This window comes from Amphibalanus amphitrite, unplaced genomic scaffold (assembly GCF_019059575.1).
Source record: "Amphibalanus amphitrite isolate SeventyFive unplaced genomic scaffold, NRLGWU_Aamphi_draft 002142F_arrow, whole genome shotgun sequence".
Classification (NCBI taxonomy): Eukaryota; Metazoa; Arthropoda; class Thecostraca; order Balanomorpha; family Balanidae; genus Amphibalanus; species Amphibalanus amphitrite.
Genome location: NW_024883635.1, coordinates 1 through 58,800, shown reverse-complemented (window position 1 = coordinate 58,800; position 58,800 = coordinate 1). Strand labels below are relative to the sequence as shown.

Below are 58,800 nucleotides of genomic sequence, written 5' to 3'. Positions count from 1 at the left end.
CCGCCAGTCTCTGTGCCATTACGCTTATGCCCAATGGACGAACGATCGTCAACGCACACCGCCCCAAAGCGGCGCAGACCGGCGCCCAAAGCGGCGCCTGATGGCGGCGTGACTCGGCGCGGCGCAGCTAATCGCTACCAATCATCCCCCTCCTCCCTCCCCCAGTCAGTAGGTACCGCTCCAACATCGGGCGGGAGCCGCCGGCCATACGGACAAACGATCGACTTCGAACGGACGAACGGACGGGTGACCGATCGACTTAGAACGAACAGAAGAACGAACTAGCGAACGAACGAACGAACGAACGAACGAACACCGAACAAAGGAGCAAGCAAACAAACGGATGGGCAAATAAACGAACGGACGAACGGACGAGCAAAGAGCAAGCGAAAAAAAAAAAGCACGAGCAAAAAAAGAAACGTATATCTACACGATACGTCAAATATCGCTGCGTAATTCATGCCACAGCTGGGTGGCGGATGGAAGAATTACCATCATTTTCGCGTAACACGGTTAGCAATTCCAGACACTAAGCAGGAAAGTAGAACCTTGTTACGCGGTGCGTTAAATACTTTTGTAGCAAAACACGCATAATGCGGGTATTTAGAGCAGCTGGCACAAGCAAGCTGGCACAGATGTGGGGCTTTCCTCGGCTTAGTGGAGCATAATTGGTACGTGTTTGGCGCATAATGGTTACGAGGAATTCCGAGAACAAAGCCTCCGCGCCCGACATTCAGACAGAAACGCCTCCGACGGAGCGCGATGATTTAGAAGAACGTTAAACTGTGGAGCGCCACATTCAGGCCGGAATTTAACGCATCGGGTGATTAATTGCGCGACAGTTGGCGGCAAAAATGACGCAGCCAGATGGGGCGGACACGCAGCAAACGCGCCACGAATGTGCCATCAGTGTCGCCTGTGCGCCGTTAGTGTCACAGACGTGTGGCAAAAGGATGCAGTGGCAGTGGCGTTTTCGGCGTATTGTCGGAATCTTTTAGATCACTGTTGTTTTGCTGAACGTGATATTCATATTGGTGCTGTTGCCTTTGTAAGTTGTAAATGCAACTTACAAATCGGCGTGCCGGGTTGAGCGCTACACCGGCGAACCCCGGCCGCTCCGCGGTATTTTAGCATTTTGAGTGGGAAAAACTGTCGTGCGATTGGTGACTTTGTGTATTCTGTGTTCTACTTCTCATCCTGCATCTTATTTTGGAATCACCTGACCTGTGAGTGAACCGTATCTGGTTTTATTTGCTGTTCAAAATTGTCGGAGCTCGTCGCTGGAGCCGCTGTCGTGAAGCCATCGAAAAAATTATCGAAGAGAAGAGCTCATCGTTACATAAAGACTTACGTATTTTTTAATGACGCACTCAACGGCGCAATTTTTAAGCGTCTATCTGCAGTCGTTTTCAAGATAATCATCAAGTTCTGCAGGACTATTTTCTCTCCGCCGCGCATGCCTTCAAGGCTCAAGTCTCCCCCTCCCAACCGCCGTCGGTTGCCATGGTGACCAGCCCCTATGGGTCCCGGCCGGCGCCCGAGACGCCGGTAGCGGCCGGCTAACAACAATGCCGGCCGACCCTCGTCCCCTGCCCCGGCGGCCCGCCCGGCGCGGCCGTCGCGCGGGCTGGCGTGCTCGGCGCGCGAGGGGACATGGGAGCAGCGAACAGCTGACTGCTCCCGGCACTGGGACCCCTCACGGGTCTCGCCGTGTAGAGTGCCAAACACCTGTCATCAACCATCGACGGGACGACCAAATTGCTCCTGCCTGTGCATACGACCTGGCATTTCTGATGGAGGTGCGTGACCGGCTGAACAACAACACGGCTCGGGAAGTCGCCGAGACTATCCGGCGCAGTCTTCCCGCCCATGTCATCCGCCGTCATAATCGGCCACGCCCCCTCAGCCCAGTGGACGGGGCACATGGCCGGCCCGCTCGACAGACTCAGCGCCAGTCTAACCGGCCGACCGACCCGCCCAAATTACTCATCGGCTCCCTGAATATTCAAAGCCTGAAGCCCAAAATTCAGGAGCTGACGTTTGAGCTCAATCGTCACAACTACGACGTCATGCTTCTGGCTGAGACCTGGCTGCGCTCGACCACCCCGAACCGCCTCCTGGTCATTCCAGGATATACGCTTTGTCGTGTGGACCGCCCAGATGGTAGCGGTTACGGCGGTGTCGCAATTATCACCAAGGCTAAAATCACGTCAACCCGACTCAAGATCCCGGGCAGTGGGAGCCCTGCCAGCAGCCTGGAGTCACTGTGGGCGCTGCTAAAGCTTGAACAGGGCCGGCAGCTGATTATCTGCTCCCTGTATCGGCCACCCCGACACAGTGAGGCTGCTCTGGTTGCCGACTTCACGGACCTCGAGGCCCAACTGCAACGAGTTATAATCGATTACCCCAGTGTTCCGCTTGTCATCTGCGGCGACCTCAACTGTGATTTATTGAAAGAGCCTAATTTCCGCGCGCGTCAACACCTAAGCAGCTTCCTATCAAATTACTCATTAGATCAATTAGTGACAACTGCAACATTTTCCTCCGGCTCGCTCCTGGATGTGTGTATTGTTAACAACCGTGAGCTCGTTTGCGACACCCGTGTTAAATATTGTCACTTCAGTCCTCACAAACTTATCGATGTCGTTGTGAATGTGCCGAAACTGCGTCAAAAGCCCACTGTTATCTCGTCTCGCTCTTTTAAGCGTTTAGATCACCCTGCACTGCATCATGACTTACTCGATGTTGACTGGGATTATGTATTCTCCGCCGAAACCGTCAGTGATAAGTGGGATGCTTTCTTGTCTTTCTTCGTACCTGTTTTCGATGCCCATGCCCCAATTAAGCGTGTGTCTATCCGTAACCCGACTGCTCCTCCCGTCTCCGTCGCCACTCGAGATCTCATGTCCCAACGTCGCGCTGCGCTCCGCCATTTAGGCCGCAACTCGAGCGAGTACAAAACCCTTAACCGCTCTGTCCGGGCGGCTTTGCGTCGCGACCGGCGGGTGGAACTACAGAGGGAAATCGGGGAACGGGGCCCCAACAAAGTTTGGCAATGTATCAGGTCGGTGGTTGCCGGTAAGAAGGATGGTCCTGATGTTCAGCCTGACCTATCTGCCAATGACTTAAATTCTTTCTTTGTATCCGTCGGTCCTCGTGTCGCTGCCGAGATCCGAGCCCAAAACGCACCTACCGATTTGAATGTACGTCTTACCCGTGTTGGCGCATGCAGTTTTCAACTTCGAGAAATCACACTTGCCGAGCTTGAGCGGACGATTTTCAGTATGCGTAGCTCGGGTGCTTGCGGTACCGACAGTGTCTGCGTTCGCATGCTGAAAGCCGGATTCCGAGCTATTGGTGGCGTCATCCTGCATATTATCAATACCTGCTTAATTCAATCCGACATCCCCGATTCATGGAAACATTCCATAGTTCACCCTCTGTTCAAATCCGGCAATCCTTCAGACCCCGCAAACTTCCGGCCCATTTCCCTGGTTCCTGTAATCATGAAAGTGGTTGAGCGCATTGTCCATCAGCAGCTCTACATCTACCTCTCTCACAATCACCTGCTGGCATCCTCACAGCACGGCTTCCGCCCCCGGCACTCTACTGAAACCGCGTTGTTGTCCGTCACTGAACGCATCCTGGCCGCCACCGACAGGGGGGAGATCTCAATGCTATGCCTTCTCGACCTTAGTAAATGTTTTGACGTGATAGACCACGAGCTTCTGATGCAAAAACTTATGCTGCACGGTATCGAAATTTCCTGGTTCGCCGCCTATCTTCATGGACACACCCAGAGCGTGTCGTTGAAAAATGGGTCCGGAAGTAGAGTGCTGTCTCGGCCTCTTCCTAATACCATGGGTGTCTTCCAGGGCTCTGCGTTAGGTCCGTTACTTTTCACCATCTTCTCTAACAACCTATCGCTGTACGCGGGTGATGCAGTAGTCTTTCAATATGCCGACGACACCCAAGTATTGGTTAGCGGTCCTGCCAGGGACCTTGGAGTTCTCATCTCGCGCATGGAGGTTTCGCTCGCGTCACTCAACGAATGGTTCTGCGCTAACGCCCTGAAGGTCAACGCCAGTAAAACACAGCTCATTGTCTTCGGCAGTCGTCAAAATTTACGCAAATTGCCAGATTTCAGGGTATCGTTCCGTGACGCAGCGTTGCAGCCGTGCGCGCAGGTGGGGAACCTGGGCGTCACTTTTGACAGTACTCTATCCTGGGACGCTCACGTCTCCGAACTCAGTCGCCGGTGTACGGGACTGTTGATCGGTCTCTCCCATGCGCGCCACAGTCTCCCGGATGGCATCATTAGAACGCTCGTGACAGCACTCGTTATATCACGCATCCAGTACTGCCTCTCAGTTTATGGCAATGGGTCCCAAAAAAATTTCGATCGTCTCCAAAAAATTTTGAACTTCGCTGCTAGAGTCATTTTCGGTCGCCGTAAATTTGCCCATGTCTCTGACCTGCGAAAAAAGCTCGGGTGGCTGTCCCCGCGTCATATGGCTGATTACCAAACCCTTGTTATCGCCCACAAAGCCATTCAGCGCGGCGAACCCGAGGAATTGGCAACCATGTTCGTCACAAACAGCGCTGTCCGGGAGAGACACTCCAGGCAAGACCACCTCTTTCACCTTCCGCGACCACGGCTGGAAACGGGTAGGCGGCGGTTCGGCTATCGAGCCGCTGCTCTACTCAACAGTCTCCCAACTCAGCTGTCGCAGCTGTCTCCCGCCCGCTTTGCCCGATCTGTTAAAGCCGCGATAGTGGACGGGGCATCAACTGATCGTCGCTGACCAACGGGTTGGTGGGTGGGTGAGTTGTACCTGTGGCACTACGAAAGTGTCTCAGTCCGTGCTTTGACGTGAGTGAATGTGTGAATGCTGTGAATGTTTAGATTAGTAACCGCGGATACGGATTCTGAGCAGTAATCGCCACGCACTTTTAGAATGTGGATCGCTCATGATTGTTCAATACAATACAATACAGTGTGCGTGACGTCAGATGACATTCGAGCTGTCAGTGGAGGAAGGTGAATATCCTCCTCCCCACGTATCTTCTCCAAAGATGGTCATGCGAACAGCTATGGTATGTGAGGTAGAAAGACGTTGAAAGGAGACAGGCAAAAAGACGAAGAAACAACGTTCGGAAACCTTTTCATTGGAAAGTCTGAAGTTGAACGCCACTTCACTCAGAAAACACCCCATCTTTCTTCAACAACTGAAACCGTCCAAAGTTCCAATCTTCAGAAACAAAAACCGCTCGAAGTTTGGCACATTTCCCCAACAAGGCGCCACGTAGCGAACCCGTCTCAAAATAGGTGCTCCCTATATAGTTGCTGTAACTCTCACGCCATCACCGCAGTAACAACCATGTAACCTATCGCCGCAGACGCCTCACTGGCTGGCCGGTCGTGAGAGCGTCTCCACCGCGAGGTCACGGGGTCAGCCGGCGACCGGGCACTGACCCGGGTCACTGACCTTCAGTACCGGCCGGTGGGAGGTATTACCGACACGCAGTAGGTAAGAATGGATCGGTGTCTGTTCGTAATGGAGGGTGGCAGTGTGGAGCGAATGACGATGGATATCCAACGCAGCAGCTCAAGAAGTTGACCTCATTGGAATAATCGGTGATGACTGTTTCAAACTTCAAGCCCATTCCCATACGGAAGTAAAATATTACTTTCCCTTTTCAAAACACCGCTCTTTCCCACACGCTACTTTCCGTAGCCGAGGTAAGTCACTTCCTCCTCTTTTCCATTGCACAGCGGGACGCAAAGGAGTCCAACTACCACGCACAATGCGCAGTTCATCACCCAGCCCATCCAGTTTACCCGTGCCAGCTCACTCAGCGGGAGTGGCTCCCTGTTCTCTTCCCCTCCCCATCTTCCCCGTTCCCTGCCGGTGTGTTTGAATTGCAAGGTCACTGTGCAGAGATTACCCTCCCCTCCCCGACACCAAACGCTACACTCACGCAAACAAAACACACCCCACAGCGCCGGGCCCCTCCCCTCCCAAGGCGAGAACTGCATAACACCTCGCACCAACCTGCTCCCTAGCAGCAGCTCCCTGCCAATAAATACAATCCACGCCAATCGTAATCGCTCACGGCGACCGGTGTATGCAACGTGAGCACCTCCCCTCCCTCCCCCACGCTCAAAACCTTCCCCATCCCTTCCCCTCCACACACACACAGCGAAAGCGAACCTTCAACAATCCACCCCTCCTAAGACCCCACCTGCTTGCAACCCTACCCTTCCCCCTCCCCCACCCCTCACCCCCATCACGCACACCCGACCACTGCCAGCCATCACAAGGCCACCAGCCGGCCGGCCGCCCAGCGCCCAACATGCACGGCCCCGCGGCTCAGTGTAACCCAGCCCGGAACAGGCTTGCTGATTGTGGAGCTGTATTGGCGGGATTTCACTGCAGCCTATCAGTGCGTACTGTGTAAGAACTAGAGGTGGCAAAATGTGGACCCGAGGACCCGGTCCAAAGAACCAGTCTGGACCCATATGGGTCCAGACCGGTTCCTGGAACTTTTCTGACGGGTCCAACCGGGTCCTACCATTAACTATACATCCTACACATTACCGCAAAATATGAAGTGAATGTTTCTTTGCACACAGTATCTCATGAGTATTCCCAGTGGGAAATAGGCTGTTTTACATGATGCAGCTAATGATACCTACCAGTAGTTTGCATTAATTGACTTTTGGGGAACGGGTCCAACTGGTTCCGATTCCAACTAAGACCGGGTCCGACTGGTTCCAGAAATGTCCAGCCGGGTCTGGTTCGAGTCTGGTTCCCAAAATTTTCATCTTTTGCCACCTCTAGTAAGAACTCAGATGGTGGGGTGGTGTTGAATGAACCCCTAATGATACATGCGTTAAAAGGTTACATCATATTGTGAAAGTGTGAAGGAAGACAAAGGCGGTCACAAAAACCCAGTGTAGGAACGTGAGTGTGCATATGCAGAGTAGCTGGTTCTACTCGGACAGCAATTTAGCCACCTAATGAACCTACAGACAAGCACGGACAAAGATACCGGAACAGACAGATGAGAGACACAACCATGTACGCAGGGGCACAGGCAAACAGACACAGACATAGACGCAAGTTTTGGACGTTGACCCGTCACCTAAACCATCTTTCCGAACCCCTTGTCAAAGTTACGGCCATTCCTTCGAGTTGTGACGCAGATGTCTGGCGCAGTTCAGTTCATGTTATAGCCCCGTGTATGACTGCCGTTTGACTCAATTTGTTGCCGTAAGATGAACAAGACGCCATCTACAGCAAATTCAGCTCGGAGGACACAGAGCTAGGGCGGACGCTGCGCCCGGGACACACGACATAACCTTAACCAGCCAATGACGCAACTTAAGGGCAGTGACCTAAGGCAAAGATAAAGAACTCAGCGACTGCTGCTTTGACCACGATCTAATGCGAACTGATGCAGAGTTTCTGAAGTCGAGGAAACTTTCTAGAATTTGTCATCATCTTCCGACTGACTTCTACACAGTCATTGAACAAAAACAAACCTGGCTACATCAGCAAGCCGAATTTCAGCCGGTTTGGTTTGCAGTCCCACTCCGGATGCAGGCAAATGCCAGCCAGCACGTGTCGCACCGGTTCCAGTTCTGATAGTGACGTCATAACGGGATATGACGTCACACTATAGGCTATAGCGTCACACTAGCGGTCCAACGGACGCGTATGACGCACCACTGCGCACGAACGCACTACGCAGCATTGGGCCATCAATGTGCAGCGTGCGTGCGATCTCACACGTGGTATATCTCCACGGGCCGCGATAGTGACGAACAGGGTAAAAACGGTAAGGTTAGACTGGGAAACGTACGAAAAGAGGTATTTTTAGACTGGGACACGTAAAAAAGAACAGAACTGAAATGTTTTGGAGCTCTTTGCATGTGTCCGAAGCATTGCACAATGCACACAGTTGGGAGTAACCTACATAAGACATTTTTATAGAAACGTTGTCGAGCGGCCGCTCAGGGACTTTCGTATTAGAGGTGTCAATCGGAACCGAAAATTTTGGAATTCCGAAAATTTCCGAATTCCGATTCGGAAATCGGACGGACAAGTGACAAACACATTGGACATATTCGGAAAACTAGTTGAAATTTACAAATTTCTTAAAAAAGTTGAAGTTCAAACTTATTTCCATCATCAATATGCAAATTGCAAAACATGTTATAAAAATTGGCAGGGGATAGGTGTTTTATACATCATTCATAATTATAGTGCAAGATGAACATTAACGTGATTGCATGTAGCGGGTAGCTCTAAGTCAAATAAGGTACATACCTACCTATACTGTGCCAACTTTTAACTCTAAATTTGAAAATGTGTTTACAAATGGCAATTGCCAATAGATGACATTATTGTCAGCAAGCCCATCATGAGATAACACAGTTATGAATACCTATGATGTACAATCATAGACGTGTGGGAAGCACTAGACACCAAAGCAGTAAAGTAGGGAATCCAAAAATAGATTTGCCTTACTTGAAAGTTAACAGAAAAGAGACTGAAGAAAATTGCAAATATCAAGGTGTGCAAAGTAGCACAAGAGTCTTACCTAGAACCTCCTATCATAAAGTCATCCCCTTCTCTTCTACCTCTTCCCCCCCAAAAAAAACTCCGTGCCGAAATATCGACTAAAATGCTACATAATATGCAAACAGCCTATCAAAAACAGATTACCAAAAGATGATGAAATGCGGCGAAAGCGTCATAAATGTCACTTAAGGAAAGATGGCCCCCCGATGAGAATCAGAGGAGACAAAAAAATGACGTCTTAAACAATAAATACAGTCATTTTGCTTCACAATTGAATAATTTTCGAAAAATTATATTACTTTGCAATAAATATTGAATTTTTATCAAACAACAAATGGTAAATGCACTTCAATAGGACAAATGAAATGATAATGACGTCATATTATTGATTTACTTTCACATCATCGACTCAAGGCCGGATACCATGTTCCATGCTACCGAGAATGGTAGCATGAAATGTGTTTTCATTCTACCAAGAATGATTACAACTTCTTTTTGCTTGTGAATTTTAGTGAATTTGTGTTAAATCATAGCAAGTAATTTTATTTTTTGTGATCGCTTATTCTTTTGGATTTAGAGATGTGTGGCTCCGTGAAGAGCACGTTTCTTCCAGATGTACCTTTCTCACATGTTCTTCTCACATTAACTATTTCAATTTTGCTTTTGCAAGAAGCTCAAACTTTACATCTCAGCCAGTGTGATATAAGATGAAGATATGCATCATTATTGTAAGTGACTAGCTTCTTGCATTATTGCTGTATTATTCATCATCAGGTGGCTTAGTGTCAAAGGGGTGTGGGCTGTGGCAAGAAGTCAATACCTTTTTGAGAACGCAAATTTGAGGGATAATGCAATGTTTTGCATTATTCTTGCTTACTCAGCTTCAGTTATAGGCTGTAGCACATTTTGAAGCAGAATAGGCTTGTCTCAATATGCTGTTTGTGTTGTATATAAGATTAGGCCTATTGCCCAAATGCCCATTCCCTATTGCATATGATATTGCTTCGACATTTTTAGTTTGCAATATTTTGCACTCAAAACCAGGTGGCGGATATCTGTTATTCTAGTTATCATGTGGTACATACAAACATGTACCTAATATAGATCAATTCTACCATCCTCTCTTTCCATATCCAGCTTTCGGACATTTTTCGGACAAATCCATGCTTTGGACATTTTTCGGACAAAAGTGAGCTAGGATTTTGGACATTGGACGGACATCGGACAAGAAATTTCTGAAATTGACACCTCTATTTCGTATGCAGGCACGTCCATAAACATCAGTTGCACTTTAGATCTCTTTTTTCATACGTTTGTTAGACAACATATATGCACCCAGATGCCTCAGCTGACAGTAACCGTGTTTACATAGGGTTCCCTTAATCTTCCCCTATTTGTCTCTTAAATGTCCCTTATAAAGGAATCCTCTGTCTCCTTTACCTCGCTTCACTACAAATATGGCGCAACTAAGTCATTCTAGAAACAGTTTGCAATTTTTACTTACCTTTAGGGCTCTCCCAAATAGCTTCCAGACTAGACACTGAGGTAAAAGTGATAGCACATGAAAGCTCAAAGCAAGAAAAATCAGAAAACTATCTGGCATTTAACATACTTTAAACGGCTGAGCTATTATTCAAGTAGGTGTAATCATATCCACAGCAATATCAGAACACCGCACCTGTCGAATTTCTGCCTTGACTTTCTGCCGTTTATGCGTTAATGCCACTTAAAAATCCTCAGTCGGCGCACGTGCGCTTGTCGAGTCGGGGACCACCAGTCGGACGATTCGGAACTGCCGGCCAATCAGCACGCCGCTTTTGTGATGTGATAGTTTGAGAACCACTGGATATGGTAGCGTAGCAGCTTTTGGAAAGGCGCTACGCTACCAAATCCTCCCCTATTTGTCGCTTAAAGAGGGAATTGAAGGGCAGGATAAAAATACTTCAAAATATGAATTGTTGAATTTCGAGTATTAAATAAGCCCAATTTATATTGTTTACAGCATAAACGATGCTTTGTATGCTTCTAACAACAATAGCGCCCATAGCAACGTTACACGCGATCGCTATGATGCCTAAAATTCGATCTGAAAATAGGGGAGAAATAGGGGAAGATTAAGGGAACCCTATGTAAACACGGCTAATGCCACTCGGTGTGGCGCTCAGCTGACCGACTACAGACTACCACTCTCTCTCTCCCAAAACATACGCACATACCTACGCCAGTTCTCGTCATACACGTGCGAGCCCAGCGGCCGGCGACCCCCGACTAGTGTAACGGGTAAAGCGATCAAGTTGTGCAACAAACATCAGCTCAAAGAGAGTTTCTTATGCGAGACAGCTGTGGAGGAACGTTGAACGAAATAAGAGAGAGTGAGGAGCATCTGTTGTGAAGGAGCGTCGGGCTTAGTGGATAACAGAGTGAGCGTGACAGATTAGTTGTGAGGTTTCGTTTGACAGTCGGACAGCATCCAAATGACAAAAACTTCCCGACTACAAGACTATATAAAGTCTGCATTTGTTTCTGGGGTGTGTGCGTGAACAACTGCATGTGTCTGTGTACTGCGTGTTTAGGTAGCTATATTGGTGCCAGTCTGTCAAGAGTTTGTGTCAGCGTCTGTGCATCTATGGGCAATGAGATACGCCCGCGTGTAAATGTATGTAGATGTGTGACTGTGTAGTATGCACCCATGCATATGCGTCTGTGCCTTGTGTACTGTCTATGCAATAAATGCATGCATGTGTAATGTAATGCATGGTGTTCCTATTTCTGTACCAGTATGTTCAGGTTGCAGTGTCCGTCAGCCTGTCCGTCTACTACTGAACTCTCAGTAGATCGATGCCCGTGCGTCTGTGCCAGTACGCTCGTGTGTCCGTGCCAGTATGTCTGTCCGTCCGTGTCAGTATGTCTGTCCGTTCCGTGACCGGCGGGGTCGTCAAAGTCCATCGGTCGTCTGGCGGTCGGCCGGTCGGTCAGACAGACAGACACCGCTATGGACCGGTTACCAACCACCGTACCTGCAACACTGCCAGCGTCGTCCACGGTACCTACCGCTCAGCGCCGCAGCCAGTCGGGCCCGCTGCGGAGTACGGTTAGCGAACTACGGCTAACCGTACCGTGAACCAAAACAAAGCCGCGCCAATATCGCATACGCACTGATGTTCAAGGTTATTAAATGTTTGGCATTTGATAAAGAAAAAGATGACACTTGGTGAATCATATCTTTTTAATTATGGTACAGTGGTACAGTGCTGCTTGCGGATGCTTGTATCCTTATGAGGGATTGTTTCTTTCACGTCCGATGTAGTATAAAACGAAATTTTTACCTGTGAAACATATGTTCGGATTCAAGTTCGTCATAATTACGAGTGCCTGCTCATAGCGTCAAGCAAACTCCGCCCCACCGAAACAAGGCAATGATCCGCAAACAGCCCTCCCACTATACTATCCCACAACATGACTCCTGCACCAAACGTCACCCATGTCTCTCTCCTCTCTCTCCTCCCCCCACCAGTTCGATGTTAGCGTGATGTCGACCGCCGCTGTATATTTTTACTGAGGTCACTCGCCGCCGTCCAGCTCCACACGTGCGCCAGTTGTCAATAGGAAATGCCGTTCAACGACTGGTTTTCAGCGAGCGTAGGCGACCAGATTCCAGCAAATAGGCGCCGGTTTCCTATGATGTCCTGTTGCACCCATGCAGGGCTGCAGAGTTGGAACATGACGCAGAATTATCAGACGGAGTGGCGTGGTGGGTAACCATGGCAACCGCCGCGATTAGGGACAGTTATGGGTGTCTACTGCGCTGGGCTCAGTTCATAACGCGGATATCGTTGATACGCCGGCATAATTGGGCATTAAGGAGCTCGTTCACATGAGTGGACCTAAACTGCATGCGCTAGTTAGAAACACCGGGTGGGTGTTGACAACGGATCGCGCATAAAAACGGCGATTTCCCCTTATCAACTTCATACAATATGAATGCGTATACACTATACAATGATATACGATCTCACTCATATGCATAATAATTCTCAAACGACCAACATTTAGGTATGTCCTTATTCCTTCCTGTCACCAAAAGTCGTCAACAAAACGGAAATACATCCCAACAAGCACTAATAATAGCAGCAGCTGGCCTGGGGAGCCTGGTCTGTCGCGGACAAAGACAGCCCTGGGAGTGGAGTGCCACCAAACTGGCCGGTCGGCCGGCCGGGGTCGGCGACCGGGGGCGGAAGAACGCCCGTCCACCTCCCCCCACCTGGCCACGAGCCGGCAAACATAGACCAGCTGGCCACGGCACGTGCATCACGTGCCAACACGTGGACAACGTGCTGACACGTGGGCCATGAGCCAGAATGTGGTATATAGTTATATAACAGAATACAGTTTATGAAGTAAAAGTAATCCATTTATCGGCAGGTGGCTAAAGCACTATCGAGCGGCTAAGTAGCGATGCTTGGCTACGTGGCCCATATAACATCTCATGGCCCACGAGTCAAATACGTGTCCAAGAATGTGGTCCCAGTCCGTGGCGGTATCCGCGGAGACGAAATGCTGTCCGGGCGCCAGCAAACATAAATAGACTGACGTGACGTAAGAATGTGGCCTAACTGACATAGTCATATTCAGAGGAACAAGCTGTCAGTTTATATGAGTTTGTCAAGAGTACCTACGTCCACGAAGAACCATTAAATGTTTATGCATTTGTCGGCAAGTATTTCCCGCTTCACCCAGGGTCGCATCCAGCCAATAAGTTTTAGGCAACCGCTCTAAATACGCGAACCGAGTCATCTTTTTGACCCAGTTCGCACCCATGTCCCGTTACTAGCCCCGCCTCACCCCTATTCACCCACTTATTACACTTCATTCCTCTCAGTTCGTTTCACTCTTATAAGCCTTCACATTCTCTTACATCTTTTCACCCCTATTCACCCATCCGCCTCTCTCCATCGTTCTTTCCCTTTCCCCATCCCTCTCAACCCTCTTATCACTCCTGAGGGGACTGACCTTCGTCTTTGCTGGAGTAGAATGCGGAGGGCGGCGGAGGCAGTCGGCTCACAGTCGGTCTCTTCCAGCCGCGCCAGTTCGTGCAGACCGACTCCTGCTCCGAGACCCACGAGCACAGACTGTCCTCCTCAAATCTGCCAGGGAGAGGTGGGGTCAGGTCAGGCCACAGCGGGTCAGTTGGTGCACACCGACTCCTGCTCCGAGACCCACGAGCACAGACTGTCCTCAAAACTGAGAGGGAGAGGTTACTGGTTAGGTCAGGTCAGGTCAGGTCAGGTCAGAGGGGGTCAGTTGGTACAGACAGACTCCTACTCCGAGACTCAAGAGAACAAACTGTCCTCAAACCTGAGGAAAGGTCAGGTCATGTCAGGTTAGGTAACAGGTCAGAGGTTCGGAACGTGGAAACGACAAGCATAAGTCCCCCAGATTTCAGATCATGAGGGCGGGAGATAGTGATGGTAGCCCCCACTTCTAAAAACACGTCCCCTAATTGCGACAAAGATCGATATCCGTTAGGTTTAAACAGACCCCGCTCATGATGTCCCCTTCCTAGCCAGAGGAGGTCACGGGTCAACGGTCGGTGCTTATGTAATGGGCTTGATCAAACGCCATTCACCGCAAAAGGCACAAAGAGGGATAACTTTAGCCAGCGAATGAGCAACCAAAGCAATGCCTCATTCAGCTCTCTCTTAGGGGAAGTTTAAGGCCCAAAAGTACAGTTGGGAAGGCCAGCATCATTTCCCAACTAGCACACAGCCGAAGACCCGCTTCAAAAGCCTCAGTAGAGCGATGGCGCAATACGGGTTCCACACGACACTCAATCAAGATGAATCCATAATTCAGCTGTGCATGAAAGCATTCGCGGACATTATACGGAATTCGTTCACACTGTTTGAACCGTCGCAACACTCTCTGAGGTGAACATTTTACGAGTTCGAGCATTAATTCGCCATCAAGGGCTTCGATTCCTACCATGTGGTGCTAAAACAAACATTAAAGTGCGTGATCACAAATCGCGTTCCAAGTGCCGAGCGTTGTATGCAGCGTCACAACTCTTATTAATCGAACAGTAAAACCTCATTCTACCTTACTGTAAACCAAGCGCAAAATAACAACATTAGCGACCTACTATTTCAACGATGATGAAGCAAGATTTTAAAGGTGCCTGGACTGCAACAACCTCGAGTCCAGGACTCAGCATCCACGACTAAATACCAATCCAAAGTCAACTGGGACATACACCACTAAACCAGAATCAGATGACCCAGCATATAACCAGATCGCACCCTCAGCCCCTCAACCATACAGGGCTCAACAACTAATATCTTATGGCTCCGAAGTGGAGTCTATCTCTGGTCTATCGGATAGACCCCTGACTCTGGAGTCTATCCAGCCCATTTCTCGGCCTCTGAGCACCCTAGGGACACATTGTTGCCGCAACAGATGCCGCTGCCAAAACCCGTCCGATCGGTAAAAACCGGTCGGTTTAGTCAACTCCCTCCCTCCCTATCCCTCCCCAGCTGCTCGGGTCAACAAGTGCTGGGGCTGGGTCAACTCACTCAGGTTGAGGTCAGGGTCAAGGTCAGGCGAGAAACTGTTATATAACAGCTCGGTCTCCAAATACTAAGCAATCATTAGGTCCAGGTACATGCGTGAAACTATCACAATCACTATTTACAGTGGGATTAGCGGCGTGGTTCATTATGATCAAAAGAATGCCAGCCGCTGCGGAATTCGACGTGTCAAACGATGTGTCAAACATTACATCACACAACGTGACAGCGTGACACGCACATTGACAGACAGCATGAAGGATATAGGACATAACCAAACAAGATTAGGTACTAGAGCATACGCCGTTTCAGACATGTCAGACACGATGCAGACAAAGCGACAGACATCATGTAAGACATCATACCAGACAGCATGGCAGACGGCACGGCAGACAATGTTACTGTGTGACCTACAACAGACTCAAAGCAGCCGAGTGTATACCTACTGTATGTGATATCAGGCAGCGTTTCAAGACCTGTCACTGATAATGTCAGTGACGCGTGCCAAATGATAAGGCTAATCCACACGAACTCATCGTATCGAGAAAGGTTCTTGACTACTATGTAGCTACTAGCTATATAGTCAAATAAATCCAATTGTAAATCCTGCGCCATCATAAATATTGGCACGTAATATGGCATTTCTACGGTCTACCGACGATGCAAGCGCATAACCTAGCAATCCATCACATGAAGTACGACTATTGACTAAAAGGTACAAACACGTCTGCAAATACCCCACGGACCCCGCACCACAGCCCGTGCTGAATTTTTCATCTCCGATGTCTGGGTTACCCAACAGCAGAGCCCGGACGGCGCTTTGGAGACAGGTGTCACCGCCGGTCCCGTGTCACACTGTTTGGCAATGGCAGTGTCAAACTCCTCCGGACGGGCCAGCGCCATACAGCTGAATCGGCAAATGTACGGCGCCGAGGGTGACGAGTTACGCAACTACCGTAGGCGTTCTATTGACCAATGGGTGATTTATGTACGAGAACACTTTCTTCATCGACTAGAGCTCTGAGGAGCTCATCTTTATACACAATCCTAGACTAATGTGACCTGCTGACATATCCTAAACAAACAGCGCCACGTGCCCCTATGATTGAAGGTTCAAGATGCAAAACTGCATTATTCAAACCCAGACGATACTTGCATAGTCATATTAGCCCGAATAAGAATAAAGTCATGAATCTAAGCCAAACACAACACCACCGCTTACTCCTATCATATGGGCTAGTAGACACGGATATTTCACTCTTGAGTCACTAACGGCACATATCCTCTCACTTTCATTCACTCTCCGTCCAACTCCAACTCCTAACTCCCTAATCGACCTGCCACAGACACCTACCCTCTCACTCTAACTCACTCTCAACTTTATCAAAACCTCACAACTCTCCATACATCCAAACTCCAAACTCTTCAGCCGACCTATCAGGCGACAGGACCGGACCGGCTGTCAGACCAGGTGGAGGTACCCCAGCGACAACGGAACGGGGCCAAGGCCTCCAAGGCCGACGCCGGCCGGCCGGCGGACTGAGGCGCTAACGGCACAGTAGAGGTACGGGCAGACGCACAGACATCGTGTAGGTAGAGTATAGGTAGAGAAAAGGTAAAGACAATGCAACCAGCCAGGGGGCGAATGGAGTGAAAATTGTGTAGACAAAGGCAGAGATGGAGAGACAGAGACAGCGACAAGGCGGGAGAGAGTCACGCAGGTCAAAAGACCGGCGGGAGGTGGACTCCCGACCTAAGGAAATGAGAATATTAACGGCTGATGCTAATAGAAACCATAAGGATATGATGGAAGCACGATGAGAGTAGTGCAAAGGTAGAATGCAGTGCAAATAATGCTCTTTACAGCCAATATATTCGAACTCAAACACCCAAAAGCATCTCAGAAGTTATGACCAGCTTCAAAACAGGTTCGCACCAACGACCCATGAAACAATGGAATACGGAAAATGGCGCGGATATAAGCCACAAATGGGCGCCAATTACGGGTCAATTTAACTCCTCAGTGCGCCGGCTCACGGTTGTAATATCCATAAAAAGTCCGACAGCAGCTCATGTCATTAATTGCCGCCATGCACCCTGCAATTAATGGAGTGTTCTGGGGATGGCCAGATATCCTGACTTCTCTCGGCACAATGAACCCGAAAGCATTCCCAGAAGGCCAGACACATACTTCTGTTCCCAACCGTTGGGGGGGTTAGATGTGAATCCCCGCCAAAGAACGGAAGGACTAGGGCCGGAAGGGGACAGCAATGACGCAAAAACGAAAATGCAAGGAGACTCTTGGGGTAGGCGTAAGATCACTAGCTTATTTAACGCCACTGGCAGATATGTTCAGTGTTCTATAAAAACGCACAAATGTATGTCGTAACACGACGTTCCTTCAGCGTGATACGACAGTAATTTTAGCAATTCAATGTCATGTTTCATCTTCTGTATCTTCAACATATTCGCCCGTAGTCCGAGCGACAGGTGAAGACAGTTCATAAAAGGTGAGCAAGACGGATGCAAAAATGCATATTACAAATATGGATGTCTCGCAAATATGGGAATACACTGACAGACGCCTACACATTAAAAACATGAAATACTTGTGCGCAGACAAAAATAGCAAAACAAAGTATATGCAAGAAGTAGTTCGGAGTCACCTGTTTGCGCGATGATAAGTCATTCCAGTCATCTCTGTGCCCTGTGCTCTACCTTACATATTCACTCCCCACCCCTCCCTTCCTCATTCCTCTTCCCTCCTCCCATCCTCTCTCACCTGTCCGAGTCCTCGAAGGACAGGTTGTCTCCGTCTCCGTTTCCATTGTTGCCTTCCCATTCGAGCATGGGGCGACGCGCCAGCACTCACCACTGACACACTGACACTGACACTGACACTGCGGGTCACCAGCGGCCCGTCACTAGTCAGAGGGTCACCACTGGATGGAGGGTCACCACTGGTGCTGGCCGGAGCGCGCTCAAAGGGAGGATGATCCACACTGAAACAAAGAAGAGACAAGTGTGAGGCAGAATTAAAAAACAATACAAAGAACAATGCATCACAAATCACAATGCTGATTATTCCAGGTGTGTGACTAAGACTTGCATTTTGATACATGGGTGAGCAAATGAGCCTAGGGACACAACCAAGAAGTGCACCATATAAGATGTAGGGCTCTGAATGAATTCATAATAAGTATGCTATTCAGTAGCTGCTCAATTGTAAGTCAAGCTGCAACTAGTTACATTGCATGGCTGGTAGCCATGACAAGCTAAATGGTTGGTAAGGCTTTCCAAAAATATTGCTGATAGCAAAATTTCACCAACATTACTCAGAGCTTACTTTTGCTTGAGATGGTGCTATGGCTTATATCTGACATTAAATATGGCTAGGCGTAGGCTGATGATTGATGAATCCTTTAAAATATAGAAGCTTGTAAAATGTCAAACATTCTAGCCAGTCAACTGAGTTTTTCACATTTAGCAAATCCATTTAGCCAGCACTTTTAGCCTTTTCACATTTAACCAGCTAAGAATCAGTTAATTTCATATTATCTGCTCTACAGGCTCTACAAGATTGCAGGGTTAATTTTTTATTTGATTTTAAATAGTTTCTAACCCAGTATCTCAGTAATGACAATGTCTGAGTTAAAAAGAGTCCCATTGGGACATATGGACCTCCAGACCTTAGTGCCTTTTCATATAGGTACTGATCACTGAAAGGTAGGTAGATGTTTGCTACTTGGTAAGAAAAAAAACATCTTAACAATAAAAAAGCAGTCATTACTGGACTTGTAAGCATTTTGCAAATTACCTTCCTTAGCAAATAAAATCATTTTACAAAACACAATGCTGTAACTTGACTACCTACTTAAATTATAGCCAATGACTGATAAAATGTGGTCTTTACAAGGGACGCCAGTGAAAACAGAGGAGGGCAAATTAGTCACGTGACATTTGGAACTTCTCCCCCTTTGTGGGCCTTCCACAAGCTAATTGTCATGTGTGAATTTCACGAACGTTGATCAAATCGCCCCAGGTGCCCTGTTTTCACCGTCGTCCTTTACAAGGGCAGGGCCCTCCTGTCAAATGGTAAATTGAAATTATGTTGCATTTAAGCATATCTGCTTCCTAAAAAAATTCATATCTGCTTCCTAAAAAAATTCATCAACCTTCTACTAGCTTCAGAGTTCAGACCAAGTAGGTATCAGTTTCCATTTCAGTTTGTAGGTAATGACGGAACCATGGCGGAATCAGGTCAAATTATATTTCCACCCCAACCCTTCGACACCCGATGAGTTTAAAAAAATCAATTAAGCATGTGATGAGTATGGCATAAAATGCTGAAATTTATCAAATGAATGTTTTAATTTCCTCTACCCTATAAAGATCACAGTCTTTTTGCCCATCCAGATCCAACCACAAGAATTGAGCATAAAATGGCAGCCTAAATTTATGCCCTTATGACCCAAATTTTACACCTAATCTGAGTAACTCGCAAAAATCATAGGCAAAGCATGAAAAACGGTACAAGCCCACGCAGTCCGTGCCCAAAGCATGTTATCGATTTTTGCGACCTCCAAACAAAGGAAACGCACAGGGGGGAATACGACTAAAAATACCCACCAAAGTAATCCTGAAGAAAACCTCCGTAGATGATCCGGTATCAAGATATGTTAGCCAAAATAATCACGAATCAATCACGACAGAAACTATAGGGTATCACGGTAAATTTCTTATTTTTTACACGGGAGCGCGGACACGGGCACCACCAGCGGCAGCAACAGCGGCGACGGTCTGCCGCCTAGCCAATCAGCATTCAGCTCACAGCAGCTGACTGCCTCCAGGCACTAGAGGTGGCAACTCTCCAAATTAAGGAGTCGCTGGAATAGTGTGAGTTGGCATAATTTTCTTGTCAGCTAGGCTTCAAATCTTTAACTCTCTGCCTTTTGAGAAATTAAAATATTCTGAAATACTATTTGCATAAATAGTTACCATCTCTCATGCACTATGTTGCTTTTAATAAATAAAATCACCATCAGAAGCTCAGAGTTAGAGTCTTAGAGTCTTTGCAATGCCGAGTTCCTTTCATCTCTATTTATTGCTTGCAAAATATGCGCAGCTGCGACAAAAAATGGTAGCATATGACTACTAAATAAGAAATGTGGTAGCCCATGGAAGTTACTTAAATTAAATGACTTTTATCCTTGGCTTTTTCTACATAATGAATCATTGACGGCTACAATGAAAAACAAGAACCGAATGAAAACAGAATTCTAGCATGCCAATACAAATTTTGATTACAAATTAAAAGTTAATTCTGCACCAGTAGGCACACTATTTTTATGTTAAATGCGTGTAGGGGAGAGTGGGGCAAAGCGGCCACCCGGGGCAAAGCGGCCACCCATCGTTTTAGCCCTTCATAGCTGGCGTCAGTTCCAATTTATGGTTTCCAATTATACTTCTCTTCACGGTCGTTCGAATGAGCCAGACCGGGATTTCAGGCCCATCACCATTGTTCTGTGAAACACGGAAAAGCATTTCTTGCCAGGCTACCAACTATGTTTACAATTTTTAAATGTTATGTTATTCCATAACCGTTTGGAATTTTTATAAGCGTTCTTGTCCATGCATTGCATGGTTATCGTACATGTATTTTACCAATTTTAATGTTTTTTACCCCACTAATAGCTAAGCTGGAATATTTCTGCCTCGGACGGTATGCGCGGGGCATAGTGGCCGGGGCAAAGTGGCCACACCCCAATTGGCCATGAGTTGCTTCCATCTGGATAAAAAACATTATCTATATTCAAATGTGTCGTCATGCATTCATCTTGGCCACTTTTCAGTTGCATGAGTTACCAAATAATGCAATTAAATGTTTATTTTCATGAAAATCCTTTCTTTGTTTACCTACAGGTGGAAGATGATAAAGTAAACATCCATCCTCGCTTAAACTTGTCACCATCAAATACACTAGTCGTACACGAGGCAACTATTTTGTTTCTCATATCGGGACTTGAGAAGACGCCGGTGGCCGCTTTGCCCCAGGGTATGGGGCAAAGTGGACAATATGCATAGGTTTAAAATTTTGTCAATATCTTTCATATGTGAACACCTTTGGAAATAAAACGCAGTTGAAATAAAAGGCAACTTACTAGGGATCACATTGGTATAGAAAGAATCTTTACAAGTTTAAAAATCAAGCGTTGGCATCGTGAGAAGCGTTAGGGTGGCCGCTTTGCCCCACTCTCCCCTACTGTACGTTTTTAAAGATAAATCTTATGCATATGTAACGTGCGCACAAGAAATAAAGCAGTAGGGATATTATTGAGTATGTCTTTGATCCACTAGTTTCTCATAATTCACAACCCACATTCTAAGTAGTTACGCTGATAAAAGTAGGTATGTAGGACGGTAGGTATTTAAATTTTACAAACCTTGGTAAAATTTCAGTTGCCAGGAACTCTAGGAAGGCTCGAATAAGTCAGATGCAAGCAATGTTTCAAATGCAATACATGCGGCTGGAAAATAAAACGAAGGGAGAAAGGTGTTTTGCCTGTTTTGCACTCGTCAACAAGCAGATGGACGGTGTTGACAGGAACGACCGTTTGTAGTTATCGCTTGTCTTCAAACGAATCATCGTCATAATCTTCCGCATGATTAAAACTTGTATCAACATGCAGTCATGATGTGGCTTCTCAGGCTTGAGGCTTCCCACAACAACATAGCGCTTTAGAATACTGTTCGAAATCGCTATACCATGTTACTGAGCCAATTGCCATAGATTGATTATGACGCAGTAGCGGCGTAACACCCTCAATTAAGGAGGGGGGGGGGGGGCAGGGGCACTGCCGACTTTTGGTCTCATTCTTTCCATGCAACACCCATAGGCTAATGTTACAATGCAAAAATCAAAGGGGGCACGGTGCCCCGGTGCCCTCCCCGTTCCGTCGCCTACGAGTATGTTATGACGTATTCGAGTTTCGTTCGACGAGCACAATTTAGTTATTAACATTTACCGTGACCAAAAAGTGAACCAGCTTCGACGATTTTCGCACTTCGCTTCTAACGTTTAGCTAGCGATTCGCGAAGTAACTTCGGATGATTTGATTTCAGCTCCCGAGTTTTTTTTTCTATTTGACCGTATCGTACCTATACCTAACTATTTCATATTTGACTTACTCCCGAGTCCACTCTCTTTAACCCGCGCCCTGCTGGGGGGGGGTGTTTGAACACCCCCCCTTGTGGTTTTTCGCGAATATCTCAAAAACGGCGGCGCGGAGCGCCGCCGTTTTTGGTACACCTTATCATACATCAATTCTACACATGTTGTGAAAATTTCAGACCAAGGTCATTCAAGGTCAGGTCACCAGGTCACTTGAAGTGACCTCACCTCATAAAAAGTTTCAATGTCTGTCTTAGCTACACCGAGTGACCGATCGCTTTGAAACTTTCAGCGATTGCTAAGAGCAATAGCATGTACAAAATGTATATCTCAGAATTTTGATATCGATGACCTAAGGTCAGGTCAATTTTGCGACCTCCCCATTATAAGTCAATGGGAGAAAATTGAAATGCGCCTCTTTTGGATGAAAGACATTATAAACACTCCCAAACACCGAATTACAAGTGGTTTAGACACACTGAACATGAAAATGGTGTCCGTGACCCTTGTTTATGCCCTGAGGTCATCTTAGGTCACGAATGGTATCTAACAGTTTTTTGCAAATAACTTTTGATAGAGGCATGCTAGAGCGATGAAAACGCCTTAGATGTGTTCAGCTCGACGATACGGATCGACTGATATGCAACATGACCCTTTCCGGTCAGGTCATGACCTTGACCTGAGGTCAAATTTTCAAGTTGACCTTTCAAGGTCAAGTTATAGTTCATTCGATGCGTCTTGACGAGAGGAACACGATGCCGGTGAAAGTAAGCTCGTACATGGCTCGGGTCAAAAGTTATTGCAGTAAAACTGTTTCCGAAAAAATCGGCTATTTTTGCAGTTTTTGCCCCCTGGAGGCAAAACCGTTGACGTTAGGTCAAATCTGAGAGAATTACTCAGAAAGGGCTTTAATAGGGCTATCGAATGCGCTTTTTCGCGGCGCTGTAGCTCTATTGGTTCCCGAGTTATGCGTTGGCTTCTTGGAAATTTTCGACATTCGACCTGGAAATCGGCGAAATTTTACCTTCAATGACCTCTGGTGACCTGACCTTTGACCTGACCAAAAAATTGACCGAAGTGATTTCGTCATTATTTTTGACGCTCTTTCGAACGCCGCCTTCCGCGTATCGCTACGTGGCCCAGGAGCCGAGTTACAAGGGGGGGTGTTCAAACACCCCCCCCCCCCCCCCAGCAGGGCGTGGAAATCCAGGACCCCCAGCCGGGCGCGGGTTAACATGGTCAGCATCTCGTTCAGTTATCAGTTCACCACGGTTCAAATATATTCCCAGTTTCCTCGGTTGGCTGGCGGAACAGCTTCCGCACCGGTGTGGTTCAAAACAAAACCAATTTCAAGAAATCGAATAGACTAATGCCAGGAACGGATGAAACTCCAAAATGACGAGAAATGGCTGGAGTTTGTTGCGGGAACTTGTCTTTTACCGTTTACTCTGATGGAATACAATTTTATTGATACATTGATTACATAGCAGTACATACCTAATGAAGCTATTTTTCAGTCTCGCAGTAGCATGAGCTCCGGTGAACAAACCCGTTAGCGAACTCCCCGTGACGTGGCAGCTCGCTTTACGAATTCAGCAAAAAATTGCTCTGCGACGAGCCATTTATTCTTTGGTGTACAAAACATAAACTGGCATACAACTGGCGGGGCAAAGAAACATTGATTAATGCTCAAATCTCACAGGCAGGCATTAGAAAGCTTACACGAGACAGATACTAAGAAGCCTGATAATAATAATACTGCAGACAGTTATACGGCTAGTCACTCTATCATGTCACATTGAGGCCATGAAAACCAAAGTACTGGCAATAAAGACAGTTACAAGAGCTAATCTAGACTACAATGCACAAAGCAAAGCGAAGCAAACGAATCCCAAACTGGCACACACCACCACTTGGAACGACAGAGTACCCATCCATCTCGATAATACTTAAATCGTCAATCAAACATCGCACTCTAAAAACATACCACTGCATCCACGATCAGTTAGGTTCATGTAGTCATCATTTGTCGCATAGCAATTAGCATCAGCAAAAATCGTCATATTTACAGAAAACACATCCATCCAGCACTTGGCAGCTACCTCAGCAAGCCAACGGAGCAAAGACGGCGTTCATGTTAAATAAATCAGCCACACACAAAGCAGGAAAGTGCTGCTCAAATGCCATCGCCCGGAATGTAACACACTATTTAGCAGCGGCGCATCTTCGTACGTTTGTCCCAGTCATTTTGTCACATCATGCCCTCGCCATCATTGATTCCCAATCAGTCTGATTCACACTTCGACACACAACTGGCTCGTTATAATAGCCCAAATAAATAGCCTAGTAGACGAGAGTGGGTGACGGAACCGCCTAAACCCAGCGTTAATCGATCTTCAGGCAGTCTATCTCCGTTCTCAAGAAGCACGGCTGTTGAGAACATACTATTCCCTAGCGGACACCGCCCCGCCAATCTTGAGGATTCATACCAGAGGTCCTACTGGCACCAAAACTCCACAAGTCCTTCGATGAAAATGTCATATGAAACCCATTCATTCCTTGTTCCAACCCCTCCAAAGAATCTCTCTGGGTCTGAGTCTTGTCTGGGCTATCTGAGCTGGACTGGGCTGGGCTGGACTGGGCTGGGCTGTCTGGGCTAAACCTTGTTCGATTGAGACACTGACCCCAGCGTGGACAGCAGCAGCTGTTCCTCAGCTCCCCCGTGACCATTTATCCTCTCGTTTCCTGTTTCCTATCCGCTGACCACGTTCACCGTTTGCCCTCCGGCGTGGCCAGGCAGTCTCCACTCAGCTGTCGCGCCAGCCGTCCAATCACCAAATCATTCACACTCTCCCTTCCGGGCCCATCTCGACACAGGCGCTTCTCCAGCGAACCGCGGCTCACATCATCCCCATCACCCGCGTCTTCATCGGCCGGCCGCTTGGCGGCGCCACTGTCGGTCCGCGAGGCGGCGCCACTGTCGGTCCGCGAGGCGGCGCCACCGTCGCCGCGGCGGATCACGGTGAGAGTGACGGGGTCCACGGCGCGACGGAGTCGGTCCACGGCGGCAGAGTAGGAGAGCGGCCGCAGCGGACAGCCCGAGATGTGCGTGATGACGTCACCTGACGGCGGAGGGGAGAGGGCTGACGTCACATATGTGGGCGGGCAGACTGTGGCACAAAGGTCTGGTCAGAATGTAGGTCAAAAACGAACGAGATATCGAAGTAGATGACCACGTCCTGAGTTACACATGAGATAATCCAACAAACTCTAGCTGCCTGAAATACAAAGCCGATTGTGATTGAACATTAATAAAATAAGGTAGAGAGGAAATTGAATGGGTATTGCCTCCAAAGAAACAGAGCCAGCACCGTGACAACTTTGATCCATCTCGGGCCGTCCCAAAACGCAAGTTTTCTCCATATCACCTAGTACTCTACAGCCCGACGTCCATCCCTTCCATCCATCACGCCTCTCACCTCCTGCGATGAGGGCTCGCGTGCCGGCCGGCCCGGCCGCGGTGACCGTCTCCACCGTGAGCAGCCCCCCGTCAGCGGCAGCAGCGGCCCGCACCACCCGCACACCCAGGTCGCCGGTACGGGGGCACCGGTGGAGCCTGTGAATGGGGGAGAGATGTTAGAGGGTGCTGATCGCGAGGGGAGTGAAGATTGCAAGTGTAGAGCTAGAGATAAAGGAAGGGAAAAAGGCAAGAAGAGGGACAGGGGTAGCCGAAGAATGGCTGATGCATTTCAGCTCCGAGTCACTCAAGTTTTACGCATTGAAATGCAATTTCATGTTGGAATAAATATGTTCAGCAATCAGAAAGCGAAACAGACCTTAAAAATATTAACAAATGGAATACAGTGGCTAAACCAAGCAAAGTAAAAAAACAACGAACCAATGAAGAGCAACACATCTTACTTTGCCACATGCCTCAAATCGAGTGACGCGCCGATAGCAATTGATCCACACGCTTCATAAAACCACTGCCCTTCCCGACTGAAACTGCCCCCCCCCCCGTCCGCTACTCACGTGATGTTGAACACGCCGGCGGTGTGTCTCAGGTCTCCGGTACTGCCGTCCACGGGCCGAGTCCCGCGGGGCGCCGTCAGGTCAGGGGTGGCCGGCACCTCCGCGGCTGAAAATACGAATAAAGAGGACACGGTGAGCATGGGAGGAGGGGGGGGGATAGATGTCACGTGGGGCCGTCAGGTCAGGGGCGGCCGGCACCTCGGCCGCTGAAATTACGAACACAGAGGACACGGTGAGTATGGACGGAGGGAGGGGGGGGGGGGGGGTGGTATCTGACTCAGTTGAAGCGAAGGAATGGAAGCGCGGTGTGCGTGGGGACTGAGGGGTGTTCTCGTTAAATTGAAGATCGTATAGTTTTTTTTATAAAACGTTGGGATGAGCTAAGACATCTGCATCCAGTAATGAGTTCAAATTCCCCACGAACTGAAAAAATCGATTTGTGGTGGCACGTTGCATCATTTTGAGCCCTACCATGGGTGTAGTTTTCCAAAAATCATTGGGGGTGCTCAATAGCTTTCAGAAAGGTATGCCATAGTTTTTGTAGCTTTTTTAGCTGTTCTTTTTTACTGTAGCCATCAGGCATCATGCAAGAAATGATGTTAAATCGGTTCGAGAGCTTGTTTTAATCAGGGCTGCGGAGTCGATGGATTTTCGGCGACTCCGATTCCGACTCCGACTCCGGCTTTCAAAAACCAGCTCCGACTCCGACTCCGACTCCGGGCAGAATTGTCGACTCCGACCGACTCCAACTCCCGACTCCGACTCCGCAGACCTAGCAGGGCTGCGGAGTCGACAGATTTTCGGTGACTCCGACTCCGACTCCGGCTCGGGTTTCTAAAATCGACTCCGACTCCGACTCCGACTCCGGTCACAACTGTCGACTCCGACCGACTCCGACTCCGACTCCGACTCCGCAGCCCTGGTTTTAATAGCGCCACTGTAAAACAATTTTGGCTCACCCAATGCATTAACCCGCGCGGGGCTGGGGTCTCCAGCCGAACGCGCGGGGCTGGGGGGATAAATTTTACCCCCTGTTATCTCCCGAACTAATGGTCCGATTTGGAAAATTCAAACGCCAATCGAAAGGTCTCATCACGAATAAGTAAAAACATGTACTTAATTTAAAGTTTGAGGTCAAGGTCAGGTCAAGGGTGCAAATTGCAAGTTTCTACAGTATCGGCCTTGCACCGTATAGTTGTCGAAGAATGGAGTCATGGACTGAGACTGATTGCCCAAAACGTGTTTGGGCCTGACCTTGGCCATAAGTTTGGCAGGCCAGATTTTGTACTGGATCATTTTGAGTCAACTTTGAGAAATACATAACGTACAACGGTGGTAAAATCGTTGCTATAGGTATAACACAGTTTACCCGCTCCGGGTGTGAGGGAGGGATGTGGATTGTGGGGCAATGAGTGCACTGACGTGGCGCCCTCGGAGGGCCGGTATGGGATTAAAGCTCAGCTACACTAAGGGCTTGTGTGGTGCCTTCAGTTATCGGTGGCACCCTCAGAATCACTGGCGTAGGGCCCTCAGAGCCGCCGGGAAGGGAGGCACCGGTGTGGGGCCGCCATGCCGGTGCCGGTATGGGCGATCAGAGGTGCTAGTGTGATTCTCTCAGAGGCGCCGATGAGTGTCATAACAGGCGTTGCTCCGGGCCCTCATAGACGCTGGTGTAGAGCCGTTACAGACGGGTGTGGGGCCTTTAGAGCTGCTGACGCGAACTCTCTACAAGTCGGCAGGGGGTCTCAGTGATCGGCAAGGGGTCCTTAGGGCTTAGGCCGGCAGAATAAGTCCTGCGGGGTCCTAAGAGACCGGCATGGTACTGTCAGACGCCGGTAGGGCCCTCAGGGTCACCGTTGTGGGGCCCTCAAGTCATCAGTGGGTGGCCTTTAGATGCACAGGTGTTGGGTGGGTCCTCGGAGCCGCCGATATAGGGCTTTAATAGGCACTGGTGTAGACACTCAGAGTTTGGGGGTGTGAAACCCTCAGAGACACCGGTGTGGGCCCTCATAGGCACCGATGAGGGCCCCACAGTTGCCGTTATGGGGCCCTCAGAAAAATAAGTGTGAGACCATCACAGGTGGGAAATGCCCCTAGAACTGTCCCCTCATAGGCCGGTAAGACCTCTCAGAGGCCAGTAAAGGCTGAAGCAGACTCTTTCTGCGTTCAGGAAATCGCATGCGAGAGCCTATTCAAATACATTGTAATTCCTCCCGCATCAACCGCTCGCGGGAGGTGCGTGCGATTGATGCGAGCGTGCTTCCATGTATTTGAATAGGCTCTCGCATGCGATTTCCTGACTGCGGAAAGAGTCTGTTTCAGGCTTAACGGGCCTTTGGAGACCACCGAGGTGTCCTTAAAAGCCGCGAGAGGCCCTCAGAAGTCGGCGTGGGGCCCTTATGGAGACCTTAGTATGGCTATTTAGGGCCCATGAGGTGCTCTAACGAGCCCCACGGGGCCCTTCTAAGTAGAAATATAGCCATCGTTAACCATCAGCGGTCAAATGGCGCCGCACGGCCTCTCGGACCCGAGGCTCCCTTTGAACTCGATGGGGGGGGGGAGGGGGTACGTGTCCCCTTAGACCCCTAGCTATGCCACTGTTTCATATGCATCATGTCAGGTATTTTAGGCTCGCCCCCCCCCCCTCAACTTGAAAATCGTTCCCGGGCCCCTGATAATATCAGATGTAATGTTAACACAAATGTCATGCATCTTAATTTGTGGTGATTTATTCAATGTATATTCTCTTAGTCACTGAATTGAGTAAGCATAGTATTTGCACACGGAACACGGAACCTTATGTCCCAGCGCCGCGCCTCGCTACGACTGTCCGGTCGTCAGTCGACAGCTTACAAGGAGCTGAATCGCTCTGTTCGGGCCGCGCTGCGTCGCGACCGGCGAGAGGAGCTTCAGAGAAATATCTGCGAGCGGGGTCCCAATAAGGTCTGGCAGTCTATCAGGACAGTTGTAGCAGGGAAAAAGGACGGTCCTAGTGTGCAGCCTAATTTACCCGCCGATGAACTAAATTCATTTTTCGTCTCTGTCGGACCTCGCATCGCTGCGGAGGTCCGGTCTCCTAACACCACTACCGATCTGAACGTTCGCCTCCCCCGGGTCGGTGCTTGTCGTTTCCAGCTCCGCGCGGTCACTCTCGGCGAACTCGGTCACACTATCTTCGGCATGCGCAACTCAGGCGCCAGTGGGACTGATGGCATTTGCATCCGAATGTTAAAGTCCGGCTTCTCAGCTACCGGTTGCGTCATACTTTACATTATCAATACGTGTATTACCAACTCCGATATCCCCGATTCCTGGAAACATTCCACAGTCCACCCAATCTTCAAATCTGGCAGCCCCTCAGATCCCACCAACTTCCGACCAATCTCATTAGTCCCCGTGATTATGAAGGTTGTGGAACGCCTTGTACCTACATCAACAGCTTTACCACTACCTCTCAAATAACTATCTCCTTGCCTCCTCGCAGCATGGTTTTCGCCCCCGACACTCCACAGAGACCGCTCTGCTGTCCGTCACAGACCAAATCCTCGCAGCCTCTGATAGGGGAGAACTTTCACTGCTGTGTCTCCTTGATTTGAGCAAATGCTTTGATGTCATCGACCACGACCTTCTACTTCAAAAACTGGCTATGCACGGGATCGAGACCACTTGGTTTTCTGCTTTTCTCACGGGACACACCCAGAGCGTGTCCCTATCTAACGGCGCCGGAGGTAGAGTACTGTCGCGGCCGCTTCCAAATAATATGGGCGTCTTCCAAGGATCTGCCCTGGGACCGTTACTCTTCACCATATTTTCGAACAACCTCTCGCTATACGCAGGTGACGCCACCGTTTTCCAATATGCGGACGACACCCAGGTTCTAGTGAGCGGCCGTGCCGACGACCTCAGATCGCTTATCTCTCGCATGGAAGCTTCACTCGCATCAATCAGTGACTGGTTCTGTCTTCACGCCCTCAAGCTAAACGCAAACAAAACTCAACTAATGGTTTTTGGCAGCAGACAAAATTTACGGAAAGTACCCGACTTCAGCGTCTCTCTTCGTGACTCTGTGTTGCAGCCACGCGAGCAGGTGGGGAATCTGGGTGTTGTCTTTGACAGCGCCCTGTCCTGGGAAGCACATGTGTCCGAGCTTAGTCGTCGGTGTACTGGCTTGTTGGTCGGACTGTCTCACGCACGAAATTGTCTCCCTGACGGTGTCATTAAAGTCCTCGTTACATCTCTTGTCATATCACGGATCAACTACTGCCTCACTGTGTACGGTAACGGGACTCAGAAAAATTTTGACCGACTCCAGAAAATTTTGAACTTTGCCGCTAGAGTGATCTTCGGACGGCGTAAGTTTGACCACGTCTCGGACCTGCGTGACAGACTTGGCTGGCTATCACCAAAATCCATGTCAGATTACCTGACACTCACGATCGCGCAAAAGGTCATTAAGCATGAAGAGCCCGAGAACCTCGCTGCACTGTTCGTCCCTAACCAAAATTTTCGAGACAGGCACACACGGCAGGATCATCTCCTTCATCTTCCCCGACCGAGGCTTGAAACTGGAAAACGGCGTTTTGAGTACCGTGCCGCGGCGCTATTGAATAGCCTCCCACCCCAGGTAGTGCAGCTGCCACCTGCCAGCTTCGCCCGGTCTGCAGGGCCGCGCTGATTAACAAATCCCCGCTACGCCGCTGACGAGTCTGTTTAGTAGTAGGCAGGGCATGCCGCCAATTGGTGGACGATCTGTTTGTGCTTATGTATATATATATATTGTTTGTCTTGTGTACATATGTATATGATTATTGTCGCGACCCCCATCGATGGATGACTGTCGTCTAGTGCTGAGTGTTCTTCCCCCTGCCCGCATGATTGTTACCCATTATACTCGGATCTAAGCCGTAATCGCCACGCCATATGTGGAAGGCTTTTGGTGTCAATACATACATACAAATACATTGCATGATTCACTGGGCTCATTACGGTACTAGGAGACAGTGGCGGATCCAGGGGGGGCTGCGGGGGCTGGCAGCCCCCACCCAAGGAAAACTGGCGCCACTGCGCCGAAGGCGCAGTGGCGCCAATTTTCAATTCGCAACTCATCGGAGTGCCGCATACTAGGACTAGGATGCAAAAATCAGTCGAATAACGTCGTTTCAGTACGCTCCGCACCGATATTTCCAATCGTGTGGTGTCACTGTACATACTGATCCTGGGCGCCTCTTGTCAGGGCCACTGGGCGCCAATATTTCAGCGCCAATACGATGCGACTATGGCGCCCATCCGGGGCGTGGCGCCCAATTATGACCTGCAGCCCCTCCCCAGTGAAAATCCTGGATCCGCCACTGCTAGGAGATGGACATTCTGATTATTGAGAGCCTTGAGTCAGCTGGGAATGTTTTGAGGAGGCTGGGGGTGCTTTAAGAAGGCAGGGGGTGCTGAGCTCAGGATTGGGGGTGCTTGAGCACCCACAAAGAGATATAAAGTTACGCTTATGAGCCCTACACACGTTTAGTTCAAATCGATCGCATTTCACACGTAAAAAAGAGACAAAAAGAGGCAGCATTCCACAAAAATGTTTTATCTCTTCAAACGCTCCTGAAAACAATACAGCCAAAACGCTCGTTCGACAAATATATGTATTTTCGTAATAAGTGGCGTCCAAGACCTCACAAAGTCTGTACCAAACGCTGTACAAAACCCCAGCCCGTGGCTACCTTTACCAATAATCTGACTTATGCTTCCGTGCGCAGCTGTGCTACTCTAGTCCCATCAACCGTCCAGTCTATCTATTCCGTCATTGAATACGGCACAGCACTCCTTATTGAGACAGAATCGAGTGTGTGCGCCTTGTAGCGAGATGCGCGGAGTTAGCTTGAGTTCCACGTAGGGTAGCTCATTGTTAGAGCCAGATGGGCTTTGAAGCCGCTCCCATCGCGAGTAATCAGGCTTCCTGTAGAAATCCTCCATTGAGGGGGTCTCTTCGAGTCGCTCTGGTCATTATTCGTAGTCACGGCTCCCGGATCAGTAATGATGCTCCAGAGCCAATGCCTCAGCGAAGTACACGTAAAAGATTAGATCGGCGATGCTTTATCGGACACAGTGAATCCTTGCCAAAGGTTCTCACAGCATCTTGATGGCTGATTAACCGTTTTTCTAGCACTAGTTTTAGCAGCATCCTATTAAAATCGTCACATCCAATGATGCTTTCGCTTTTCTGCCTCGTGCCTTTACTTGTTTCATGTTTACTTGCATCTTACTTGTTACTTGTTTCATCTTGTGTTAGCGCATGAGCGTTTTACTTTCAGTTGTTCAACACATGCTTGATTGCGATCTAACTGCGGCATGTTCAATTGGACTGCACTGGTTCAGTTTTTCGTTGTCTATAATTATCGACCTTACAGCTGTCGTCACTGCATCCCTTCCCTCTTCACATACGCTGTGCTCTTAATCGTCGACATTGCCGTGATTTTGTAATCCGCACTCACCGCGTTCATTTGTCGCACTAGTTATCTTATTCTGCGCCTCTATCACTACCACTGTTGTCACCTTCGAGCTGCACCTACTACCACCACTGGCATCCTCCATTATCACGCTCACTGTCATCTCACTGTCACGCCCGCTGTCAGCTCCACTGTCACCACAGCTGTCAGCGCCACTGTCACGCTCGCTGTCACCCGGTCTGACTGACCGGATCCGCCGACGTGTCCGTCACCACCCCCGTGTTGGAGCACAGCGTGCAGCTGCTGCCGTCCGGCGGCTCCCGGTCCAGACTCAGACCCAGCGCCGTCTCCATGGTGTAGTGCCGCGCCAGCAGGAGGTACTCCCTCACCAGGGGCCGCTCCTCGAGCCGGTACGTCTCCACAGAGCGCCGCCAGCGGGCCCAGAGGCGAGACACGCGTACAGCTGCTGCTGCCGGCGCAGCCACTGCCGCGCAGTCCTCGGCTAGGCGGTGACGGAGACGGCGGCGGGCGGGTGCTTCGTGGGGCCACGCACCGACCCCGCCACCCCCAGCGCGGCCGACCGGGCCCTGTAGCCACGAGGGCCTGTACCGGCGAGCGGAGAGTCTTCTACACCTCACGGCCGCCCGCCAGCGGGTCACATACTTCCGCTGGAGGACCCTCCGGCGGGCAGCTACCTCCTCTGGTGGTGGGTCGAAGTGCTGGCGGACCCAGCTCAGAACAGGACTGCCCGGCGGGGCGTCTTCGGGTCGTCGAATCGCGCCGGCCGCCGGGGGACGGTTGTGGCCCAGCACCAACGCTAGGACATCTCCCAAGAATGGCACAAACGCTTGCCCAGACGCGGCAACATCAGCGGCCACGCGCTGGTATGGAGGCAGACGCGTATCGGCAAACAACTTCGACAGACTCTTGAAGGCACGGTATTTTCGGTCGTGTCTGGTTTTCATATGCTCCCAGGTTTGCCGGAGTCGGAATACGGGTACGGTTTGTAGTCCACTCAGCACGGCCTTACAAGAGTGGAAGTTACGTAGGTGATAGCACCGCTCGGCTACAGTCACTAGTTTCGTGATCACTTTAGCTCGGTCACGAGAGGTTTCCTCGAGTAGGACATTGGTGGTTACGAGGCATACAATCCGATGGAAGAATAACATAGCCGTCACAAGCGGTTCCAGAAGTCGCGGGTCGGGCCGGGTCAGGAGCGCCATCAGTTGTGCCGCTGACACTCTCCGTAGCATCTCTCGGTCAATGAGCGTCATCTGATGCGCCAGTACCGCTGAGTCAATCTCCCTCACTCGGCGCAGCGTGGTACACCCGGGCATGGTGGCTGCCGTGGAGTCAGATCGCGCCCCAGCGCCGCCTCCGAGTCCATGAGGAGCAGTTGTACCAGACACAGAGTCTAGTAGAGACGGTTCGAGTGAGAGCGCCTCACTGAGTGTGATGGCTCCGTCCGACGCCAGCGAGCACGTCTCACTCCGCTGCGATAGAGACACGACGTCCGGCTCTGGTGAGCCACCCCGCCGTGGACTCATAAACCGACAGAAGGCCAGCGATCCGCCCCCACTGGTGCCCGCCGCGCCGGAGCCAATCGCAGTGCTATCACCATTATCCCCTCTCCTTTGCCGCTGCATGGGGGATAAACTAACACTCCTCTGGCGGCCCACAGACTGCTGACTACTCCCCACGCGGCCCTCAGAGGCCGTCCGCCGACCAGCGTCTTCAGAATCGCGCTTTTTCCCAGGCCGAGATGTCCCAGAGAATGATCGGAAAAGCTGTTTGTAGGTGGATTTGATCGCTTGGCTAGTGGCAGATTGTTTCGCCCGAGCAGATAGTTTGGAGAGGCTGCGTGCTACCTTGGATTGTTTCTCTTTACTGCGGCGAGTCTCAGCAGCGCGTAGCTTTTCATGTGCCACGCGGAATTCTTTCAGAAGCTCCAGCCGGCGAGTGTAGACCGCTCGGGCCAGTACAGGCCTCTCTGTCTGTTCGGGTCGCCAGAACACAGCTCGTCCTTCTGTAGACACAGACTCCCTCCCAGCCGACGGGATCGTACTTAGATCCTCTACCGAAGCCGTCGCGCACAGATCTCCTCTCCTCAGAGGTAGATGAAACTCCGCGCCTCGTGCCTGGCCACACACTCGTCTCCGGACTGCCACCGGCCCCAGTCGGGTTTCGGAGGCCGCTCGGCGTACACGAGCCATGTGACGCCCAGTTGGTGAGAGCAGCGTCCAGCCGAGCTGACGCTCAGCCAGAGGAGCCAGCACAGAGTGACGCGTGTGGCGCCGCTTCCTCGACAGCGCAGACAGCTCCCAAAGCTGCAGAGCGTCATCAGCGACTTTCGTGAAAGCACTGAGTCTCTGTCTATCCGCAGCACTCAACTCAAGAGACACATCACTTGATAGATACAAACTCAGCGTGCATTTCTCCTCCACGCCAGTGCCAAATCGGTTTATCATCAGCGTCTGAGACTTGCGCCGCTCCAGTGTCCCAGCCGGGGTTGTTGGAGGCGGCGGAGTCTGCCCTCGCGCCCCTCCCGTCCCCGCCGGCGTGCGGACAGACGTCCGAGCCGTGCGCGTCGTACGCGTCGTCGTCGCCGTCGTGGTGGCCGACGTCCCCGACGACGTCTCCGACGAGGTCGACGTCGAGCCGCACGTGGAGCACGTCGAAGCCGACGAGTCGGTGGTAGCGGAGACGGCTGGGAGCGGCGGCACGACAGGCGCCGGCGGCTGGGGTTTCACCGGCTCCGGGCGGGTTGGTTTCACATCCTGCTCCTCAGAGGTCAGCCAGACGGAAGAATCCGCCCGCTGGGACTGAGACCCCACACCACTGGCCACCTGGCCGCCGCGGGCGAACCAGCTGACCTGCACCTGCCCCCTCCCGGCGGCCGCCAGCTGACGCAGACTGCGCCGCCGCTCCAGCGTCGATAACGTCGAGCTCGTGTTGGCTACCGACGTCTCCGAGGAGGACGAGTTGAGGTTGGGGCAGAGGAACTCGACGCGCTCCTCCCACTGGCGCCAGACCGAGTCGGCCGCGCGGCCGCCCAGGGAGCCGCGCTCGCTCAGCTCGAAGTAGTACACCTTGCCGTTGCAGAACCGCGCCTTTAGCTTGTGCCGTCTTCGAGAGAAAACACTCAGATTGACGCACTCAATCGGTACAATGCTCACCATCTCTAGCGTATCCCAGTCAGCATCAGAGTCCACATCATCCGGAGCCAGGTAGAACAGACTGTCAGCGTCTTCGCCGCCCAGTTCATCGGTAGCAATGATGAACTTTGTGGGCGTGACGGCAATCTGTACCTGACGCAGGCCACGACCGCGGCGGGTCACCTGAGCAAACGCCGCCTCAACCAGTACCAGCTCCTCGAACTCGTAGTATTCGTCGGAGAGGAGCAGGCGTTGGATTCGAGGTCGGATTGCCGCCGGCGGTTCGCCCGTGTCGCCCATGGCCGCCCCCGCCCCCGCCCTGAGTGGGCGGTTCACGGCAGAGGAGCGCTGTCCTAGCCACCCCCGCCGCCGATCGAATATAGAAGTGGACGTCTATTCATTATCAAAATGGCACGGATCTAAACTCCGATAAAATAATATAGTTATATCAACAAGAGTGAAAACATTTCGACAAACAATTAAGGTCAAGCACCCAAGCAAGCTATCGCCACATTTCGTGCTGTCGTTTCAAATAATCGGAACAGCTGCTGGAAGCGCGTGAGTTGACAACGGATGAGCTTCTCATGACCGGAGACGAGAATGCTTCATCTGCCGATTCACAGCATAACATGGTTCTATCGACTGAGGAAAATAAACGTCAGTGAGTGATTAGCTAGCGGTAGGTGATGTGACATTCGACAAAAAAAATGAGCAAACAAAATAAATATAAAAATTGTATACGACATGCATTGTGTATGAAATGCAATTTGACAGCACAACCACTACCAGCTGACTCACCGATTACGTAGGCACCGTCGGTGAGATGTGGCAGCGCCTCTCGGCTGCGCAGCTTTTGTCTCTGTAGCGCTGAGACGGGCACGCGCGTCCCTGAAAGACATACCCTGTTACCGACTAATTACTGGGGGCATGCGTTCAAGCAGACGTCGAGTACACAAAGGTTAACGCTGGAGATGTGCGCTGACTAAGCGGTGTGTTTTCTTTATCACCCTTTTCATTTTTAATAATTTCGCAGAAGTGAGATAGAGGGAGCTATTCTCTCAATAACAAAGCGAGAGAATTTAGCAGGTGACAAAAATAATATCGAATACAGGCAGGTTTATAAATATAAGATATCAGGCTATAGAGGTGACAAATAGAAAATGTAACAGTCATGACCAGGCGACATACCAGTCAACCCTTCAAACATGGCTCATTAGCAGAGCTGGTTATTCCGTCCCTCCCCCCCCCCCGCAACTCACCCATGCGAATGCCATTAGCCGGCGGACTGCCGTCCCGTGCCGCCGCCGTCGGCCGGCCCGGCGCCAGCTGGCTGGCGCTGCGCCACCTGGCGGCGCCACGAGACACCTGGCGCTGACGCAGCGGACCTCCCGCGCTCCGCCGCCGCCTATTGGCCGCCGCCGGGCTCTCCTCCAGCTGATTGGTCAGCTCCGGCGACGACCCCGCGTTCTCATTGGTCCTCACCGCTGGTGTTTTCCCATTGGTCGACCCGGCCGGTGCTGGCTTCTGATTGGCCGTTGACACAGGCGCCGCCTTCAGGTCAGGCGATGCCGCCTTCTGATTGGCCGCCACTGCGTGACGTGTCGCCGCGCGATTGGTCAGCGAGGAGAGAGGCGTCCTCACACAGTAGTGAGTTAGCTGAGGGGACGTGGGGTCCGCTCTGGCCCGGTATACCTGTGTAGGTTGACCCGACCCGGCCGTGAGGTGAAGACCCTCACGAAAGGAGGTGAGGTGCTGCTGTAGCATGTACTCCAGACAGCGCAGCCTGCGGGGAAGGAGAGGGTCACGGTTACACAAAGCAGATGCGGAGGATATTCTAGGCATCACAGGCGACTGTGGGAAGGGAGTATCACATAGTACACAGCGCGAACACTGGGGTCACAGGTCACACAACTGTCGCGAGGAGGGCATAAGGCACTTTATACGTGGGCGGAAGGATACTGGGTCCAATGTCGGTTAAAATACGACACATTAGTTCGGTCAATGCGTTGATAACGGCGGCGAATACAAGACTTGGATGTAATGGCATTGGATGGTACGGGCTATGACGCACTAGGGGACATCAATCAGGCAGTTAGAACTTAGACGAACAGTCATGGCACCGACAAGACACTGTGTGATAAAATGGATGATGAGCGGTTGAAAAGTGATGGTTGGTGAAACATCCGTTAACTATGAGCGTTGGAACTGGCCTCAGCGCAGTCGAATGAAGATCTGTGACTGCAGTTTTACCAGGAAGCCGACCAAGAATGAGCGTATGGTGAAAACTGAGATGAGGTTGATAGCCGTATAAGGAGATCTTACGGCTATCAACCTCTAAAAGATCTTTTTTTTAAACTAACATATGACGAGGGAGAAATCCGGACATGTCCACGATTGAGCATCACCTAATCAATCAATAAGCAATTTGACTTTGTAATGACACAAATGAATCACGACGATATCAAACAGATTGAATTTCCACGCCAGGGACCCTTTTCACCCGGGGGAGCGACGGACGATTTTTGTGCTCCACGACATGCGTTGAGCCGCCTGGCCCGAGTCAGATCACGAGCGAAACGGACTTCGTCAGAGAAGGGTGCGCGGCAGCGCTGCTAACTATGTTGCCCGTCCTCACCAGTGGCGCAGCCAGAACTCTGGCGACGGGGGTGAGAGACGTTCGCGATGGGCCCCCCAGCAAAGTGGGCCCCCCTCAACCAAATGGGGGCCCCTTAGCAACAACGAAAGTTCAGATCATTGTCATCATTACCAGTCAAATCGGGGAAAAGGACAAATATCTCTTGATCTGAAGAGGCACGTAAAAAACAACAGCATATTTACAGAAACACGACCGTTCTGCCCATATTTGATGGACAGCGTGCAATTGATGGCCAGCGGCAAGGGTCGGACTAGGTCAAAAGGCTTTTAAAAAAGCTCATCAGTTTTTCGACTGTTACTTTTGATATAGGAGAGGAAGTAGAGTTATGACATTGTCTTGAAGGTGTTAAAGGGACCCTCCCACCTTAACATTAGATATGAGTTGAGATAGCCAAAATGGGGTCCCTGGCTCACAATTACCGGTTTCGGCACTCACAACATCGAGAAATGCCTTAAATCGGAAATATTGCATTTCAAAATTGCAGCATTTTGATTCAGAGGGGCTAATGCTTAGGAATACCCCTCTGAATGTGTGACGTCAGCGCAAATATCTAACGATTTTTAAATGTTTGACTAAAACGTTTTGTAGCACGCGGTGGTATATGCTATTTGCGCGCAACATCTGCCGCAAACGCCGCATTTCTAAAATAAATTCGCTAGAAACAGCGGAGATCCCAAAAAAGTAAACAAAAGTAAAAGTCTAATATCTTGAAAACCGGTGAATATTTTTCGGTGAAATTTGGTAGATATTCGTTTTCGCTCTTTCTGAACCGAGCGACATCACTTTCATGCCAATTCATAAACTTTTTTGAAGGTGGGAGGGTCCCTTTAATCATCCATACGGATCGGTTGATGACCATCATGAACTTCTCAAGTAAGGGCATGACCTTGATCTGCGGTCACATTTTGAAGTTGAACTTTTTATGTGAAATTATAGGTAGCTCATTCGATGCATGTTAACAAGAGAATAATGACAAAGTAAATGTCTCATAGTTTTTCTCACCAAAGTCCTTGCAAAAATTCTTAGCAAAACTGTTTTGGTAAAATGCGACTATTTAGATGGTTTTGCCGGTTTTACCCTCTGCTATGCTGCCAAACCATTGACATGAGGCATTGAGGTCAAATCTTAAAAGCGAAAGCGTTTTGAAAGGCCTATCGAATGAGTTGTTCCGCAAGCTCTAGCTCTTTGGTTCACGAGTTATACGGTTATTTGTGAAAAATATAAAAACAAAAATTTTTTCGTCGTAATCTTGTCTTTGTGTTTATCATAATTTTATCATAATTTCATCTTCAATGACCTCAGCGATGACCTAATCGAAAAATGACCTCAACGATTCTGAAGCATCCTATAGCTATCCGTTGCTTTTCTCGTCTTTCTAGCCGTCTTAAATTATGATCGGGTTTTGGCCGATACGCCCATGACAGCCATGGCCGATATCCCATGCTACCCTATTTTTGAAGAACCTAGTAAGTGTCAAGGTGACGAAACGGAGAAAAACGAGGAAACGTTAACGTGTGCTAGCCTAAGCAAATGCGCATAACATGCATTAACCGGAATAGTGTCTCTATATGTATTTTATGTGCGCAATTCAGAAATGCTATCCAAATTTTTCAAATGCTTACCAATAATTTAAATGTGGACTTGCTAGATTAGCTGTGGCATTGGACGAAGAGGGAAAAACCTAGCATGGTTACTTACTACGTTTTTCTGTGCCAGATGTGCTTTATCTATGAAATAGGTTGTTAACAAAACTGAAACAGTTGTCATTTCAAGAATGCCCCTATGATGAAATGATTTGCAGTTTTGTGCTCATCTTACCTTGCTGAACCACTTCCTGCTCTTAGTTTTGTATTTAAATAAAAAATAAAGATTTTCCCTTTAAAAAAAGGCTGAAAAGTGGGTGGGGGCCATGGCCCTCCGCCCCCGGCCCCCCCGTTCCTACGCCTATGGACCACACGGCTCATAAAGAAGTGATTTTCACGAGTGCTGTTCACGGGCACCTGCCGTAGCTGCAGCTCGGTGTTTACCCGCGGCCATAGATCCCGCGGCTGACCGACGAGCCGCAGCTACCGCAGGTCCCGTCAACAGGGCCACGGTCATTTTTTTTAGAAGTTACACCTGCATATCTGCAGTGTACGCCATCTCATCATCATGCTGGCTGACCACAGTGCCTCGGCATGCATCAGTATCTCTCGCTATACTTCAACACAACCCAAATCAAAATGTTTTATCCCACTAACGCACTTCACACACACCCTGATATCGTGCTCTTTAGACGCATTCGGTATCGCAGAGGCAGACGTAGATTACACTGGGTCCCTCAGAAACTCCTCGGGAATGTCAGGAAGAGGTGCAGGGATACTGGATCCGGCACCCCTGCCACTCGTACCACCGGGGCTCGGCGGCTCGGCACACGCAGCAGATGTCGGCCCTCTCAAGGACACCGAGAAAGTTTGTCAGTGTGGCTCTCCACAGTTCAAAAATCGGGGTTCACACTGATAAGTTGCAATAGGGACTCCGGGGCAGTGAAGCGAAGTTAAGGTTTTCTAGAGCACATCAAGTTGCTACATGCATCAACCTTGATGTGCCATCATGGCTCGCTCATGTAGCCAGCAGTAACAGACAGACCCAACCAGGGGAGTGGGCTTCCTAAAGCGTGGAAGTCGCGAATGGGCGAGAACCTAGTATGCGACACTTTATCACAATGCACATCAGCGCAAAATAGGATGTTCAGCAGTCTCTTTGGTCGAGGTAAAACCTAGCATGCAGCAACTTGTCACATGCTGTGTTTTTCTTTGCCAAACGGAAGACGCCACTGGACTTGCTATATTCTACCCCTTTAATATCTCAGTTTTGGAGAAAGTTATGAAAAAAGCGATACCAGAAACGAATCCGTCGTCCCCGAAAACCCCCGTTAGCATCTCTAACTCATTTTTGTTTACATTGGCGCTTACTATGTTTTTCCTTGACACGGTAGCATGGCTGATTGCACGAGCTAGAGAGCTATCGAACCCACTTTCAGCGCGCTATAGCTTTTTATGTCCTCGAGTGTCGAAATAGGCGAAACTTTTCCTTCGATGAACATGATGACGTGTGCTTTGGTCTGAACTGCAATATGACTGAAACAATTTCTCCATGATTTTCGACGCTCTTTAGAAAGCCGCCTACCGCCGCACTTGTCGCTACGTGACCCTGGAGTCAGGTTAGAAGGGGATCTATTCAAACACCCCTCAGGGGCGTAAAACTGGAAAGCCTGGGGCCCTGCTCTGCGGGGCGCGGTCGAGCTAGGCTAGAGCCAGTTTGGGATATTTACAAGCCCACGTAAAGCCCTCAAGAATCTGCATAGAGCACAGGCCTTCCAAGACTTCGGGGTTTAGATATCGACAATCGACATGGTCTTTTGAGGCCTGCGTGGTGGCTATCAGAGGTCGGTGGGCCCCTCAAAAGCCGGTGCAGGAGCCTCAGGTGTCAGTTTGGAGCCATCATGGACCGGTGTGGGGTCTTGATAAATACCTAGGCGTCAAACCCCTAGACGTCGGGGTGGGGCCGGGCGGTGAGGCAGGCCCCAGGAGAAGGGCATGCCTCAGGCCTGAGGAGAAGATTTTCAGATGTCGGCTTGGCAGGGCCCTGCATGGCTTTCTCAGAGGCTGACATATCGTACTGCGGGACCATAGGTGGAGAATTGTGACCAGCTGGGGGTGCTCGGGCGCAGCAAATCCGCCGCCGCCTAGCGGTGACCTTGACCCGCGCCGCCCGGCCGCGGCTCCAAAGCCAAGCCGGCGTGGCCGGCGTGGAATTGGGAGAGCTCGAGCACCCCCAGTCCAGCACAATTCTCCACCCCTGTGCGGGACCTCCATCACAAGCGGCGAAACGGGGAGGGCACCGGGGCACCGTGCCCCCTGCCCCCCTTTGATTTTGGCATTTTAACATTAGCCCTATGGGCGTTGCATGGAAAGAATGGGACCAAAAGTCAGCAGTCCCCTTAATTGAAGGTGTTCCGCCGCTTCTGACCTCCATGAGCCTCAAAAACCTCTATGGGCCCCTCACGCTTGGGGTAGGCTTCCTGAAGCATAAAATCTCTGAGTCTTGAGATGGGCCCATTAGACATGAACTGGGCCATCAATATACATGTGGTGAGTTGACCTATATCAAACATGATATCGGCTCAATCAGGATTGGGGTAGGCTCTCTCAGACCCAGACCAGGCACGGACCCTCCCACACATAGGATGATCCTTTCATTCCTGGGATGTCTTCTCAGGCCTGAACTGGGCCCTCTCAAGTCTCAGACCTGAAATGGACCCTTCTCAGGCCTGAAGTAGACTCTCAGGCCTCAAATAGGTCCTCTAGGGCCTGAAATGGGCCCTCTCAGGCCTGACATTAGCCCTCTCAGACCTCAAATGGGCCCCTCTCAGGCCTCAGCTAGGTCCTCTAGGGCCTGAAATGGGCCCTCTCAAGCCTGACATTAGCCCTCTCAGCAGTGTCCCAAAATTTGTAGATGTGGGTGGGAAACGACATCGAAATGCAAATCATTTTCCACTCTCACCTCCAGTTTTCAAGCCCAATTTTTCACTCCCAATCCCACCGAGAAGGAGCAATTGCGGGAATGGTTGTTTTACATCTGTCACAATTGTAGATAGATTAATGTTTTTGATCAGTTTCCCACTCTTTTTGGGCCTTACCTGACCGACAATTTTCACTCTCATCCTTTTTTTTTGGTCAGCAATTTTCCCCTCTGACACCCAAGCAAAAATATGATTTTGGTACACTGCCTCTCAGACCTGAAATTGGCCCTCTCAGACCTGAAATGGGCCCCCTCAGCCCGGAAATGGTCCCTATCATGTCGAAAAAGGGCCCCTCATACCGTAACTGGGCCCTCTCAGGTCTGAAATGGTGCCTCTTATGCCTGAAATGTGCTCCTCTCAGCCCTCAAACGGGCCCTCTCTAGCCTCAAACAGGCCCTCTAGGGCATGAAATGGGCTCTCTCAAGCTTGAGATGGGCCCCCTCAGGCCTAAAATGGGCTCCTCTCAGGCCTGAAATGGGCCCTATCAGGCCTCAAACATGCCTTCTAGGGCCTGAAATGGACCCCTTCAGGCCTAAAATGGGCCCTCACAGCATCAAATGGACCCTCTCAGGCCTGAAATGGGCCCCTCTCAGGCCTCAAATAGGTCCTCTAGGGCCTGAAATGGACCCTCTAGGGCCTGACATGGGCCCTCTCAGGCCTGACATTAGCCCTCTCAGACCTGAAATGGGCCCCCTCAGCCCGGAAATGTCGAAAAAGGGCCCCCTCATACCGTAACTGGGCCCTCTCAGGTCTGAAATGGTGCCGGAAATGGGCCCCTCTCAGCCCTCAAACGGGCCCTCTCTGGCCTCAAACGGGCCCTCTCTAGCCCCAAACAGGCCCTCTAGGGCATGAAATGGGCTCTCTCAAGCTTGAAATGGCCCCCTCAGGCCTGAAACGGGCCCCTCTCAGGCCTGAAATGGGCCCTATCAGGCCTCAAACATGCCCTCTAGGGCCTGAAATGGACCCCTTCAGGCCTGAAATGGGCACTCACAGGCATCAAATGGGCCCTCTCAAGTCTCAGGCCTGAAATGGGCCCCTCTCAGGCCTTAAACAGGCCCTCTAGGGCCTGAAATGGGCCCTCGCAAGCTTCAAATGGGCCCCTTCAGGCCTGAAATGGGCCCTCACAGACCTGAAATGGGCCCTCTCAGGCCTGAAATGGCCCTCACATGCCATGGAACGAGCCCTCCTAGGCATTGGATTAGTTCAATCGGGTCCTGGATCTACCCTCTTAAATCATAAAATGGGACTATAAATCCTAAAGGGGGGGGGGGGGGCTATCAGGCCTGAAAACTGTTTTTCAGTCCTATGACGGACCTTGACATTATGATAAAAAATGTTAGGCTGTATAACGTTACAGTTCGAATCGACGGTGGGCCCCTAGGATAAGAGACGGGGGTGAGATCTCACCCCTTTCACCCCCCCCTGGCTGCGCCACTGGTCCTCACTCAACGGAAAGCACCTCCGCTTTGGTGCTCCGCCCGGGCTAGTTAGTGCGTAGGGCGGCGGCGGCCCAAATAACCATTTAACCAACCCTCTTATACAAAAGCAATGTTGCAAGGTAAATCAATCACCAAACAATATTTATATGCGGGCAACGCGCTTCATCCTGCTCTCCAAGAAACGGTCCAATCATGGATAAAAGAACCTTCAATCCATGGTCCAACGTCCGGCTCCCACCACGGATGCCCAGAATCGTACCACCCACCACCCACCACCACCGCGTCGACTCGGCGGCTCCCGCGAGCGACCGACCTCCTAGGTGGTTTCCGTAGTCGCCTTGTGGGTCTCACGGCAGTAGCTGCCCATAACACGGCCGGCCGCCAGCCGCCAGTGACGTCACGTGCTGACGTCAGAGGGAAAGGGAGCCACGAGTGGTATGGGCAGCTAGTGTTCGTGTCCCGATATTTCTAACGCCGTGCGGGGTAAGATGGACCACCCCAGGCCGCCGCACTCGGCTTGAATGTATAGTGGTCACGGTGACTGTAGTGGTGAGTTTGTTGGTAAATTAAAAGGGGAATCAATCAGATGACTACGCCTGAAGTGAGGGAAATCAGAGGAATGAAAGGGACTTAGTGAGGGAAATAAGAGAAATGAAAGGGAACTTCCCCATTGAGTGACCCAAAATCATGGCCAGATTTGGGGGTAAGACATCTAAGAACAACCATTTCACGACTCACGAATCCACGACAGCATTTCACAACAGGCAAACAAACACACCCATCGGCAAAAAGCCAATAAATAAACGATAACAACGCTGCGGATTTCACCCGTGGGGGGTGAACACGGGTGGCAAGACGATGGGGATGTACTCGCAACAACCAACCACAGCGAGCGTACCGAGAAGTATGTTGTACTCACTTGGCCTTTTCGCCGCAGAATGTCATGGCCTCGGCTCCAGCCGTGTTCACAATCAGCCGCCGGGAGCGGTGTTTGTACCTGCCGCGGGGTTACAAACAGGTCAGATGAGCTGGACAGGTCAGGTCAGTCACGTAATATCAGACGAGATAGGTTAGGTTGCATTACATAAATAGGACACGTCGGGTCAGGTCTGGGGGGACAAACGGGTCACATAGGTCAGGTCAAGTCAGGTCAGGCCGATGAGTCGGACCAGGCCAGGTCAGGTCACATACACCGCGCAATACACCATTTCCGGTGGTTCACACATAATATAAAGCTGGCCCGAAGACGTAACAAATGAAAGAGCTCATGCGTAACTCGCCTTATCACCGAGTAGCCCTCAATTAAACTCATGGCTAACACAAAAACGAAAAATAAAGGAGTGATTCACCAGAAAACTCAAGGAGTAGCTCCCTCACTCCCAACACAACTCACTCACTCCCTGCATTGCATTACTCACTCGATTTTGGAGACGGTGGACCAGTGCAGAGTGCGGGTCGTGGACCGGCCGCTGGGGTCACACCGGGACAGCCTCAGGCAGCTGGGGTCGATGGAAAGCGTCGACGTGCTGTACGACTTGACACGCTGAAAACGGAACAACACGCCGTCAAACACAGCTGGGGCGAGGCATTACGCGTTGAAGGGTTTGTTAGGACTTAGGAGTTCTGAAAATTCGTTGCCAAGTGCGCGCATGCAAAATGCTATGAAAACTGCTTGCAATGAAAGGCAAGACACTGCCTAACGAATTTCCTATGGATGTCACGAATTATCGTTGCGGCCTACGAGCACTGCGCGCATCACGGTTTTGCGGTCAGAGAGCTGGGGAGAGTGCGACCAGCGAAAAGTTTTGACCGTGACAGGACTCGAACCTGCAATCTCCTGATCCGAAGTCAGGCGCCTTATCCATTAGGCCACACGGCCGGTTGGGAAATACGGCCTTCCAAATAAGATAGACTGGACGGCACTGATCATTTCTTCAATCTTTGACGTCATCACGAGTACCCTCGGGCCTCGTGAGCACTAATTTGGCTGGTAATTGATTTCCAGGCGACGAGACAAGACGTTCCTTGACAATACTAATTCCACTAACGTTTCTCAAACTCGTCCAAAGATAGAGAGGGTCATTTCTAACGCAACGTGTATGCATAGTATCAGGGGCGTCGCCGACGGGGGGGGGGGGTCGGGGGGGTCGTGACCCCCCCACTCTTGAAAACTGGGGGTGTCGACCCCCCCCACTTTTTGCGATGCTGAGTATGCTTTTTTAGCTTTTATGTCAGTGAAGCAGGCGTCAGCAACACCAACAAATACATCAGATTCAAAATCGCTTCAAGAGCTCCCTAAAGCCAATTAGCCAATTACCTAAAGGTCAATTAGCTGTGGGCGGGGAACACCAGCACAACAATGTTTTTAAGTAGCCCCCATCCTAGTATACCTTTTTATCCCTCAAAGGATTGGACGCGCCAAAACTGCCCCGAGCGTTCGTCTGATCGTTTTAAAAAAATGGTCGCAGTCGATTCGTCGGATCAGTACAAAACTACAAACTAGCCTCAGCCCCATGGCTACCGTCACAACTAGCTGTACAGTGCACATGTAGGGGAAAGGGAGTCAGATGGAACCGTCTCGGGCTTTCGCAAAGAAGTCGCGCAAAAAGGAGCCGATTGCAACAAAACTTCCGGTGCGCTCGAGTTAATCACCTACTTAAAATAAATCAATATCCCTGATTCAAATAAAGATGACCTTAGTTCACTTTTTCATAACGTGCTGTTAATTGATAGGGTAGTTTTTGGAGCTGATTTTGAACTTAGCGCCCATCTGAACATTTAAGAAGTAGTTGTGTTGCTTATTCATATAACATGCTAGGAAGCAATCGGTGGTGGTCATCCACTATTAGGTACTGGTCGATCTGACCTGACCTGATCTACCCCAAATGCATGGAGTCATCATCTTCGTTCAAAACTAAGATAACATTCGTAATCAGAACCTCGAAAAACCATCACAACTTACATTCGTTAAGTTCTAGCAGGTCCCGAGTTTCTCTACTTATTGGCGATGACCTGAGTCCTGAGATGACCCGAAAACTTGTAAATGGGTATCATCGGCTTTCTCTCGTCACGGGCAGCATGCTCTTTTTTCCGCAAACCTGTAGATTTTTTTTTAAATATAAATTTAGTCCCAATGGCTGAATGGGCGGATTTGAGGAATCAGAGCCCGCACTAAGCATAGCTTGTTGTGCTGACCCTGACCCCACCACCCGATCGCGCAATTCCAGTTGTATGGCAGGATTTTGTCCGAACGTTTAACGTGCCCTCACGACTGGACACGGTCCCCTCCGCTCACTCACGTTACCTGGCTTCTGTGCGGCCCCTGCCACAGACACGCACGCCATCACACGTAGGAGCTAAATGTTGCCGCCCGCACCGGGGCTTGAACCGGGCTCTCACTTCCGGTTAAGCGTCGAATTCCGGCGCTTTTATCCACTCGGCCACGGAGAGGACGAGTGGATAGGTAGTGGTAGATCGATCAGGGGTCGAAAGCATGCCTCAGCGTTAGTTTAGTATACGTTATACGTTAGCGACTGGGAAACCACCAATAGAAGGGCTACAGTGAAGCAGAAAACTATTCGATAGCTCTTTTAACGCTTTTTCGCTAGCTTCGCGTTAGATTTCATCTCAGGTCTATGTTTGGCCCATAAGAAGGCAAACAGCTAACTGGACAGATTCTGCCGAAACATCTGCTTTGCAATAACTTTCGATTCCGTGAATTTGTATGGTATGTACATATGTTGTCTTGTCACCACCGTCTTCATCTCTTTGAGACGCGTCACATGAGTTAAAATTTGACCATTCAGAATTAACGTTAAAACGACCTCAGGTCAACGTTATGTCCTGATCGAAAAAGGACCTCCTGCTGCATATGAATGGATCCGTGTTGTTGAGCTGAACAGTGAACACCTTCCAGGTGCTGTCATCGCTCTACCGCGTCTTCGTCAAAAGTTGTAGAAAAAAATGCTGGTGGCCATCGATGGACATTTCCACTAATGACCTTTCGAGTCATCACTCGCCATAAGTTACACCCTGTCCCTGGCAATGATGAGCTGATTTGTCATGGCTCCAAAGATATTTTGCGTTTCTGACGAACTTTTTCAAAGCAGGAGGCATTCGTGCTTTTTCTAATTTCTCATTATTTTCTAATGATGAGGTCACGTATTTGACCTGCCTTCAGATCATAGATGTAAATCCTCAGTTAGAATCATGAATTGCTGACACGTATAACCCCATACATTAGGTACCTATACAGTGTACCAAATTTCGAAGTTATGGGAGAAAAGCTACAAGAATGGCGAGAGGGGAAAGTTTTTATAGAGGTATACCGTATAACTGAACTTGACATGGCGACCTGACCTTAAGTGACCAGTGATAATTTTTACGCAAGTGATGTAGGTAGGTATACCTACCTAATAGGTTATACCAAATTTGGCGGCGCTGCGCGCCGATTTGTTACACACGCACACACACACATACGCACGCACAAAACTGGGAAGTGTGGCAAAAAAAACCTACCCATCGGGTGAAGACTAAAAACCCGACCCCCCCACTCAAAAATCCGTGGCGACGCCCCTGCATAGTATATACTGAACCGCAGTCATTAAACATGAGGTCGTGTCCGCTGTTCTTCGATAAACTCCCCTCCCTACACTCTGAGTCGTTTATCCATGGCTGCTGTTAGCACGCTGCTATCACGCTGCCGGCGCATTTCGCGAGCTGGCGTCACAAGTTGTGGTCAAGTCACTCAATGTTGGAGCGTCCGAGTTTGTTGCTGTCTCCATGGAAACCGACTTTACCACGTGTGCTGGCAACGTGCTACCAGCGGCCGTGAAACACCGCCTGGTTCCCCACTCAACTCACCAGATCCACAGAGCAGCGGTGCCTTCCATATCCCCTGCACCCGGCCGCCACTCTGACGAAGCGCCGCTCGGCCGCCGCCGGCCCGCCGGCCTGGCCGGCCGCCGCGGGCTGCTCCGAGCCACACGTCACGTGACCCTCCGTCAGCTGGCGCAGCAGCTCGGCCTGTGACGTCAGCGGCTCGGGAAGGTAGTGTTCCGGCAGGAAATAGGCCGCGCCGCTGTCCTCCATCATTGAGTCGGCGCAGCTCTGTGGAGAGGAGAGAGAAAAGGGTGAAATAAGAAATCGACATAATCACTGAAACAATATTCTTGAAATGTCTAGATTGGTGTTGATCTGTTTTCAGTAGACGATACTACCCCAAGACTAAATTCTGTAAGTTGTGACATCCACTACGATGCGCACAACATCAAAGGCCTGCCGGAAAGAAGTGTTGACCTTGTTCTGTGTTGACTTACCTCTCTCATAGCACCCAGATATCCATTATTCCATGAGCTCAGCTGCAGCTGACCTATCTCACTTTGTCGCTCCTATCGCCGAACTCTGCCAGCAGCCCAGTGATCTATCTCACATTGTCGCTCCTATCGCCGACCTCTGCTGACGTCTGATCTATCTCACCTTGTCACTCCTATCGCCAAACTCTGCCAGCAGCGCCAGGGAGCTGAGCTGCACCACCTGGTTGGAGCTGACGTCCAGCGAGTTCTCCAGCAGGTTCTGCCGCAGCTGCAGGTACAGCAGGTGCAGACCCGTCGCCGACCTGCGCGGACCGGGAAGGGAGGTCAGACAGCAGCTGTAGGCCACGTGACCGTGCAAGGCTATGGGGTCACGAATGTTTATCATCAAGGCTGCACTTGATGATGTCAGTATGGCTGAAAAATGCACACGAGCGCGAAGAGCACCTGTCCACGTTATCAGAGCTCAGATTATATCAGAATGCTGATTACATTACACGTAAAACACGAAAAGTTATAATGGAACGACTCACTGATGCAGCGGAAAGTGACCATACATACAGATTTACGAAACACGAGTTACGCGTTTCTTCCTTTGGCCGGCAGTATTTTACCAACACACACACAGTCAACACGTACTTTGGCAGAGTGTCGGCGGTAGGGTAGAGTTTGAACCTCTGGTAGAGCGTCAGCTGTCTGCTGCCGGCCGGCGACACTAGCGCCTTATTGAGCCTGGTGGCCGGCGGTGGAAACAGAAACTCGCCGTCGGCTGACACAGCCAGGCCGAGCAGGGAGGGGTGGGGGTAGGGCTCCTCTTCAAACACCGCCTGTCGGGGGAGGGGGGGGGGGTCAGTGAGGTCAGGGTTGGGTCAGACCGAGCAGGGAGGGGTGGGGGTAGGGCTCCTCTTCAAACACCGCCTGTCGGGGGAGGGGGGGGTCAGTGAGGTCAGGGTTGGGTCAGACCGAGCAGGGAGGGGTGGGGGTAGGGCTCCTCTTCAAACACCGCCTGTCGGGGGGGGGGGTCAGTGAGGTCAGGTCAGTCCGAGCAGGGAGGGGTGGGGGTAGGGCTCCTCTTCAAATACCGCCTGTCGGGGGAGAGGGGGGGTCAGTGAGGTCAGGTCAGTCTGAGCAGGGAGGTGTGGGGGGGGGGGTAGGGCTCCTCTTCAAATACCGCCTGTCGGGGGAGAGGGGGGGTCAGTGAGGTCAGGTCAGTCTGAGCAGGGAGGTGTGGGGGGGGGGGGGTAGGGCTCCTCTTCAAATACCGCCTGTCGGGGGAGAGGGGGGGTCAGTGAGGTCAGGTCAGTCTGAGCAGGGAGGTGTGGGGGGGGGGGGTAGGGCTCCTCTTCGAATACAGCCTGTCGGGAAGGTCAAACGGGGTCACAGGAGGTCAGGGTTTACGTCCGCTGGGGTCATCTGGGGTTAACTGGGGTCAGGGAGGGTCAGGGTTAGGTCAGAGAGGGTCAAAGCGAATGGTTGGTAGTCGACAATGCGATAACACAATTGGCATCAAAACAGCTTCAAAGTTCCGAGCATGGTAAAATCAAAGTAAACTTGATGTCACGCCGTAATTGTGTTATGCACACACCAAGTTGAAAACTTGACCCAAGCATAAGGCCCGTAACAAATTCATTCGAGCCAAACAGACTAGGTAAAAAAAATGTAAATAAGGCAAGCCCTCCATCCAGTCCCTCCCATCCCTCCAAGAAAATGGTGCCGTAGTCCTACCTTGGTGACATCAACCCCGGTATGGGTGTTGGGTTGACAGTCCCGTCCTTACCCACCATACCCCTCCCAGACCCCGCAGTGATGACGTCATAGTCCTACCTTGGTGACGTCCGCCACAGTATGGGTGTCCGGCTGACAGCCGATCTCCAGTTTCTGACCGTTGAGCAGGATCACCAGAACACAGCCGGATACCGACGACTTCTGTAATTGTGGGGGAGGAGGAACGTTAGAGGGTTCTTTAGAGTATACGTTCGGGGGTTGGGTCGGTACCTTATGGGGTGCGTTCGGGCGTTGTATTGGGGGTCAGTATAACGATAAGCACGACATACTAAGTCAATGCTATTGACGCTGGCTTTATGGTCTAGAATAACATCCTGTTGCCATTTTTTTTACTCTGCTATTATTCGCTTCACTTCTGCCCAAGCCCATGTAAGATGCAACAATATATTCTTCAGAACGATTGTGAGAGCCGATCTTTCCACATTGCACCCCGATGTTCAAACACATTCAACCCCACCCGTTCCTTCACCTGAGTCAGGTCAATCCTCCGCGGTTTCTCGCGGGCCCTGATGACAAACTCCGGCCCGCAGAAGACCCTCTCTCCTGGTTCGGGCCGGCCCGGCCGGGGGCCGTACAGCGCAGAGGGTTTACGGCGGACCGGACGGCGTCTCCGCAGAGTGCCGTGTGGCGGCGCCACCGTCGCTCCGCCAGATGGCGCCACCAGTGACTGGTTGGGAGTGGAGGTGGCCAGGTTTTCGGCCGATGTTCTGTGGAGAGACAAATAGTCATGCGGAATGTTTCCTTTCCATCAAAGTGCCGACAGAGCGAGTCATTCGAAGCTTGGAGATGAAAGGGTTGAAATGATGTTGTCCCTAAAACATTTAAAGCAGGGATAACAGTTTCACGAAACGCGATTTTAAGAAACTCCGCTTGATAGTAATCCAACAACGAAATTGAATTCCGGAAAGTGCAAGCTTTTAGCTTTCATTAAGGACAACGGTCGTTAACTTAACACTACAGCTTTCCTAAATTAGTTATAGGGACCAAATTTTACAATATACCACACAACATCCACAACAAAACGGAAGCAGCTGACACCAATCAAAACTGTAGTTTCCATCCACCACTTCAAATTTTCAGTCAAATAGCTCACACAAAAATAACCACCATCAAACACTTTTCAGCACCTTCCCAACCACCGATCACCCATGACCCCTGCTCCCCCCCCCCTTGACCTGGTGGTACAACCCCCACAATCCCCTCCATCCCCCCCCCCCACACACACCACCCCAGTTCTCCATCATCACAGCCTGTTCGTGCGGCCTCCAATCCCGGCGATAAAGGCCGGGCTGCCGGCGCCCGGGTGCACATTACTTACCGTCACGACACCACTCCACGGCAAAGGGAGCGACACGATACACGGCACGAGCCGAGGACACGGAGGGGAGGTGAAATACAGCAGTGGGAAGGAGAAATAGGCACGCCATCTTATACGGCCTTGGCACGACATAGGAAACGGACGGAGGTATGGACATACCTATAAGAATACGGCAAACGTGTACGAGTTCATATTTTGCTAGAGTCACTTGGCCATGAACGCTAACAGCCTACCTCCAGCTGTATTCCCGCTTACTACAGCATCTAGCGAGCACACCACTCAGTATGTAGCGAACACAGTGTGTGGTCTTTTCAAGTCACATACCCGGGTATGACCCCTCCACGAATATCCGAACAAATACTCTATCCCACCCACTGCCCCGTCACTTACGATTCTCTCGCCATCAGTCGTATCATATCCTTCTCCAGGAGAATATCGTGTCGATGGCCTCCACTTCCCGCGGAAGTCGTACCGGAAGTAGCCGACTTCCGGCCCAGGAGCCGGTGCGTTTCCGGCGAGCGGCGGCCCGGATAATGGCCGGAAACGACACAGGAGGCGTTACGCAGCTCCGTCGAGGTCGAGATCTGCCAAGAAAACGATCGTTGATGGTTGACGTATGTTACAAGGAAAAATACCAAAGACACAAACATGAAGATAAGAATGAGTGTCATCGGGCGTTTAATATTTGCCAGCCAGTCACTGCAATCACAAAGACCTTATATAAGATATATAAGATCTCAATTCTCAATGATAGCAACACACTTCCTGAGGATTTCAGAAAAGAAAATTTCTTGAAATCCTACCTCACAAGAAATCAGTGCACGTCAGTTTGATTCAGCGTGTTCGACATTGATTCAGACGGCCTGAGTTGGAGGTATTCATCATATCACGCCACACAAGACCACGTAGAGATATATAACACACGCTGAGTGCCTTGGCGCAATTTGAGTGTAAATATCGCTACGCTCGCAAACGCCGGAATATGCCCTGTAATGGCTTCACTGAATTACCTATTTGCGAAGGCACGTAGGCTCGATTGCTTCCAGATGAAGGCACGCAGACATGATAGATAGCCAATCAAGCGTTGGGAGCGTTTCTCGTCAGTTGATATAGGGTGATCCGGTTTGACACATGTGTAATAGTGTGTAAGGTAGATCCTAGGAAAGATCAATCGCACGACCTCCATCATTTTCAGAATAGCACACCGCGCAAGGGTTCCAGAAACACTTGTGCCCAGAACAAGTAGCTGAACGGATACTGTAAGGCGCGACTGAGATAACTAGAGGATGGCTTTGAGAAGCTCAGCAATAACGGCTTTGGAGCTCGACAAGATGAGTCGGCACTAGTCACTAGTCACTAGTCACTAGTGAGACCAAAGGAACGATAGTCGCTGGTCAGAGCGAGGAAATGTCACTTGGTACGACACTTGTCGAATGCTGTGACAAATTGTCTAAAATGTCATTACGAGCTTGCTGGGTAAGACATTCATTATAACGAAACCCACTAACTAGCATCCAACTCCAGCAAGCATTAGAACATAGGTGAAGATTGAAAATCCCTGACCCCACATTAACCCGCGCCCTGGTGGGGGGGGGGGGGCTATTTTTTGCCCCCCCTCCAGACTTTTCGATATATCTCCAGAACCGCTGCGCCGATCGTCACCAAACTTTCAGTACCCTCCCGGACATCAATTTTACACATTGTGACCAAAAATTTATCCAAAGACTATGATAGGTTGGCCGGAAATGACGTCAGAGTGACGTCATGTTCTGCCGTTTTCGACCCAAAAAAGGGTTTCGCGGGAAGAGCTGTCAGGCCTATAGCTTTGCAAATACAGAAAAACGATAAAGACATAAAAGCTGTAGAATTAACAGGGCTACAAAACTGCTATCTCGGATTTTTGAAATTTTTGGATTTTGACCCCTAAAAATCAAAAAATAGATTTTTTGATTATAATAGCCGAAAAATCCAAAAAGTTTTTTGAATTTCGAAAAAACCGGAATATATGTGATAGTCCTTACCGCCTTCTATCTACATACAAAATTTGAGATCGATACCTCTTTTTTTGGCCAAGTTACAGCGAAAAAACTGTTCAAAATTGATGACGTCAAATTTTCAAACTCAATTTTTTGCAATTCTAGACCTCGTAGCGCAAAACAAAGACCACCATTAGACTCCCCGTGACGAGCTGCATCGAATCAATACCCATTTTATGCAAAAATATCAACTTTGAAATTTGACCTTTTTTGACCTGACCTTGACCTGACCTCCACCAGAAAATGGCCTAAGCCGTACCTGATAGTCTTATAACCAACACCATTGAGTTGGAAATGAAAAATTGGCCATAAAACATGCATCGCACAACCTTAGTACCTAAAGTTAGGTTCATGTGACCTGACCTGTGACCCTTGGTGACCTGACCTGTGACCTGGTAATGTCAGTGACCTCTTATAGCAATACATGTACTAGGCAACTGACGCCCTATCGCTGATTCTCGACAAAATGCGTTTTCTTCGGTGTTATAGCGCATTCCCTAGATGACCCGTGAACGGTGAAATTTGGTGAAATTTGAAAATAGGGAAACCGTGAAATTTGGTTTCCCTCGACAAATTTGACAGGCCTTTCGAACGCCGTTTGAATTTTGCGGATCCGTCCAGTAGTTTCGGAGATACGAGGGGGGGGGGGCAAAAAATAGCCCCCCCCCCCCCCACCAGGTCGCGTTATAAACAGACCCCACCAGGGCGCGGGTTAAACCAAGCCAAAGCGAATTAAATCCCTTTCCAAAGCACTTCCTCAATCGCTACGCATCCTTTACCTTCTCCCTAAACAAGACCGACTGTCTCTTCCATTTACCCGCTTCCCCTCCTCCCTCCTTCTATCAGGCCACCTTAGTCTCGTCCTGAGGAGGCGTGGCCGAGCTGTGGGACTTCTCAATGCAGGAGGACCATCAGAGTATGGTAGTTGGACTTCTCAATGCTGAGAGGACTCTCAGAGTACGGTAGTTGGACTTCTCAATGCCGAGAGGGCCGGTGGTGTGCGCTCATATTATTGCTTGAGGATGTCATATGCGTTAGAGAGGCTCCCAGGGAAATGGGCCCGTTCTCTACCATGGAGGGTAGGCAGAGTGCGGAGTAGGGCCAGAGAGAGTGAGGAGTGGTGGATCCAAGTGTATGATATGCACGTCGAGAGATGGAGAGAGAGAGAGAGAGAGAGAGAGAGAGAGAGAGAGAGAGAGAGAGAGAGAGAGAGAGAGAGAGAGAGAGAGAGAGAGAGGGACAGAGAGACAGAGACAGAGACAAGAGAGAAAGAGAGAGAGAGAGAGAGAGAGAGAGAGAGAGAGAGAGAGAGAGAGAGAGAGAGAGAGAGAGGGGGGGGCAGACAAGAGAGCAGTTCGATGATGCCATATTTGACCCTATAACCAGACGTGTCAGTGTGTCCGTGGAAAGGGCCGACGGATATGAATTGTGCCATGATTTCTAATTGGATGTGGGCTGAGCGACTATTGTATTACCCACTGCTCGATTTTCGCTCACTTTCTCTTTTGTTTGGTTATTTTCGGGTTATATCTAAGGCTGTGCTAGTGTGGAATGAAAATGAAGCCAAGTATGAGAGAGGAAATGTGAGCGATGACAGAGAAAATGTAATGATGATGACTTAGCAGTTGGGTATCACTTTGGCAGCCTACTCATTTATATGTATTGTATGAGTTTTATGATGCGCTATTTTTAATTCCGCTTTGGAATGTTTATAAAGCGTCATTTCTTGTTGGGTCATAAAAAATAATATACTGTATTGTATTAAAATTTCACATTTTTAGCATTTCGACTTTTACAGTTGTAGTTATAGTGGTAGTTTTACTTGTAGTTAGCAGTTCCCGCGCAGTACATACCGTGCAATTAACTCCCCTCTCTGCTTTACCTCTCGCAACTCTTTCGCCAAACGCTAACCTGTTACCCGATGACCGGACAAAAAACCTGAGTATTACAAGCATGTTATCAACATCCCACTCTCTTTAAACCCAACAAAAGGCTCAGCCAACCAACGCCTGGGAACATTGCCAGAAATGATGCAATCATTGCTTTAGCTTGTTAGCTTCTGTTGAGTGTGTCAAAACAAGCCGAGTGCCTTGGACATAATACAGCAAAGAAGCTGAGTTTCTGAACAGCTAAAACGAAATGCACCAAGTAATGTTATCCAATAACATCGGCATAAGCTGAAATAAGGTCTTACACATGTGCACAATATGCAGCACCACATAAGACTTTTCCTCACATCTCAGGCTCCCCAGCCCATGTGTAACACACGCCCAGACCAAGAAAAGGCGGGTAGAAGTGGCACGCCGGCGCCAATTTGGTTCCCGCCAAAATGCACCACAGAGGCCATCCTGACCAGATGGGCGCGCGTACGTCTTGCTTATTTCGCGCGGAAGTTCCTTATGATGGCAGTTAGGTGTGCCGAGGCTCACCGAATGACACTCGTAACTAGCTAGGCGGTAGTGGAAAGAAATACGAGAAAAGGACTAATGCGTCGTCTCCGGGTTTCATTTGTTGGGAGGCGTGTTATCTTAACCCTCGCCCATGTAGGGGGGGGGTTGGTGCAACCCCCCCCCCCTGAGGTTTTTTGGAAATAGTGCAAAAACGGCGGCGCGCAGCGCCGCCAAATTTTGGGTACCTTATGGGGCAAACCTTGCGCATCTTTTGGTAAAAAAAATTTGACCGGGTCATGTCAGGTCACGGAGTTATGACGTCACAAAGGGAACAGCCTCCGGCCGGATTTTCACAAACTGAGTGCCAACGCCCGAGGTTTCCTGCCGGTGGTACGGACATCGGTTGATGGATCGTGATGAAACTTCCCATGCATGTTGGGGCAAGTATTGGCTATCATATGGTATAAGAAACTTGACCGGGTCAGGTCAGGTCACGGAGCTATGACGTCACAAGAGGAACAGCGTCCGGTACTATTTTTGAAAAGCGCCCGAACCACTATTTTGCTAATTCTTGTCACCTCAATGGGAATATGCAGCAATATTAGCTTCTATAGGGAGAAAATGGACCTTCCAAATCCAAAAATACAATCAGATTTCAAAAATTTAAATTTTGATTTTTCGAATTTCTGCCGCCGACTGTGACCTTGCCGACTTCCGGCGCTCCCAACGCGCCATTTTTAGAGCTAGGGAAACGAAATACATACCAAACGATAGAGAATTGATCAAGGAACACGATAGTGAAGGTTTCAAGTCGATATCTCCCACCGTTTTGCCGCACTCGCCGCGGAAAGTTGAAAAAAGTCTATTTTTCCGAAAATTTGACCTTTGACCGGTCAAAAGTAGTCAAATGTTGACCTAGGACCAAAAATATACCACCAATCGCAAGATCTCGGCGAGAGCAATCCGTTGGTCTTTTCCGCTAAGCTCTACGACGCTCCGTTTTCAAACGCCAAGGGGGGTCGCACCAACCCCCCCCTGCATGGGCGAAGGTGGCAGATCGCCGTTTACGGGCGAGGGTTAAAAGCTAGTTAAGAAGCAAAACTAAATAAATTAAAAAAAGGAATAGTAACCAGATGAACAAAGTACATTGAGTGCTTGCTGATGTGACTGTAGACGTTTTTATTCGACTTTTCAGGGGTTTGAGCTGTTCATAACATTCAACCCTCCTCTCTTTCCTTCCCTGTCATCCTCCCTCCCTCCTCCCCTCCTCCCTCCTCTCTCCTCTCTCTTCTCTCTCTCTCCTCTCTCCTCTCTCTCCTCTCTCTCTCTCTCTCCTCTCCTC

At 50.0% G+C, this 58,800-nt stretch overlaps 2 protein-coding genes, 1 long non-coding RNA gene and 1 other non-coding gene across 4 annotated transcripts; all 4 read right to left on the bottom strand.

The window, feature by feature from the left end:
• Positions 1 to 13,601: 13,601 nt before the first annotated feature.
• LOC122376450 lies at positions 13,602 to 19,956 on the bottom strand. Its single transcript, XR_006255639.1, has 3 exons — positions 19,784 to 19,956; positions 17,937 to 18,156; positions 13,602 to 13,735 (listed from the first exon to the last, which is right to left on the bottom strand). It is a non-coding gene; the product is annotated as an uncharacterized LOC122376450 (long non-coding RNA).
• A 3,976-nt stretch (positions 19,957 to 23,932) lies between these two features.
• Positions 23,933 to 53,612, bottom strand: LOC122376449 (tyrosine-protein phosphatase non-receptor type 13-like). The gene is made up of 13 exons (XM_043356322.1): positions 53,423 to 53,612; positions 52,184 to 52,421; positions 51,754 to 51,855; positions 50,569 to 50,756; positions 50,096 to 50,234; positions 49,481 to 49,726; positions 46,036 to 46,160; positions 45,537 to 45,614; positions 37,218 to 37,741; positions 36,757 to 36,846; positions 26,358 to 26,463; positions 25,805 to 25,941; positions 23,933 to 25,447 (listed from the first exon to the last, which is right to left on the bottom strand). The coding sequence occupies exons 1-13, from the start codon at positions 53,446 to 53,448 to the stop codon at positions 25,095 to 25,097; spliced, it is 2,352 nt and encodes a 783-aa protein (XP_043212257.1). The 5' UTR covers positions 53,449 to 53,612; the 3' UTR covers positions 23,933 to 25,094.
• Positions 31,987 to 36,474, bottom strand: LOC122376448. The gene has a single exon (XM_043356321.1). It carries the CDS (start codon positions 36,256 to 36,258, stop codon positions 33,034 to 33,036), a length of 3,225 nt encoding a protein of 1,074 aa, XP_043212256.1. The 5' UTR covers positions 36,259 to 36,474; the 3' UTR covers positions 31,987 to 33,033.
• Positions 46,424 to 46,496, bottom strand: Trnar-ucg. The gene has a single exon. It is a non-coding gene; the product is annotated as a tRNA-Arg (tRNA).
• Positions 53,613 to 58,800: the final 5,188 nt, after the last annotated feature.

What these genes read in the sequence shown, in the direction of transcription:
- LOC122376448 (XM_043356321.1), bottom strand. Translation starts at nt 36,258, where the DNA reads ATGGGCGACACGGGCGAACCGCCGGCGGCAATCCGACCTCGAATCCAA.
- LOC122376449 (XM_043356322.1), bottom strand. Translation starts at nt 53,448, where the DNA reads ATGATACGACTGATGGCGAGAGAATC. An exon ending in GGAGGATTGACCTGACTCAG is followed by an intron (nt 51,856 to 52,183) that starts GTGAAGGAACGG and finishes CCACAATTACAG; the next exon opens with AAGTCGTCGGTATCCGGCTG. An exon ending in CTGTGGCGGACGTCACCAAG is followed by an intron (nt 50,757 to 51,753) that starts GTAGGACTATGA and finishes CTCCCCCGACAG; the next exon opens with GCGGTGTTTGAAGAGGAGCC.